This window comes from Lampris incognitus, chromosome 18 (genome assembly GCF_029633865.1).
Source record: "Lampris incognitus isolate fLamInc1 chromosome 18, fLamInc1.hap2, whole genome shotgun sequence".
NCBI lineage: Eukaryota > Metazoa > Chordata > Actinopteri > Lampriformes > Lampridae > Lampris > Lampris incognitus.
The window spans coordinates 24,496,318-24,568,406 of record NC_079228.1 but is presented as its reverse complement, the minus strand read 5'-3'; the positions used below and the strand labels follow the sequence as shown (position 1 = coordinate 24,568,406).

Genomic DNA, 72,089 nt, shown 5'->3' with positions numbered 1-72,089 from the left:
TCCCATTCCACTCTGTTTTATAGCAGTGTTGAAGTAAGGACTATGGAGATAAGTACATGTACACACACACACACACACACACACACACACACACACACACACACACACACACACACACACACACACACACACACACACACACACACACACACACACACCGTCTCCATCTTCTCCACTGCCATTTCACTATAGGACAAGATTACTTTTATTTTTCTACTTCCCTCTCTGTGCCAAGGAGTAAAGAATTGGATGGATTCCTGGGTGTTCTTCTTCTCTACATATCCTGTTACATGGAGCACAAGTGCTTAGAGAACAAGTCGAAGTCACTCATGATGTAAGTATGTAATTTAGATAAAATCAAGTGGAATCCGTACTCCTCAAAGAATGGAAGGCACACACAAAGGAGTGCAATCTAAATGTTTGTGGGTATCAAGTAAAACCAAAAACATATGAAATGTGAGCCAAAATAGGTTGCAAACTTGCAGTTTTACCGACGTCCTTCACTACTGCAGTGAGCTGAAGAAAAGTAAAAGTTCAAGTGCACCTGCTGAACAAATAAGAGAGACAAAAACATATTAAACTAATTCATTCTCCCTCTCTTTCTCTTTCCCAAGAAATTTTGATCTACTCATCTCTCACTCTTTCCTTCTCTTTACTTTTAATGACTTCTTGTGTCTCCACTTGATTTTCTCCCCTATTCTCCAACCCTGTACCCCTCGATTTCTTTCAGTGAGCCAAGCATCAGAGTGCCAGGTGATGGCGGTGGCCTTGGCTAAGGTGGAGCTGGCTCAGATGAAGTTGGCTGTGTGCTATGCCAATCTGGTCATGGGACTAGGGATGGCGCAGCACCACCACATGGCTTGTGGCAAGTGAGCAGATGCCAATGAGTGTTTTGTTCAGATTAATCTAGGGTAAAATCTGTGGGATAATGTTTTGTTCTTATGCCAACATCTTCCAGTTTCGAAGTTGCCCAAGGGGTGGATTTGATAATTCACGAGTCAAACCTTGTTAAGATATCCCTGCCTTCAGAATACGTCTCTGGTAATTGTAATGCCAACCTGGAACCTTTGCATAGAGGCAAAATGCTGCATGGTGTCTATAATTAAACAATTTGCAATCTCAGCCACAATTTCAATGCTAGGAAGCACTGGAAATGCCTCTGATGATGGTTTTCAACTTTAAATGAGAAGGTGTGAATTGGAAGGAGGGCAGAGTTGGTGAAAATCTAGTTGATAATAATAAGAGGGGCTATGGAAGCTTTGTCAAAAAGCTGAGTGTCTTTTTTAAATCATAAAATGTTTAAATCAACATCTCGGGCTCATGAAATGTGTCTTATCTTGTGTGTATAATGTCATGTCCTATAAGTCATATGATCATATGAATGGTGTGAGCCACAAAGGCCAATTCCATTACTCAGCTGGTAAGTCAAACCTCTATAGGACCAACTGAGGACCATTTTACTTCATATACTGTAACACTTAAATGAGAGATTCCTGCATTTTTCCAAGCCCAGGACATGACTTTATCAAAATCACCTTCAAATTTAGTCTCAGTTGTTTTATCAAAACATCAGTAATCTACTACTACTACTACTACTACTACTACTACTTTCAGCTGCTCCTGTTAGGAGTTGCCACAGCAAATCATCCGTTTCCATCTCTTCCTGTCCTTTGCATCTTCCTCTGTCGTCCCAGCCACCTGCATGTTCTCCCTCACCACATTCATAAAAACCTCCTCTTTGGCCGTCCTCTTTTCCTCTTGCCTAGCACCTCCATCTTCAGCATCCTTCTCCCAATAGACCCTGCATCTCTCCTCCACACATGTCCAAACCATCCCAATCTTGCCTCTCTTGCTTTGTCCCCAAACCATCCAACCTGAGCTGTCTCTCTAATGTACTCATTCCTAATCCTGTCCTTCTTCATCACTCCCAATGAAAATCGTAGTTTCTTCAATTCTGCCACCTCCAGCTCTGCCCCCTGTCTTTTCATCAGTGCCACCGTTTCCAAACATACAACATAGCTGGTCTCACTACCATCTTGTAAACCTTTGCTTTGATTCTTGCTGGTGCCCTTCTGTTGTAAATCACTCCTGACACTCTATTCCACCCACTCCACCCTGCCTGCACTTTCTTCTTCACCCCTCTTCTGCACTCCCCGTTACTGTAAACAGTTAACCCCAAGTATTTAAACTCATCCAACTTCATCACCTCTACTCCTTGCGTCCTCACCATTCCGCTGTCCTCCCTCTCATTCACGCATATGTATTCCGTCTTGCTCCTACTGACTTTCATTCCTCTTCTCTCCAGTGCATACTTCCACCTTTCCAGGCTCTCCTCAACCTGCACCCTACTCTCACTACAGATCACAATGTCATCCGAAAACATCATAGTCCACGGAGGCTCCTGCCTGATCTCTTCCATCAACTGTCCATCACCCTTGCAAACAAGAAAGGGCTCAGAGCCAATCCTTGGTGTAATCCCACCTCCACCTTGAATCCATCTGTCACTCCTACCACACAATTCACCACCGTCACATTGCCCTCATACATATCCTGCACCACTCCTACATACTTCTCTGCAACTTCCAACTTCCTCATACAATACCACACCTCCTCTCTCGGCACCCTGTCATATGCTTTCTCTAAATCCACAAAGACACAATGTAACTCCTTCTGGCCTTCTCCATACTTCTCCATCAACCTTCTCAAAGCAAACATCACATCTGTAGTGCTCTTTCACGGCATGAAACCATACTGCTGCTCGCTAATCATCGCCTCTCCTCTTTTTTTTCAAAGATTTTTTTTGTGGCATTTTCTGTATTTATTTGATAGCGATAGTTGAAAGAGAGAGAGAGAGAGAGAGAGAGAGAGAGAGAGAGAGAGAGAGAGACAGGAAAGAGAGAGGGGATGACATGCAGCAAAGGGCCCAGGCTGGATTTGAACCCAGGCTACTGCGGTAAGGACTCAGCCTTATGTGATACGTGTACTACCAGGTGAGCAACTGGGGTGCCCCATCACCTCTCCTCTTAACCTAGCTTCCACTACTACTAAAACATCAGTAATTCCATCCGTTATCCAAGCTTCTTATCCCAGTCAGGGTTGCGGGATGCCAGAGCCTGTCCCAGCAGTCATTGGGCGGCAGACGGGGAGACACCCTGGACAGGCTGCCAGGCCATCACAGGGCCCAGTACTAAACATTAGTAATAACTGAACAAATATATCACCCCACCCAAAGCAGACCCAAAGACAGTTGTAGCTTGTGTCACTAAGCTTCCGAGCCAGTACGGAAGCTAATTTTGTCATCCACAAAAAGCTGTCAACCAATCAGAGTCAACCAATCAAACAATGAACCTTTTTCATGCTCCAACAGGGGCCGAGTGTCGGTGACTCATAGAGACTACCAGCTATACAAGGTAGGTGCAAAACAAGAACTTGCTGGCACAAAGGTTGCACTTATCAACCCTATGTGCAAACAGAGGCTTCTAATTAATGTTGTGTGCACCTCTTTCCAATTACATCATAGTTATGAAATGCCGTTAGCCAGGCCCTGTATTTTATAAAGCAGCTAATCTGGCCAGGTTTTGATGAGGTGATGTAAGTTTGGATGTGCACTTTATCAAGTGTCTCTGAGTATGAGGGCCTACCGAAAACCAGTTATGGATTTAAGGTCATTCTGAATTAGAGGAACTGATTGGTAATCCTTGAGCCGTCCTCTGTCTCTAAGCAACTGGATAAATATGGGTCTTTGTAAATTTGTCCTGTTAGTAACCTGTGTACAAAAAAATAATACAACAACGACAAGCCAGGACACCATCAGTGAATGCAAAGGGTCCGCAGCCGAACAGAAGAGTATTGAGTGCTAGTTGTGCCTGGTGGCCCTTAATGAATTAGTTAGTGCTGAAGTTTGTTGACACGACACAGGTGCTTTGCTTTCACAGGCTCTCTCCTGTATTTAACCAGGTGGATGGGCAGGGAGGGCTGTGATACGCTAACAGCAGCAGCTTAATGCGAGCAGTATGGGACCTTTTTGTGCTAAAATATCTGTCACAACCCTTTAAAAGCACAGGAAAAAGGGGTCATCTGGATCTTTGGTCACAAATCAGGGGATTGAATAAAACGCCTCAAAGGAATGTAGGTTAAAATTCATTAATTTATTATTTATCAATCTCTGGTCCCTCGTGGACAGATAAAAAGCACCTGCAGTTTCTTGTTGTCTAATGTGCAATTACATTATTTTCCTTTCAGTAGTTAGCAAGTTGCAGAGGGTTCGAATCCTTATTTTATAACTTCTTGTATAGTCTATAATATCACATATGGAAGTTTTTCAATATCCTATGAACTCCTGCTACCTTTAGTATTTGCCCTGAAAGATGACATGAGTAATGGTCTCTTCTCTCTGTTAACTAACTCCATCACCACCTGCATTCAGTGTCTATATCTTCAGCTGTCAATGTGACCCACGTGATGTTCATTAGGAAGGAGTAATTTCACCTTTAGAGTGCTGCATGATCTGGGACCATGAATACTCACTAAGTCTTCTTTATATTCTTGACCTTTCACCCTCTCTCCCTCTCTTGCTAGTGCTTGTACAGCTTCTTCTGTTATGCGGCCTGGGTGACATTCGGCAGGAAGGACCTGAGGGGCATCCAAGAGGAGGTTGGGCGTTTGCTATACTCCAATACCTTCAACCCTGCCTTGAAGAACAGGACTGATGAGGACTTGACTGATGCCACTCCTGCCCTGGATGGTTCAGGGATGTCAGGAGGGGCCGATCCTCAGGAGCAGGAGACAAGTCATATTAAGCACCGGTAGATGACATGGGTAGAAGGCTTTGGAGAGGGCTTACTGTGTTTCTGTGTGTGCTATTCAGTGTAGGAGACAGAAAGAGAGACAGTCATTGCTGGAACATATAGATAATCCTTGCCAAAAATTGAAAATTATTTGCAATCACTGCGGTGTTTAAAAAAAAGTTCTCTGGAAAACTTGTTTGAATGACTAAAGGGAATATGTCCTAAATTTGATAGGGGTAGCAATTAGTGGTTCCCCGGTTGGTACTATCTACATACTGATCCCAGAAACCCAGGCCAAAATCACTGAAGTCACTTGGAATTTGCTCTCAAAACACTTTCCAAAATTTATCCATGGCTCCACCCTCTCAATTCCCTTTGGAGCCTTCTTCTATTTCCTTAATTTACTGTTAAGTCATCCGTCTATGTTAAACCACTTTATCCCGGGTCGGCTCACAGATGTTCGCGTGACAACTAGCTGACATTTTAAACAGATACTGACCTAATATTTTAGGCCGTACTGCAGTTTGTGCTTGATTGATGTGCATGACAGACACCCCCAACTGTATGTATGATGGACTGAGACTGATTTATATCTTAGTGTGATAGAAGCAACTGCCTGACAGGCTGTTTTATGTTGCTTTGGCATCTCTGACAGAAGATTGGCAGTTGTTTAAGCTGTCAGGGGCCCAGTGCTCTCTTTCTTACTCTCTCTCTCTCTCTCTCGCTCCCTCTCTCCCTCTCTCTCTCTCTCGCTCCCTCTCCCTCTCTCGCCCCCTCTCTCACTCTGTCTCACGCAGTCTCTCTCTCTCTTGCTCTCTCACCCTTTCTCTCTCTCTCTTTCTCTCTCTCTCAGAGCAAGACCAGACCAGCACAAGCTCGCCTTCATGTTTGTTAACTTGCTAAGAGGGGACATATGCCACATGATTCCCCCCGGCTCCCAGCTGACCCATACATATTTAAAAGTATGTGGTGGAAGTCCCTCGCGGTCGTAGTGTTTTCAGTTTTTCTTACTGGGTCTTGACAGTTTGGCTGGCATGGCAGCTCCAGTGGCTAATTACTTCAGGAAATGTTGTTGTCTGTTTCTCCTGCTTAGCATGACCAAATGGAACATGTGAGGAATGTCTCATTTTAAGAATGTTTACACAGCTGTGGTCAGCTTACTTTATGAATACAGCCCTACCGCACAGTGAGGCCTACATCAAAATATTCAGTTTCATCGAAATGAAAGGACCGACTCATTTGTTCATATTTTTTTTTAATTTTCCACTGGCTGTCTATAATTGAGTCATAATATACTCCATAAACTTGTCCCTGTATGGAATTCACTTCCCCTCACATTCCTATCAAAATGCCTATTTGCATATTATGGCCATTGCCCTGAGTGTGAGTGTGCATACTTATACAACAAATACATAAGCAGCAACGAGTACTTCACGGCATGGATTCAACTCAGCGCTATAGATGTTCCAGCAAAGATCTTGGTCCATGCAAACTCGATAAAAGGTATCACACAGTTTTTGTGGATTTTCAGCCATACTTTTATATGTTCATGCTGCAAATTTCCCATCCCACCTCATTCGAAAGGGTCACGATCTGGAGTTGAGTGGGGACTGTGCAGTCCATTGGAGTGAACAAAAGACACTCATGTTCCTTAAATCATGTTGAGATGATGTGTGTTTTGTGACATGGTGTATTGTCCTGCTGGAAGTATCCATTTTAAAAAGTGTAGTCTGTTCCAATGAGGGGATGCAGCTGGTCAGCAACAATGCTTATGTACACTGCAGGATTCAAATTATGTCTGTTTGGTGTTAGGGGTATTAATGTGTGCCACGAAAACATTCCCCACACCGTAAGAACAACACCATGAGCTAGCATATTTGACACAGGTTTTGATGCAGGATGTATCCAGATTTTGACATAAACAGCATGTATATACCGCATGTACAGTATATATATATATATATATTGTGTGTGTGCACTCAGGACTATTTCCTGCTCATTTCAGAGGATCGCATAGGCGCCCTGCTTTGAGCAGCATACTGACCCAGCGCTCTCCATTAATGGTGTCCCTGCTACCCCTACCCAAAGAACAGTCTCCCCACCTGTTCCTCCGCAGGCCAAGAAAACAGAGTCTTCTGGAGCCCAACTTCCCCGACACCAAGGCCCTAATGGAGGAGCTCGACCAACAACTAGCCAATGCCAGGTTAGTGAACTAGTGAATGTAATAGAAAGTAAAGTAAGTAAAGAAAGTAGTCTTCTCTACTTTCTTAGAGTAGAGTTGTTACTTCCTAAAGTAGAGTTGTTAGGCTGAACCTTACACTGTTTGTACAACCATCATACCCCTGTCCTCAGTAGATATTATTGTTGTGTATTTCTTGTGCAGTCTAGTCATAGATCCATTGGAACTGTGTTGACAGTTTCTGTGAATGCCCATAGTTTGGGGTTATCTTTTTATTTTAGAAAAGTGTGGTTGGTTCCTATGCTAACTATTGAGGAAGCTAAAGACGTAGTGATCTTTTCTACTTGTCCCTGCTGTTTCGGCTTCCCACACAATAAAGATTTATTGGCCAATACTAAAATTCAGAATACCCAGGAGGATGTCCTTGGTACATGACTGTGTTTCATGCCCAGCTGCCTAACTGTTGCCCATAATCACTGCTAAGAATGCCCTCTTGTTTATCGCTGCTACAATAACATCAAGGTTAATTGGGTGCAAGCACAAGCCATTCACTCCAGTCATTACTTTCGAGCTAATGAGACTAACAGTCCCAGCTGGAGTATTGGGTTATTTCAGTAGCAAAGACTAGGAATAAGACAAGACTTTTACGAACAGAGCATATTAAAATTAATGCAAGAAATATTTCCAATACGTGTCGGATGATAACAAAAATAATTTATGAATATTGTAGCGAATTCAGGGGGCAGTCCGGGAACCGCCACAGCCGGGACGCGAACCCGTGTCTCCCACTCCGCAAGCGACAATGTTAACCAGTCGACTAAAGGGTCCGACCTGTTAGTCAAGGACCAACCTGTCTACTTATCCATGCACGTTACACTACCCCCCTCCTTCGGGAAGCGTGTCCCCATGCTTCAGCATATCAGCTCCCTCATGCCTCTGGGCGCACACGCTTCCGATGACCTCACGGTCTCACCATCCAGCTTCTGACACCAATGTAGCGAATTCGGGGGGCAGTCCGGGAACCGCCACAGCCGGGACACGAACCCGTGTCTCCCACTCCGCAAGCGACAATGTTAACCAGTTGACTAAAGGGTCTGACCCGTTAGTCAAGGACAGTGGTGGATCTAGAGATTTTTTCCTGGGGTGGCAAGACTGTGTCCCAGAGGTGGCAGCTGCCACCCCTTGCCACCCTGTAGATCAGCGCCTGTGAGGGGGAGGGGGATTCTAAATCGGCGACTTCTGTTTGAGATGAGTTTGGTGTGGGTCTCATTGACCTTCACCATGCATGTACATAAAATATACTTTAAAAACATATTATCTGATTTATAAATGGGGTGGCAACAGGGGTGGCAAGACTGTGTCCCAGAGGTGGCAGCTGCCACCCCTTGCCACCCTGTAGATCCGCCCCTGGTCAAGGACCAACGTTCTACTTATCCATGCACGTTACAATATGTTATCCCAAAACATGGTGAGAGTAAAAATACAGCACCCCTGTCATGTCAAAACATAACTCCCCTTTACTTGAGGAGATTCTTGCGTTGAGGGTCTTTGAATGTTCAACACTGGCTTTCTACACATTAGATTTTACAGAACAGATGTGGTAGCGTGCATGGTTAGCTACTCATGCCATCAGTGTTCCATCATAAAACGCCCATTTGATTTATTAAATTTATTCTCACCTCTGGTTATTTTCTAATGCAGTCTCATCGAGTGTTTTGTGCCTTAAATTAAACATTTTCCATCGGGCTACAGTAATTCTGAAGAAAATACCTATCAAAATACATATACCTGCAATGTGCATGTCCCTTTCCCTTAATCAGCTGAATGAGTTGATTGGTTGATGGACCGTGACGTCTCTCTCCTCAAAAGTGTGTTTATGTTTGTGTGTTGGTGTTTTCAATGTGACCAGATTTGGCATTCTTGGCAAGTCACTGAGACTGTTCAGCGCCACTACCCTGACACGCCTGAGAGAGAAGAAAAAGGACTGGGATGAGGACAGTGAAAATAATGATGGCGAGGACAGAAATTATGACTCCAGCATCCATGTCAGAGGCAGCACGGTGTCCTTTACGAGACCAAAGTCAACAGCTGTTGACAGACATGGCAGCCGTGTGGACACTGGGATCTGCAGAGCAACCACTAAGGCAGTGTCCTCAGATACCAAATGACCCCATGTGTTTACATATTCCCGTTTGTGTGTGTATTTGTACTTGTGCATGCTATTGCATGACCATGTGTTTCCACTTGCTTCAGAAAGACTGATTGTAGATAAATAAAGATACCAAATCAGTACAAGGTCAACCTAGAGAGAAGTTAGAGGTTGGTTTTCAATAGCATCATGCATCTTTCCTCATACGTATGTTCCTCAGACGCACCTTCCTTGAACTATATCATTGCAAACACCCACAGAGATTTGAGTTTTAACACATCAGTTTATTATTTACCAGCTGGTGGTACTGTTGCATGAAAATATAAAATCCCTAATAACTCGGAGGGATTATACACGCTCTATAGTCTGCATGGATGAAATGGATTTTAAACATTAGAATTAAGGGGGTCGAGTTAATCGCATGTCTGATTCTCTGAGTTATATTTGCGAAAGCAACACACGCACAGTCCACGCAGAAATCATGTGCCATGCTGACCAGAGTTCACGTGTTCTACTTAGCACCAATGAAGGCTCCCATTTACACTGCCAAGTCAGTCTTTGTCCTTATGCTGCCTCTCAGCAGACTGAGAAACACCAGTAAGTGCAGCAGTGCCAAACACACACACACACACAAACACACACACACTTGGTGGCAGAAGGGGCTTTGCCTTCGCCCTAATTGGCTGTGTAATCCAGGACGCCCGGCATAGAGCTAAGCCCTCTGAGGAGGAGGAGGAGGAGGAGGAAGAGGAGAAGGCCTGCATTGCAACTCACAACCGGCTCCCCCTCCCCAGAATATCTGAAATATTTCACAGGAATACAAGCCTTTGCCTTTGTCTAGGCCTTGCTGGCCTTTATCGGTGTTTGAAATAGTTTATGTTGAAGTACTACTCAGACCACTGAGGCTGATTTTTTATTTTTTTTTTGGAAGGTAGGAAGTTTAAGACATAACAAATGGGACCTCTCACTGCACCACATTCACCTTCTTTCCCCTTTTTATCCCCCCCCCCACACACACTGGTTTGTTCATGTTTCTGTCCTTCCTTTTCCTCTCTCTCTACTGGCGATGCAGTACATGTAACAGCAGAAGGCTGGAGTCAAATACTGACAGATTCAAACCTGCCCTGCAACCCTTCCTCCTTCGCCCCGCACTCAACGGTGCCCTGGCAGATGGAGCAGCAGTCAATAACTCTGCATGTATAATCATTTAGGACAGCTAGTGGGAACTCCAGGGAAAGGCTTATCCTAACTGTGATTCGCGATCATAAAGAGCTCCTTTTAAGCAATGTTTGACCTCTGTGTATCTAAAGTTGCGTAATATCCGAGTAACCGAACTTGCACGCTGAGTGTTTCCTTTCATGCAGTCTGAGGTGATACGAAAGACTTGTCAGTGGGAAAAGACTTATACAGCGCCCTTATCAGCTGTTATCAGCCTATATAGCAGCATATTGCTTCAGCATGCTAACTGCCACCTTATTAATGTTGTGCTACCTTGACAAAGCTGGAGTTGTAAAACACAGTTTGGTTTTACGGTCGTTTCATAGTGATCTCATGGCGACAGCGCTTTGTCTCACTGTAAAATAATACTGTTGAAGCAGAACTCGAGCTGACCAGTTGCAAGAATGCAACCGTCGATTTTCTTTTTGCATTGACCATATTGCACATTTTCATTTGCGTATGTAAGTGGAGCCTTGCATCACGCGTCGTAAAATTCATGCGTTTAAGATTCCTTATTGAAACTGGCTGATGGTCACCAGTATCAGTATTTGATGTTTGAGGCTATCTTTCTTTGTGTTGAAAAGTTTAATTTTGGGGAAGTTTTTTCTTTTCATCCAGCAGCAGCAGCAGCAGCAGCAGCAGCAGCATCATTGGACAGTATTAGTTTCTCAATCAGCCGTGACTCACTTCACCTCTCCTCTGAGCATTAAAAAGTTAATTGGCTTAGCTATGTCATGGTGAGGAGGCTCTCACAGGGATGATCAAAAATATGTTACGCAATCGGTTTTGAAAGCGCATTGCCATAATCCTGGCCACACTGAAATATGCTAGCCCTTTGGCACATTTATGAAAAAGCAAGCATCCTCGCTGCAATGCTAAGACATCATGTGGCTCAATACAATTGTGCTGTCAAAGGTCTTTTTTTTTAAAGTGTACACCCATCTCTCACTGGTTTGTACAGAAAACACATGCATTTTAACCATCTAGGAGTTTGAGATCCACAGTATGTCCACCTCTCTCCTCGCCACCACTTTTTGAGGTCATCTCTGTATTTGTGGCATTGCTTTCTGAGAAAGAGTTTGTGCATTTGAAGCATGTCACCTGTTGTGAGAGGAACCATCCATGCCTGTAATTACAATCTATATTCCACAATGGCAACCAAGGGATTTTGTCTGAGTCAGAAGTGACGCCTTTTTTTTCTTCTTCTTCCGTGCTTGTGATTAGGAGAGAAGTTGTTTCATAAAGCTTGGTGGTTTTACTGAGCACAAAGGCTAGACTTTTATTGAATAGGATTATATTAGCTTTTCCAAAAGTTTTGGGAAAGAGTTATTTTCTATTATTCCACGGCTTCTCTGGCATTGTGGGGTTTTTTTTTTTAATGAGAGGGTTACTTAGGGGTACATTCTGGCAGATTTAAAGCTGACTTGGAAAAGAAAAAAAATCACAGTTTCTCATTAGAATAATTACACTATTACCTCTCAAAAATAAAACTTATTGAATGTAGCAGCATGAAGTTGCAAAATGCACACCCGGACTAATTTCTAAGGACGATTTACTGGACGATGATGACGTTTCCATTACATACTTGCTTGAGTCTTTTGATTAAAAGGTTTATTATAAGTTACGCCAGTAGGGGGAGACTGCGCCCACAGTTATTCACGAGTCCTTTGGTCAAACTGATGTAACGGACACACGAAAACAAAGCCTAGAGAGATAGGCGCCTCTGATCTAGCTGTCACTCACTTTGCTCAGCCCCCCCCCTCCTCCTCCTCCTCCTCCTCCCCCCTCTCTCGCTGAGGAGCATTGCAGCAGTCTCCGTGTTGGACGAAGCGTGACATGGCCGAATAGAGCGCGATAACGGAGCGTTGTGTCTCGTTCCCTTTCACAGTCGTCTCCAAGCGAGCCTGGGGTCCGTGACATTGCCACGTTTCCCAAAGTGACCCAACTTAAGCGTGAGAGGGGCAGCGAGGGAGAGACAGGGTTACTTTAATGTAAAAAAACCCCTGCATATTCGTAAAAGGGTGGCGGTGGTGGTGGGGGGGGGGGTGGGAAGGAAAAAAAAGTGCGCGCGGAGGAATAAGTGAACGCAACACGTATCCGGTGGGACTCCGCTCCTGAGTGAGAACCAGCAGGAGTTGGGAGTTGGGAGTGAGGGGGCTGCAAGGCGAGGGAGAGGAGCCGTGAACAGGATAGCAACCGGAGGAGAGAGAGAGAGAGAAAGGAGAAAGAAAAACAACAACAACAACAACAGGAAAGCTTGGACATTTTCCCCGCATCCGCGCGTTAACGAAACAACAGAAAAAACGGAATAATGAGGAACATTTGGATAATTTTGACCCTCGGCTTAACGGCGCTCCTCTCCGGGGAAAGGGTAAGTTGGGAACGAGTGTGTGCTCGGGGGGGGGGGCAGCCGGACTCCCCTCACTCCTTGTTTGAATCCACTGAGAAAAAGAAGAGATGTGTCCTTTTGTTGCCCCCCCCTCTCACTTGGTTAGAAATCTAGTAGTTTGATGTAACGAATCAGATTGTGGTTTGTGCAAGTTATTGTTTTTTTTTAAGTCATCGCAAGTGTTGCTGTGCATGAGTGGTTTTCCGCTGGTGAGGTGTCCGCACAAAGATTTTGGATTCGGACAAACACGCGCTGGAAGTGACACTGATTTGCACCTTTTTCACCCCAACAGCAAAAGTCACATTTGGCTGTATGATGTGTGCAGCGGAGAGGATAGTACAAAATAAATAAATAAAATAAAAATAGACGGACGGGTACGTGGCAAGTTTCTCATAATTTGCACATAGAACCTGCAGATGTCAATGTGCTTCTCTATAACAGCCGCCCCATTATACTGGACGGTCTTTACCTTCACGGGTTTATCCGGGGGGGGGCTGTTTCGTGGAATATGGCGTTGTGTAGCCCCTACGGCCCTGTCAGTCATTGATAAACATGTTTTGACTGCCGTGATGTAATTATCTTTTTATGGCCATCTCATTAATACGTGGATACGTTTGGAGCGATAACGCGTGTTGACTCACAATGCCTTCATTTGCACTAAACTAAATGGGCTGTTAAGGCCGTATGGTTATTGGTGGAGCCATGCGGCCCAGTGTTCATCAACGGGCTGAACGTTTTACAATTGTAGTGGCAAGTAATGGAGCAGCAGGATTCTCACTACAAACTTTTGTAGGAAAAAAAGGGAGATAAAACTGTTTCGCAGCCACCCGTTCTCGTTCTGTTGTTGATAAGCTCCGGGCTCATGTCAGTGCCCCTGGCCTTTATTGGAGCGCATATTACCCCGCAAATTTGCTGGCCTTGACACGAGGCGGTGGACTTGGAAACCAGTTGAGTTCTTGCCACTTTTAATGTGCTGCCTGTCATATTGTCCTCCGGTCTCCAACCCCCCCCCCCTCATGTATATGTGGGTCGTGACTTGTCACTTGGCGCAGTGCCTCCTCCCTCTCAGAACCACTTGTCCAATTAGCTGATTCAGACACCATTGTTTTAATGAGTCATTGTTTTGCGTGAGGTCACCCCCAGAGCACAAGCTTTTTATAGATACCAGGCTCTGGTGTATTTCACCAGCTTATTGACACCTGAGACCAACCCTTTTGTTTAACTTCAGCTTTCATTCTCGGTATGGTCTCCCAACGGTATGCAAAATTCCCCCCCCAAAAAGGGGGGGGATTTGTTGCACTCACATTGTCCATTAGTCAGCATCTCCTACCAGTTGTTCCACCGCGGTAGTTGTTACAGCATCATCGGCATGGTTTTGACACTCAACAGAAGTACATTAACACACACACAGAGACACACTAAATCAATAACCAGCCTGCCTTTTTCCCCGTGTGGCCTGCAGGAGTAAAAAAAAGGCAAATCTGTCTTAATGGAACTTGACGCGTGGCATTGATTGTCAATGCTGGCACTGGTGTTGACATACCAATCAAGTGACATGTGTGGGAGATAACCTGCCCTGGGCTCCTCGCTGACCCTCGCTGGCTTTTGTCACCGCACAGAGAAAGAACCTGTTATGTGCGAAACTGCAAATCATGGCTCCTGGCTGTGGAAAACTGAGATTTGATCGCCAAGCCAGGGGGGTGTATTGTATTGTATTGTTTTGTTTTGTTCCATCCATCCCATGTCTGATAAGATCAAACCCCAAATAAATAAAAAAAGGATCTCGGTAATGTGAACGTCCTTGTCCCGAAATGTTGTGCAAGGGGATAAGTCTTAGCATCCTTTATGTTCTCCGTGTGTTGTTGCTTGGTGATGTTGCCCGGTTGTCCGTTTCCAGGGACTTTGCGGATGACGAGGAAGACTTGGCAAGGCCAGGCTGTGTGCTTGGCCCGGCCCAGCATGTTTTGGTGCGCGCCAGTTGCCAGATGTCGCGGTCTGTAATTTGTGTCATGTTTTGGTGGGAAGCGCGGGTGTTGTTCACCTCCCTCCACATCTGTGATTTACGGGGAGTTCTGAGTGTTGTCAGTCGGATGCCGGTCTCAAAGGGTTCACTTCATAAGAGAACTTGGATGTGGAATGAGCCCAGTTTTACTCTGACGACCAAGGGAAAAACAGAGCGGTGTTGGGGGGAGGGGAGGACGAGAGAGAGAGAGTGGGAGGAGAGAAAGAGAGTGAGAGAGCGAGAGTAAAATTTATAGATAAGAGAAGCAGCTATAGAGGCAGATAAACAAGTGTGGAGAAAGGAGAGAGAGAGGGGGGTATGGTAGACAGAGGGAGAGAGAGAGTGGAAGAACAGTGTGAAGGGGAAAAGAGGGAATGAAAATTCCCTGGAACGTCTGTGTTGTTGTTTCAATTTCAAGGGTCTTAAAGATGGAGTAGGTAGTTGTTGTTTTTTTTCAATGGCGTCATTGGGCAAAAATTCCATAATGACCTTTCAGTATATTGTAATTCAAGTGGTCTGAGAGAAAACTAGGCTTCTGCTCCTCGTCTTGGCTCTGTATTCAGGCTTTAGAAAATCCAGCCCAGGATGTAAGATTTTAGCCAATCACGGGTCATTTCAGAGAGAGGGCGTTCCTATTGGCTGTTTTTATGCACGCTCAATAATATTCACAGGTAATAATCCAATTTTCTTTAATTCCTATTGGCTGTTCTAGAAACGCAGACGCGTATCCGCGATCAATTCGCGTCCGCCCTGCCCCGCCGGTCGCTTGTGGTTGTAACTCTTGACCCTAAAAATGAATGAGACCAACTCGAAATGGCTTCTTCACATGAACAATATTAGTGTAAACTAGTAATAACACACGTTAGCCCCTAGCTAACAGGTCTGACCCTTTAGCCGAGCGGTTAGTGATGTCGCCTTGTGGTGCAGTACACCCCGTATCGAATTCCGCACCGGGCAAGAAAATAACCGGTTACATTGGTGTAACTGAGAGATTATCTGAAAATGCTTTTAATATTTTACATGGATAGATTATCAACTACGATATGATGAATTTCACGAGTCTCGCTTTGACATTTCCTGGTCGTACACGAGTGTAAGGGGCTGAAGAGCGATGCGGCGGTCATTTGGTGGGAGGGGCTTAGCGGAGTGATACGAGGCAGCAGAGAAAGAGCGAGAGAGAGAGGCGGAAGGATTTGCGTTTGAATGTTCAATGTTACGTACTGCAGCTTTAATATCCAACAAAAAAAGAGATTCCGCACATCTGTGAGTTTTCCCCCCTGCACGGGTTATTTTTTTGTTCAACCCAACTTATGAGAATGATGCAAGGCTAAAACTCCCTCGTTCTTTTCTTGAAAGGGCAAGAAAGGGTTGGATCGCTGTGACAAACTACTCCCAAGTCGTCAGGGAGAAAGATTCATATCGAACACGCACTAATCCTGAGAAAATCCCTTTTATTAATTCTCTTTTTGGACTTCAGAGATGGTGAAAAGGCCAAAGAGCCAAAAACAAGACTTCAACTTGAAGCACATTCCCTCCCTCAGCAACAAAAGCGTTTAATGGATTTTCAAGGGAGGGGTAAAGGTGTGGAGCCTATTATATCCCGAAGGCTGTGTTATCCAGGATCTAGAGTGATGCATGAGTGTTTTTGTTCTTTTCTTTTCTTTCTTTTTTTTTGCTGGCTGGGATGATAGTTTTGTATCCACTGATTTGGCAGCAATGAAATCAAAAGAGTAGAGCTGACCTTTTTCTGACCCTGATCACCTGCCAGTTCCTCACCTGAGGCAGTATGTGGCTTCCTGGTGCATTTTGCTAGACAGTAGCAGTGCCCCCCCCCCCAACACACACAAAATCAGCACACGGTGATAACATGCACTACCAAACTTAATTACCAATATGGTTGACTGACAAGAAGGCAGCACAAATCCGAATGGCACATTATGTCCAATTGTTAGGACTAATTCAGTATTACACTTCCTCAAGGCTATTGCACCAAATGTGCAGCTTTTCCCTCTTTGCCGCTTGCATGGCGTGAGGCTCTCAGAGCTTGAAAAACATGAAAGCATTACAACTTTTTTTCTTTTCCATTCTCCCAACAATGGAAGCAATATATTTCACTTTAAGTGCTTCATTTTTAATTTATATCACAATGAATAAGTAAAACGTGCGTCTGCCGCAGCGGGGCAAAGTATTTACCCTCACTCTCTCCCACTTCACATTTTAACCAAAGGAAAAGCAAGGAAGATAGGTAGGAAGGATGGATGGATGGAAGGAAGGAAGGAAGGAAGCAAGCAAGCAAAGGCGGAAAGCAACATATTAATAAAGAAAAAGAGCAAGTGAAGGACCAAAAGACCGAAGAGAAAGAAACTGAGAAAGACTTAAATACTCCCACATAGAAGCCAAATACTAAGCCGCTACTGCTGCTTCTCCTGCTGTATATTTAATGACGCTCTTTATTTTGCATTAACCTAGAATACCCCAGCGGAAAATACAATTGAGCGGCCATTTGTGTGTCGTCTGTGGATGGAAAGGCACCTCCTAGTTCGTCTCTTTTTCCCCTAATTAAGTACAACGCTGACACACATGGTAACAGCGAATTCCTCACTGCGCGGAGAACCCACCTCAGTAGCTGCTGGCCCTTCAGGGGGTGCATTCATCTGGTCCCTGTCTGCCAAGCATTATGCAATCACTAATGGACTCCACAGAAGGCAGGAGGGACTGCAAGGCCAAGGAAAGCAGAGCAGCTTTCACCCCCCCCCCACACACACACCCTCCTTTCCCTGATTCCCACTGTATTCATGCATGAACTCCTGTTTTGTCAACAGGCACATGCACACAAACATCCATGGGTATAGATAAGGACAGAGGCATGCACACAAGACACAGAAATTCTCATCATCCCGGTCGTTCTCGCTTTGTTTTTCTCACTCTCATTCTTCTCCCCCCCACATCCCTCCACTGACGCCCCCGCCCTCCGTCCCACTAACTATGCCACATCTTGCTGGCACCATTGCCAAGATACTGACTGTCATTACCGCTGTGTCTTGGGTTACCCTGAAAACAGTGGCATTATTATTCCCCCTCAGACAGCTGGAATGAATGAGGGGAAAGATTTTTTTTTAAGACATGATGCGCCTTGCTTCGCTTTGCTGGCACTCAAGAATGAAGAGTGCCTGCCTCAACTTTGCTCACATCTGCAGGACGTATGTGTGTTGTTCTTTTTCTTTTTTTTATCGAGGGGGCTGCTCTCCTTTCCCTCTTCTCATCTCTCTCTCTCTCTCTCTCTCTCTCTCTCTCTCTCTCTCTCTCTCTCTCCCCCCTCTCTCTCTGTTGTGAAGGAGCTCTTACTTCGAAAAGGATTTGGACACACTAGTCGAGACTCACAAATGCCCAAACTATGTTGACCGTGGTTTATGTGCGTCTTGCCTGTGTGTGTCGTGCATAAACACGTCCATGTTTGTGTGAGTACATGATTCGGTGCCTTGACATGTGCCCGTACATGTGGGGGAGTGCGTGCGTGCACATTTTTTTGCCACGTGTTTGAAATACACTGTCGCCTCTGCCTTCAAGGCATAGGGAAAACACATTAGGGTGAAGTGAGCAACAGCCAAGCCAGGGACAGCAGCAGCACTGGTTTAGGTCTGGCCATGGCCACCATGTATGTAGCTAGCTAGCAGACAGTCACAGACCAAATCAGTGGATCACACGACCCCTCTGGACGTGACTGTCCGAACTGCTTCATTGAAAAGTTAAAACACAGAAGCTTGGAGTAAACCTTGGAACATTTCTCTGTCTCTCTGTCTCTGTCTCTCTCTCTCTCCCTCTCTCTTTTTATATTTATCTCACTTAGTGTGTCTGTTCCATCTGTGTTTTATTCTTTCTCTGCCTTTAACTCAATTAGCTTAGCAAATGGAAACTTTATGGAGGAATTGTGGTGGCGCACTATGTGGTTGTGACAAAGGGAAACGGGGGAAAAAACCTCGAGTTGAGATGTCTGTTTTCTCTCTTTCTTAATTTACTTGCCTAATATCAGACAGAATTGTCAACTCGTTGCAGTCCATTTCCGTCTTCAGTCTTACGTTGCCTCCACTCTGACCAATTTCTGTTTGTGTGTGTGTGTGGGGGGGTTCGATTTTCCCTACACCAATCACAAGAGGCCAATGTATCCGCCTGAATCTAACGTCTTTTTTAAGTCGACACTGATGCGTAGCCATGCAAACATACTGGTTTTGCCAGGGCTTTAAGAGTGGAGCCAAGTTAAACAAACTACAATGTTGGGCGATATTGTGAAGACACTGAGAAGACGGCACACAGCTTGACAACGGCATTAGCCCTGCTCATGGCGCTGATTGGCTAATCGTTAGCCCCCCCAGGTTCTCATTGGCTAATCGCTTTTTCAGCCGAGAAACCGCTGTTTCATGTCATAATGCCAGACTAGAAGAATCAGTCAACTAGGTGGAGTGGCCGGATTCAAAGGTCTGGATCCAGGCAATTACCACCCACTCACTGCCCTCCGTTATGAGTACATAGGCTTCAGTGAATATGGGGTGTGTTCGTCAAAGTGGGAGAGAGCACTAATCTACCCTTCCTTTGGCATACGGATGTTCCCAAGCCAGGTAGTTAGTTTGCCATGTGAGGTGTGAAAAGTGTCTAATTTGACGGGGTGAGGGAGCTGAGGCGAGGCGGACCCATGTCGTTAACATGATGCAACTAGATTGGTCTATTTAAAGATGCTAATGACCGTTAAGTGTTTGGCTAGGGGCGAAGTCACACACACACACACACACACACACACACACACACACACACACACACACACACACACACACACACACACACACACAGATATCCAACAATATGTCTAAAAATCTACAAAAAGGCCATTTTCCCATTACTGTACATCAAATAAATGGCTTTAACTCAATTTCTGTCTGATTAAACTAAATCATGGCCATTTTAGTTATGTTTAGGATGCTGCTATGAAACGGGCTGTTATGAAACCTGTAGTTTGTTGCAAGCCATGGCAACAAAAAGAAGTCAAAGCCCTATTTTGATGCCTCTGGTCAAGTAAGGGAAGAATTCCTTATCGCAATACTGTTAGGTGGAATTCCTAGCATTCTTTACATCAAGGCATACACAGGAACACACACTGATATGCACACTGACTCTCAAACACTGCACATTATCTGATTATTTTCATTTGAAACTTAAATTCTGACATTAGCTAGCTCGCCATAGCACTCAATCTGAGGTAAACATTTTCTAGGTGGTCAGTTGGAGGTTTGTTGGTCTGGTAGTTTTGCGTTGCAGTGAAATCGAATGCTACTTGGGAAGTCGTTACCGTTGGCAGCGTGCTGCTGAAAAGACAATGATCTGACAGGCAAATGTGTTCCAGCTGTACATTATCTGAGAATAGCAAGTATATGAAAGCATGACGTCAACAAAGTTTTTCCATTTAACTCCCAAGATTGCTGTGGAAAATGGCATGGCACATTTAGCACATCTGCACTCACTCATATTTACGAGCACGTTTTATCGTTTCTAAAAGGCACCTAATTGAAATCTGCACTGCGCTCTGCCAAGCAGAAAAATGTACTTTCAGTGTCTGGTGTTCCCATTACTTCTTCCATCTTGATTCAACGCAGTGATTGATTGATCTAAAGAGTCTAAATCATCCCTCCTAAGTAGAGTGTATCTCCAGCCACAAACCATACTCCCCCGGTGTCGCTTAATTTAGTCGTGTTTTCATGAGAAATCTCTCAAGATTCCTGCGAGTATCCTTGGTACTTGATGAGATCGAGAGGGGATTCATGGGTGAATTTAACCCAACGCTGCATCTCTCCTCCTAATGACACGGTGCTGTCGTGGTGGTGCACGGCATTAAATTAAAAGGCCCCAACCGGCAGATCATGAATATTCATTAACAAACTGTCATTGTCATTCTAATGGGTAACAAAAACAGGAAGTCGTTGTACTGCCATCCCATTTGCTGGGTAGTGTCTACGAGTGCTGCACGAGTTGGTGAAAAAGTCATATTGCTATTACTGTGGACAATCTTGCGATTTGCGAATACGATGTAATAAGAAAAATTATACATATATAAATAATACAAATTTGTCGTGTTGCCGCGACATGTAGCGACTTTCATTTTGCAAGTTTTACACAGTACCTCTTTCTGCTCAATATCTCAGCTTGAATCCCAATATTGCCAACTAACTGAGGTCATGGTTTTTGTTTTTTTGCCACCAGTTCATCGGCATGAACCTGCTCGTTGTCGTCAGTATCCATTTTTCCCCTTCTTTCTGGTCCGCACACAGCACACCGGATAGTCATGTGACTGTAGACTGCACGCGCTTCACTGCCTAAACAGAGACTGATTGGTCATCTCTTAATTATGGGCGTAGATATGCAGACTGCACACAAACAGACGTTCACTCATGCACATTTTATTATTTACTTAAATCGCAGCTTTTTGCGGTTATTTAATTGCACAGGCTGACATCACAATTACAACTGTGATTAATCGTGCATCACTAGTGTCTGCAATGGTTTATAAATTGATCACCTCCTGTTGAGTAACTAACTTGTATTATAACTATCCCCTTTTTCATTTTTTGCCATGCAAGCGTTCTGCCTTATGCATATTCTGGGGGGGGGGTATATTTTTCTTGTCTCCGGTGGTATTTTTCTTTTCTGGATTTATTTCAGAGGAAATGTTAACTACTGACTTTGATGAGGTTTGGTTCATTTCCTTATTTTGATTCGGAGGATTCATGATGTCATGTCCCAAAGCCAGCGTCCAGATGTTACTGTGTACTGTTATGGCAGTCCTCCGATGTTTGAAGACCCAAAACCGTGACTGCCTCATCAAAGCGGCCCAGACAATGACTCACCCTGCAAGGTTGAATAAACTGACAGCGGTGAGAAATGGGCCAAATAAAGAAAAGGAGCTGGACTGAAAAAAGAGCAAGACTACAGATCATCTGCCCTTACCATAGTTCAAACTAGGGCTGTGCGACAACATATTGAGTTCGTAACTATTGCCCATGATTAAAAGTGTTGTTAAATCGTGCAGCAAATTTATCTGTGTGCATTGTTTGTGTCATCTCAGATCGTTGTTTAAACTGTGTTGAAAAACAGCTGCCATCCTAAGTGAAATGAAATGTTTCAATATTACCGACAGGCCAATTTTCCATATGAATATTAATCGTGGAAACCAAAATTGTCACCAACGATTATGCGTGATTAATTGTTCCGCCTGAGGTCAGCGTGCAAACCATAATATCCCAAACTCGCTCTCTCCACAAAAGTCGTTCACGGGATCAGAGGCATTAATGCAGTGATTCTACCAGGCGCGTTAATCTTTACTAATGCATTCTGTTAACAGCCATCTGTGTTCTCAACGCCAACTGTAAAACCTCTCAGCAGACAGCCACACTGTGTTCAGTGCCCCCGCAGTAAGTCCTCCATTACACAGACGGACGGGGTTTATTATTCAACCGAGAGAGGCTTTAGACGTGAGAAAATGTGTCAGACGGAATCCATTTTGATTTTAATTGCAAACACCATCGACGGGACCCGACTCTCTGCTTTCATTGTGAGGGTGAGCGCACGGCTGTGTTGACGGTTGGGGGGAGCATCGGTGTCGGAGGGTATTTTCAAGGAAATGTCTCCAAACAAACAGGGGAAGCTGTCCGTCATCATGTGCCATTGTCCAGGGTTACCTTTCGACCTTGTTAATGGAAATTCACTTTACCAGCTTGGCACGGTTGATCGTGTACAGGTGGCAGGCTGTCCTGGCATCTGGGTCGGGACGCTTAATAAAAATAGAAAACAATTGGGGGCGTTCAGGTAGAGTAGCGGTCTATTCCATTGCCCCACCAACATGGGGATCTCCAGTTCAAATCCCAGTGTTGCCCTCCGGCTTAGTCGGGCGTCCCTACAGACACAATTGGCCATGTCTACGGGTGGGAAGCCGGATGTGGGTATGTGTCCTGGTCGCTGCACTAGCACCTCCTCTGGTCGGCTGGGGCGCCTTTTTCTGGGGGGGGGGGGACTGGGGGGAATAGAATGATCCTCCCACATACTACATCCCCCTGGCGAAACTCCTCCTTGTCAGGTGAAAAGAAACAGCTGGCGACTCTACATGTATCTGAGGAGGCATGTGGTAGTCTGTAGCCATCCCCGGATCGGCAGAGGGGGTGAAGCAGCGACTGGGACGGCTCCGAAGAGTGGGGTAATTGGCCAAGTAGAAGTGGGGAGAAAAAAAAGGGGGGGAAATCAAAAAAAAAAAAGAGCCTCTCTTTCACTCCCATATTTGCAGTCAATCTCTTACTCTTTTTTTTCCTCGTATGTTAATTTCCTCTCTCTTGACGGTAACCTTAAGCCAAGGTCATTGCTTCACTTACTTATAATCCGTTGCATTTCCATGCTATGGTAAACCGGTTTGCATGGCGTATTGGAAGCAGGCATGCAGGGAGCGAAGCCTGATTACTTTGATGATGATAATTTGTTAAATCGAGTGATGAGGTGACTGACTGACTGCAGTGGCTTAGATGGAGATGGCAGCCTGCCGGCCTCTCTGCACACCCAGCGGGGTATCTGTTTCTGCCCTGACAGGCACCTAAGCTGCATGTAGTGGAGCTTTTCTGGCTCTCTGAAACACAGCGTCGGTAGGAGGTTTCAGATTTATCAAAATACAAGATTTAACAGGAAAAGGAAGGACCTTGTGGAAACCATAAGGATCGTTCAATATCCTGTCGACCGCCTCGGAAGATGGGAGTATTACTGACTCATGCCTTTGGCGATCTCAAGTGATAGCCTTCCACATCCATTACTATTAAATCAATTGTGAAAAATAGGATTTGAAGAAACCCAAAGGGGGGAAAAATCATTTCCTCTTTCATCCGTTGTCTGTCCACATTATTTTTCTTTCATGTTTTATACTGTTATAAATTAACGCGCCGTGATTTTCTTCCGTCCCAGAGATCTTCCTGTGTGGCCAGGTTTTTATTCACAAACTCAGCTGAACTCGCACAGATTTGCCGAAAGCATTAGTGTTGTGATCACTTAGGTCATACGTCTGATGATAAGTCAATCGTTAGTATATTGGCAAAGAATTTAGTTTGATTTCCTCTGACATGGGCTTATTGAACTAATTTTGTAGTTCTCTCAAGTGACAAAACCAAGAAGTTCAGAGACTTCTTTTGTTTTTTGGTTTTGAGTGATTTTTTCTTATTTTATTTTTTTCATTGCAAGAAAGAGCTGTCACCTTTCTTTTTCCTTTTCTACTTAGCTGGTATATTTTAGACTCGCCACATCTGTATGCGACTGGCAGGTCTGCATACATGATCAGTGCTTCATCACACAACACACACAATCCCTCCTGAGGAGTGTCTGAAGATCCCGTTTTGAAGATGATAGCCGGCTGTCATCGCCTCCGCTGTTGTTCAGTGCGGTTTAGCTTCGCCATGCGTGACCTAGTGACCACACGGCTCCTCGACACGTTTTGTTCCAAGGTCTACCACAACAGTACAAAAGCAATAGGGGCACATCTGTAGCATGGTGGGTTGAGATAGTGGCTCCTCTTTAATGTGGGGATATGCGTACCGCTGCAACCTCTGCCCCACAGCTTTCGCAGCGGCGTTGCACATCTTTTTTCTGTTTTCACTTCAGACGACCAGCCTTCAAAGTTTCTGCATGCACACAGCAGCTACACGGAGATGCTTGATCTCTCAGATTGGCTTCAAAGGGTCTTTGTGAGCATTTGAAAACGCAGTCTCTTGACTTGTCTTTTGATGTCTAAAGAGCCTCTCAGGACGCTCGTCCTGTGCCTTGCATCCTCATCTCACCGTGTCCATTCGGAGGCCTGGCGAGGTGGGATCTGGAGAGTGTAGGGGGCACAGCACGAGCCGGCCACTGTCTTGTGTTGTTGCAGGAAAGCCAGACTGCAATCTTCGGAGACCACACATTCTTGCTGAATTACAGCACGGGGAAAGAATTGGTAAAGCCTGTGCTTGCAAGCAAGAGAGCCGGGGTTTGGCACATACTATAAAAGACAATTTTAGCTGCAAGAGTTTTGTCAGTGATCACTGTCTTCAGCCTGAAGGAGGGGATCACAGTTTTTTGGGTTTTTTTATGGGTTTTGGCTCCGTGTTAGGATTTATTCTTTTTATTAAAAGTGTGTTTTATGTCCTGATAAATCAGCACACTTATACAGAGTCTCTGGGAGTGAGGCTTCTTCTGACAGAAGGTCATTAAAATTGAAAAAGTAGCTCAGGCTCCAGTGGTTGTACAGAGCCTATTTTGGTCACCAGAGTTCAATTATTTACATAGAAAGAGAGCATAAATGAGAATTTTGCCTCATCTTTTCCAAGTATAAGCCAGAGGCTACAGAACTTTTTTTAATAGGTCACACAAAAGCTCCCCAAGACGCCAGGCTAAGATGACTGCTACACAGTCAATGGGAATTGTTAAGGCATAATAAGTGCAAGACAGTTGTAAAGAGTGAAGTGTGACCTCAGATAGTTCACTGCAATTTGAGTCATCAAAAAAAAACAAAAACACATGCAGCCTGAATAAATGACTGTCTTTTCATATGCCTCTCTGTATTGCTGCATTGCAAAATGTAATCCCCGGAGAATATGGTCTGCGACAATATGTACTGTTTAGTCAGATTGTGAGCTTACATGTGGGTTCACTGTTGGTTGATAAGAGAGAATGCGGTGCGCTGAGCATCAGGCAGCTGCATTGCGTGTGTAAAACATGCACACTTTTTTTTTACCCCCTTCATTGTTGAGTGGTTTGCTTCAACAAACACAGGAAACTAGCAAATGTAACTTTGGAAGTCTGTCAGACATCACTCATACACAGAGAGAGACACACACCACACGCAGATGCAGATACAGATACAGATGCAGATGCATCGCGGAAATGACTTCCTCTGTGTGCGATCGGTGTTTGATCCCACAGTGTACGAGGTCTTGAGTCGCTTTCTGGGCACAGCAGGCTAATCTTCAGCATTCGCCAACTGTACCACAGATGACTTTCAAACACCATTAATCTACGCAAATATTTATGTGACTATGTGAGAGCAGTGTGTGTGTGTGTGTGTGTGTGTGTGTGTGTGCGCGCACACGCTCTGAAAACCTTCTCACAATCAGCAGATCAGTCTGTACATATGTGTAGGTCTACACATGAGGAATATGTACTTGTGACACATTGTTTCTGTTTTTGATCATAAATCCTGGTTTGATCATTTTATTATATGCTTAGGTACGGCGGTATGATATATACATGTAGTAATATACACGTTATATGTGCCATGTTTATAAGGACCCAAAAATCATCACATGGCCTTGATCATCCAGTGATGCTGCAAATCCTTGTTGACATGTTTTCCAGAGAAAACGTGTCAAGAAAACAATTTATTAGGAGTCTTGTCTGACATAACTAATCTCCTTCGAACTTCGACATCATTGTGAGGCTCAAAAAAATCCTGTATTAGTGCAGCTGCGCTTTGCTGGATCCTTCGATTCTCCAGCACATGCTTTTTTAGTGTGCCGGCATTAAAACATTCACTTGAAGTCCATTCCCTTGATTGTGTCTGGAGATATTTCAGTTTGATGTTTTCATAGTGATGCAGACTGCAGATAAAAGATCCATTTGGTTATAGACCCTACATTGAGTCAGACAGCTAGCTCAGCTCATGCCCACATAATTAGACAGCGTCATTAATGTGCAATTACATGAGTCATGCGTAACCCAAATTGGAGCTGCTAACTGTTCATAGTGTAGCTCCAACTTAAGAGTAAGCTTTTGGCTTGCTGTGATGTTCATTTCTCCTCCCTGCGGTGACAGATATCATGCCATCTATCTTACAAGATGGAAAAGCCGTTGTGTAAAATGGATATTCGCTGTCCTCTTCTTTCATCTTCATCAACCCAGATCCTCGGGTCAAAGGCTGAATTTCCCTTACGGGCCGTGAAGGTTAAGAAAAGCTTGCTATAAGTTAATCATAGCTTGGGCCCTGAGTCCTTATTCCCTCCGGTTGTTCCAGGAAAAGTCAGGCTATTTTAGGATCTTTGGGCTGTCCAGTGCTTCTAGCATATGGAAAGAGAGCCCTACCCCTGCAGATTACCTCTAGGCTGCGGCCAAGATTTTAAACCCATTAAAGCTAAAAAAAAAACATATATATTTCTCTAAACAATATCCATTGTTACCCCTAGAAATACTTCATTAATGGGCGAGGGTGGTGAGGTGTTGGAAGAAAAGACAACCCACAGCAAATTTCTGATGAGGTGCACATTCTGGGAAACAATTATAGTGGGAAAGAAATAATCACACAACGTAGTTAATGATGCAGTGGTATTTAACAGACCAGCGTTAAGTGTTAGGGCTAGTTGGTCTATTAAATACCATTGCATCAAGAAGCACAATGTGCAATTATTTCTTTTCTTCTTGAGGTGTAGGTATGTTGAGGTATGTTGTCAACCGAGGGCGGGCGGGGTGGGGGTGGGTCGTCAATTTACGCCTAACTCGCTTCCTTATTCCGTTGTGTCGCCATACCTCGGCTACTGTTAAACTTTCCACAGCATTTTGTTCCAGCTCACTTGCAAGTCATCACTTTCACAGTGGTGATTATGTTCTTTCAGAAAAGCACATGGTACGAAAGTACAATTTGTCTCATCCCACGATGAGTCGCCTTTCAGCTCATTGTAATTTTTGACCGTGTGATATATAAATCAATCTGTAGGGAGAATGAATACTGAACTTGGCATGTTACATTTAGTAGTTGGTGTTATAAGTCATTCGCTGTGGTCCGGTCAACTCAGCACCACCAGAAAGTGTGTGACATCGGCACTGTCAACTGCTGCAGCTCTCCTCTTTTGTTGCACATATGTGTTTTCCTTTCTACTGACAAGGAAAAAAATTATTTTCACATTTCACTGTTGATGGGGGGAGTAGGGGGCAGGTATAACGGCTATGGTAGGGAACACACTGATATCCTTTTTCTCATACACAACACGGCACAAAATATCATCGCTAGGGCGTCCGGGTAGCGTAGCAGTCTATTCCGTTGCCTACCAACACGGGGCTCGTCGGTTTGAATCCCCGTGTTACCTCCGGCTTAGTCAGGCATCCCTACAGACACAATTGGCCGTGTCTGCAGGTGGGAAGCCGGATGTGGGTATGTGTTCTGGTCACTGCACTAGCACCTCCTCTGGTCAGTTGGGGCGCATGTTCAGGGGGGAGGGGGAACTGGAGGGAATAGTGTTATCCTCGCACACACTACATCCCCCAGGGTGAAACTCCTCACTGTCAGGTGAAAAGAAGTGGCTGGTGACTCCACATGTATCGGAGGAGGCATGTGGTAGTCTGCAGCCCTGCCCGGATCGGCAAAAAAACTTAATGTCCTGACATGACACTTACGATAAACTATGCTATGCCTATGTCAGCCTTCCTACATAAGCAAGACATTGTGGGTCAGGCTGGATTACTGACAGTACATAAAGCCATTTTTAATTATAGCAGTGCACTGATGGTCGGAAACCCGGTTATGTGCTGTAAAGCTATAATCACAGCTTTTATCTTTCCACAGCCTGGAATTGATGATGTCCTCCAAATATGTGAAGCCTCTAACATTTGCATTATACAAACAGTATTATGGCTGCAGAAAATCTGTTATCGTCTTCTAAGAGTCTTACCTCTATAAACTGTCTGTATGGCTATAGCTGTTATAACTTGATGTGCATAGCTGGGATTTGCTGATATATTCAGTGTCATTTTAATTAAAGGGGAGACTCCCAAGGTTTCAGGCAACATCAAATATATCATTGCTAACTAGCTAGAAGAGAAATGTTATTAACATATTAACATATTAACATAAGACAGAAGAACTATTTCTATTTGTGACTTTTTTACTGTCATAAAAAGATGTAGTCTCTCGATATGAATTTTAAACCACATAAATGAAAGTGGAATATGCAACAGTAAAGACGCTGTGTTTGACAGTGCCCATTAATGAAAATAATGGCTAAAGCCACTTGAGGAGAAAATAAAGAAGTTGGGTTCATGTGGACCTCATAAAAACGATGACTGGTGTTTTGACCCTTTCACCGGCTCTTCTCCAGTTTTTTTCTTCGAATATACTGTCGTATACTTTTGAATATTTTTATTTGATCCAATTTAAAAACATATACAAATGAGAAACACTCGGCAATTAGTTTTTCAATTGAACAGAAGCTAATATGATAACCACAGTCTGCATAGTGACCAACATCATGGGTACATACTATATAGCTTATACTACAGTAAAAAGCTCATAAAAGGTTTTTTTTATTATATATTATTATCATATTTATATTTATTATAATATATATTATTTTTATACTATTATGATTTTATATTATTATTATTTTTATTATATATATATATATATATATATATATATATATATATATATGTGTGTGTGTGTTCATAATAGGTGTTTTTTTTTTCGTCTTTTACTCAAACACTCGAAACATAAAAATGTGACTCTTATAAAGAATGCTGTACCCACTCTCTCCCTATTCAAATCAACATTTTGAACAAGTAAGCGTGTAAAAAACATAAATCTCCTATCCCTCTGCTCATATACATTATATTGGCCCACATCAAGGGACAGATATTGCATTAATACGTGTCCTTCGATCTACACATACAAATACAGATCTTACAAAAGTCCACAACTTGTCCACAAGGTCAGCCTTCAAATATGGATATACTGCCAATACAAATTTATTGCTCATGCACACAATTTGTGTCCCCTTAAGGAAGGAAACATTGTTTCTGCACTCAGTATGATGCAAACAATCACACATGAATAATCTCGAATTTGCGGCTTAGCCTGTCTACACATTTGATCGATTGGACCAGTCACAGCTGACAATGGATAAAAGCCTGTACTGCAAGGTGACAACACGGTGACCTGCTGCTGGCTGAGAAGTAAACAGACCTGGTGTTCCACTTAATGCTGTGCCAACTGTAACGCGTGCACACATCCATCCCACTCACACACATACATGTGAACATGCACACATGCACATGTACAACACGCTCCGTGCTGGTCAGGATTAGCCCAAGATAACGGGATCAGAGATCACCACCTGCCTCTCCCTTCACGTCATCCCATCCTTCCACCCCTCCGCTTCTTCGATTTACCTCTTACTTCGGATGTGAACTTCTACCATTTCTATCTTCTTTCTCTCTGTCGGCATGATGTTTGTGTGACCCTGCTCATTAACCTTTCCCCCTGTATCATGCTTCCTTAATATCTTTATGTAGCCAGCACATGATGCTTAGCACACTTGCTAACAGGGCTGCCTCCGCTGAGAGCAGAAGTCCATCCTCGGTCCCTCGCCTCAGGGCTCTCACTTATCCTTTTTGGGCCAGTCCTGGGTCTCTTTCTTCTTCCTACTCATTTACAATCTCTCTTTCTCTCACCCACCCACCACCATCTCTCCCATCATCCCACGATGGGCCCCCCACCCCCACCAGACTCCTGCGGCCTGCTGACTCCCTTGAGTCCAAATCCTCTTAAGGAAGGGCTAGGATGGGAATTCAATCGCTGCACATCGAGGATTGAAACAGATCAGCCAACAAAGCGAGAGAATCGTTCACCTCCCTTTCCCCCACCCCAGCCTCTATAAGCCCTCCTCCCTCCATCTGTTTCCTTCTTCTCTACCTCTCCTCTCGACTGGCTTTCATCTCAGGTGATAAAGAGAGATTTGGGAAAGCAGTTAGAGGCAGATGGTGCTGGACGGGCAAATACGATGTGTCATCATCTTTTTTTTCCTATACACATAAACTGGAGGCATGGAAAAGGCCATATCTATTAATGGGCATGGAAGCAGGGCATGTTAGAGGCAAGAATTTCTCCTTCCGACAGCACCACTCTTCGCTAATATGAGGGTTGTTCTCAGAGCTTGATGGATTTGACAGGCCAATGGGTTGAGCACTGGCCCACACACATAACACGCAATTCATCTTGATCACATCAACAAACTTAGCTATTTGTCTTAATGAGACATACAGATGCATTTTTTTTCTCTTGTCAAAGAGGGAAAACCAAAGCCTAATGAAATCCCAGCCTCCTCTTCATCGCGTTTGTTGAACTCTGTATTTCTTTATGTGGCGGGGGAAGATGTTGTGACGTCGCCGTATGGGAAACTTTGACCCCCACGGTCCTTGGGAATTCTTTCATGTTGTGCTGTTAATGATCTGGTTGTGAAGAGATCGGGGGGTTTTCCTGCTAACAGTACAGTTCAAAAGCCCAGGCTAGTGATAGACACATGGCCCCGAACGGGCACACAAACCTCCGCACACAATGGTGGCTGCGAAATCTGGACTACATTAAACTTTGAACTAGACAGCTAATTTATCCATCATGCAAAAACACACACACACACACACACACATTGTCCTGGAGATATAACACCAGGGGAAGCATAAAAGCTTTTAAAAGGCATAGATGACAGAATCCATGCCCTTATTCTGACACGTGACAGAAAGCCAGACTGTTTGAGGTGTGTGAGAAGTACCCGGTGACACTAAGTACCCAAGGACTGAGTCTCCTGAGCCAGGATATAGGCTGCCAAAAGTGGACATGACTGAAAATTCAGCAATTCCACAAAATTATTTTTTATGGCAGGTTTTCTCCGTTACTTAACAAATTCAAAAAACATCTAACTCAAAGTGCCAATGTAATCTTCCCAAAAGTGACGGCGTACGCTTTAATTTTTACTGATGAGCGGATGCTCCACATGTTCATTTGACAAGTTACAGACAGTTAATAAATGTACACTGTCTTTTCTCATTTAGCATACGGTTTTATCTGACTAACAAAAGAGCCGGCAGCTAGTCGATTTTGTGACAACTTAAAAGCCTTTAGAGTGGGGGTGTAGCATAGCGGCCTATTCTGTTGCCTACCAACACGGGGATCAGCGGTTCGAATCCCCGTGTTGCCTCCGGCTTGGTCGGGCGTCCCTACAGACACAGTTGGCCGTGTCTGCGGGTGGGAAGCTGGATGTGGGTATGTGTCCTGGTCGCTGCACTAGCGCCTCCTCTGGTTGGTCGGGGCGCCTGTTCGGGGAGGGGGGGGGATCTTCCTACGTGTTACGTCGCCTTGGCAAAACTCTTCACTGTCAGGTGAAAATAAGCGGCTGGCAACTCCATATGTATCGGAGGAGGCACGTGGTAGTCTGCAGCCCCCCCTGGATCGGCAAAGATAGTGGAGCAATGACCAGGGACGACTCGGAAGAGTTAGGGTAACTGGCCAAGTACAATTGGTGAGGAAAAAAAAGGGGGGGAGCATTTTAGAGCAACGAAGAACAATCACAACATAGAAAAAAGTGAATCTGCAGCCCTGATAAATGACGAGAGTCTGTTCCACCATTTTGGGGCCTGGTAATACTGTTATTTGTATTGACAAAATGGCAGTTTAAATTCTCAGCGGACTCGACTGAAAGTGAAATTTCCCTGCACCTGATTGTTATAAGAGGAATTAGGCCTCAGTCTGAAGCACATGATCAACTGGTGACATTGACCCCCTCCTGAGCTGCAAGCTATGTGCATGCATGCCATTGTTTAAAAGATGAGGATTGGGGGAAAGGAAGTTTAATAAACTTAAGCGGTCCCCTTTTATGTTGGGAAATATATATGCACGCTAATGGTGTAGGGGCTAATAAGGGACCGAGGGCATAGCTTCGGAAGTAGCATCAGACCACACTGTATATTTCTGTCTGGGAGAACTTGAAGTACAAAAGGACTTGTATATTTAGCACAGTAATGTACATGACCAGGATTTAACATCGCTTTAAACAACCGTGTAGTTCAAGTACAAAGTGTTTGAATATGAAGCATGCAAATGCGTCATGGAAGACATACATATACAAAGGCTGATTATAGTGATGGGGTTCAAACTGAGCACATTCCAGTAGCATGTGCATTGTTAGCAGTGCAGAGCACTGGATCCAGCTGCATGTGCCTCTCAGTTAAGATGACGCTGAGAGGTAATGTACTGTATTTGTCACGTAGAGAGTTGGCCGGCTCATTCTTTTTTCAGCCTTTTTCTCCCTAATTGTACTTGGCCAATTACCCTATTTGCCAAGCTGTCCCGTTTGTTGCTCCACCCCCTCTGCCGATCCGGGGAGGGCTGCAGACTACCACATGCCTCCTCCGATACATGGGGAGTCACCAGCCGCTTCTTTTCACCTGACAGTGAGGAGTTTCCCCAGGGAGACGTAGCGCGTGGGAGGATCACGCTATTCCCCCCAGTTCCCCCTCCCCCCCAAACAGGTGCCCAGATCGACCAGAGGAGGCGCTAGTGCAGCAAGCAGGATACATACCCACATCCGGCTTCCCGCCCACAGACACGGCCAATTGTGTCTGTAGGGACACCCGACCGAGCCGGAGTTAACACGGGGATTCAAAGCGGCAATCCCTGTGTTGGTAGGCAACAGAGTAGACTGCCACGCTACCCAGATGAGCATGCGCATTGTTAGCAGTGCAGAGAGCGCACTGTCTCTGGCTGCATGTGGCGCTCAGATAAGATGATGCTGAGAGGTAATGTACTGTATTTGTCATGTAGAGAGTTGGCCTGCTCATTCACCCAGTTTTTCACTGTGTGTTCACATGCGCACACACACACACACACACACACACACATACACCCTCTCTCTCTCTCTCTCCCTATGACATATCCCAGGGCAGCACCTGTGTTTGTGCAAGAATAGTGAATAAAAGACTGTATTCATCATTTTGCCCCCCAGAGTAGCGGCTCAATACACTGACCGCCAGTGAGGTGAAGAAGGAAGTTGGTGTACGTGTGAGTAAGTTAGAGAGAGAAAGAAAACGGGCCAGGTATCTGTGTCCATGTATACACACATACATTGTGTGTTTGTGTGCGCGCATAAACATGGAGCAACCCATGATAAAAACTGAATGTATGTTTCCATATGTGTGTGAGGTTCTTTTATATATATATGTATATATAGTGCTTACGGCATTGTACTGTACTGTACTGTACTGTACTGAACAAGTTTGCCTGTCTGTGGAACAGGTTTGTGTGTGCACAGAATAGGTTTACGTATGTAACCAACGGCATGATAGCTCTCATCTGGGAGCCCTATGAAGATTTTGAAGTTTTTACCATTGTTGAATCCTGCTGGCTATATTTATTTAGTAATGCTGCATTAAAAATATCTCTATCCGTCTGTCATCCGTCTATCTATCCAACCTTGAATCTATTTATCCATCTATACATACATGCATGGACTCCCATCATTCATGCAATCCGTCTATCTATCCATCCTGCCCTCTCAGCTGGCTGGTATTAGGACATGAGATAAATAGAAGCCTGTTTTTGGTCTTCCTCTACAGTAGGTCTTGGCAGCCCTTCTCGGCATTCCTCCTCCCCAGCTTCTCACCAGGAATGTCTTTCTATTGGACGCTGACAGCAGCTGAACAGATCAGAGCAGAAAATGCCACTCAGCATCTCCCAATTTGGGCCCGGTTTTGGGCCGTAAGCTGGCAAGCTAGGGCCCTTACGTCACACAGAAACCCAGGGGACTCAAACACACGGATAGCCAAAAACACGTTAGGGCAGACACATCCATATCCACGTGCACTTGCTCAGAACAAAATCTGAATCTGTTTTTATTTGTGACATTTCACACGTGAGGAATTTCACTGAGCAAGCTGCTCACATGGGACATGCAAGTATGTATATCAGTATCTGTGTACAGAGTATGCAGAAGAATTCAAATCAAACATACAGCGATCTACATATTCAAAATCTGTAAGTGCACCTATATATGAAATATTCAGATTTTTATCTTTATGAAAATGTGGAAACATTAGCGGTTTGGATAATGGATGGATAAATTCTATATATAAAAGAGTAGTATATCAAGTTTACCATGGCAAAATAATTACAAAGCAGCATTAGACAATGCAACAGTGCGCAGCGAGAAATTAAATTAACAAGGCTATATAGAGAGCTGCATGGCAGGTGTGAGGTTGAATAAAAATAGAGAAACAGACTAATAATAGCGAGAGTAGGTGCCAAATGCCAGCGGTAATGTCCAGGGTGGTGCAGCTGGCTGTGGTGGAGAGAGAATGGGAGGCAGTTCAAAGAGTGTTAAAAAGAGACAGTGAGTGCGTCCTGGATCGGTGTCTGTGTGTTGCGTGTTTGGGGCGGGATGTAATATGTGATGGCCAGGCGGAGATGAGTTGGTGATAATACGGCATGGTTAAACTCACACACACATTCATACCGTGTGTGTGCTCATTCTCAAACATACACAAGCACACGCACACATGCAAGCACTCGTTGCTCACACACTTATTCACAGAAAGAAAGAAAGAGTCAGTATGTCTTGGTGCATGCTCAGTAATCCAGGTAAGGAAATCCAGGAAAGTTGAATCAGTTCATCTGGATACAAAGTTTAGAGAGAGAGAAACGTTTCATCACTCATCTAAGTGACTTCGTCTGTCTCAGCTGACTGCAGGTACCCTCACCCTTATAACCAATACAGTGGCATAACGACCGAAACCAACGATCAGTTTTACATGCAAATTGTCGTCACCGTTAATCAGAATTACAATGGCCACGTGCACTATTCACAGAAAATTGGAGAATGTTTGCAATCACAGCATTGTAAGATGGAGATAGATGTACTCTTAGCCACCCCCCACCCCAGGGATGGTTGTTCCCTCTTCACATAGATGGCCTCTTTGACTCCCCATTCAAACCAGCGTTCCTCCCCATCAATGATGTGCACATCCTCACCCTTGAAAGAGTGGCCACTGGCCTGTAGATGGGTGTAGACTGCGGAGTCCTGGCCTGACGAAGTCGCTCTTCTGTGTTGCGCCATCTGATTCGCCAAAGTATTTTTGGTTTCCCTGGTGTACAAGTCACAGCAATCCCCCCGGCGCTTAAAAGCATACACTATATTGCTCTGTTTGTGCACAAACGAAGAGTCAAAAAGGGCCATATATGTGAAGAGGGAACATACATGTCATTATCTTACAATGCTATGATTGCAGCTATTCCCCAATCCTACCATTAAACATTTCTCCCACTTAACTTTGTGTCCAGATGAATTGATTTAACTTTCTGGAACGAGTCAGTATAGATGTGGTATGACAATCCAGGGAGGTGAGAGTGACTGAATAGGACTAAAGTGACTGCAGTATCCACACTATGTTCCCTCTTGAATTTGCACTGTTGCCCCTTAGATGATACCTGCCAAGCTAGGAGCACAACTATTAATTTCCTGCTCCTGCAGAGAAAAAAGGTTACAGTCCCATATATCTACACCCCTGCACCTGTGGGCTAAAAGTATGCCTAATAAGTATTAATAATATGCTGGTGAAGGACAGAGAAGTTGAAGTCTTCCATCCCAGGGCGAACAGACAAATTATAATTTTGCACACATTGAGTGCAAGGGTCTGAACTACTCGGAGATGAAAATTGGATTTGTTTCATGTTATCATATTATGAGTGAGCGAACGGAGGCGAGTCACTGAGACTTTTTTTGAGAGACGAAGTATGTGTCAAAGTGCTAAGGCTTTCCATGGGATAAGTATGGTATGAAGCTGACTACCGGTCTAGCCGTTTTCCCTCTGTTAGCCATCACCGTTATGTTAGCCACTACTAAAAGCAAGGCAATATAATGAATCAAGTCGACAATTTAATAAAATTTCAATTCAGTACCTTGCCATTAGAGCAAAAATTAGAGGTTAAACACTTGAGACCACACCAGCCAGAGGATTTCAACATCATTCAGTCTGGAAAAGACAAAAACCCCTCCTTCAGTCCAGAGTGGTTCAAGAGAAAAACATGGCTAACTGTGAGTGCAGCTAAAAAAAATCCCTCCTCTGCTTTCCTTGCCTGCTCTTTGGGATTGACGCTACTTGGACCACAAAAGGATTCGAGAACAGGATTCAGAACAACTGGATAAAGACAAAAGCAATGATTCGCATGTTGACAGTGCTGTTGGATTAGTCTTGCTCGGAAGGGTTAATATCGCAGCTCAAATTGATGCCGCTCACAAACATGCTATTGAGCTCCACAATAAGCAAACAGAAGACAACAGGTATGTTCTTAGTAGAATAATAACATGCCTTAAACTTTGTGGCTGTGGCAAATACGAAACTGCTTTGTGAGGCCATGATGACTCCTCAGCCTCACTGAACCCAGGCATTTTTAAGAGTATTTCGGAGACAATGTGTGAGAGGGAGTCTAGACTTAGACGACATTATGATTCACTGCCCTAATTCAAAGGCACCTCAGCCACTATTCAAAAGGGACTTTTAGAGTGCATGTTCAGTGTGTACCAGGAGGAGGCTGCCAAGCGGGTGTCAAGAGACATTTTGTTTAATTTCATGTGCGCAAGTGCATGAGGTGAAGTGATAAAGTGTTTCTGACTCCTGAGGCTTCTTTTGTTACTGTTCAAATGGACGAGACAACTGACGTGTCCTGCCAATCGCAGATGGTAATCGTGCTACACTACATGACTGGAATGACGGTGAAAGAGAGTTTATGGCGATTCAGTGAGGTGAGGAAGAAAACAGCTTCTGGTCTTGGTAATTCTATAAAAGACACCCTCGAGCCATTAGTTCTTATGGATAGATTAATCATGTAAACCTACAACAGTGATGTGGGTGCATCAGTGGGGTTCAGACACTGATGAAGGAGTTTACCTCAGTCTGCAGCAGGAGTGCTCAGCAAGAATATCTGATTTGAAAGTGTTCTTTGTAGATTTATCTGCTTTCGCCAGTTTTTTTGTCCAATTCACCCAATAGAACGGCCGTATTAGCTGAGACTTCAGATCGGCACATCCCAAGGCCTCCTGCCACTCAGTGAAATTTCCAAATCACATCAGCGAATTATGTTTGGGAGAACCATGTGGATATCAAAGGCTGTCTAGATAAGATATGAACAGAACCTGGATGGGACAGTGTTACCATACATGAAACCTATGGTCTCTCCATTAATCTGGAGGCTTAGAAATGTCTACAGTTTTTGCAGTTGTTCTACAAGCTGATGCCAGAAGTTGACATTCGGTATAGCATACTGCAAAAAAGAGATGCAGATGCAGCACAGTTAACCATGCAATGGAAAACTTCAAAAGCAGCAAAGGTCGACTAAGAGAGAGAGTGAATGTCATAGCCAGGGCTCGAAATTAATGATGTCCCGATGTCCCGGGGACCATAAAAAATCCTACTGGGACACAAATATATTTTGTCTGGGACAATTCCGGGACAGTGAAAAAAAATGTCAAAGTAAACTATGAGTATCTAGACGTTACTTTGTTGTTAGAATAATTTAATAAAAACGTGTGAACGGCGAAACTACAGAAGGCTTACGTTCTTGCGGCACCTCATGATAGGGCAGTCAATCACCTGTTCGTGCAAATCATAGAATGCATTCTATGTCATCCACTCTGCCAGTGGCTGCTGCCTGACTCGCGCCAATGCAGCATTCATAGAGCCAGAGCGATAGACCATCATCAACGACGGTTAAAAGAAGAAGAAGAAAGAAATGCTGAGGTGGTTGAATAAACAGCCCCCTGATGCAAGCCCCAATACTGCCGACTCCCGAAATGACTGCTGACTCCCGAAACGACTGCCGACTACCGAAACTCCCGAAACTAATATTCATATGTTTAATAATAGAATAAGTATTTTAAACTTATATGGTGGACCAGAGTCCATGGTGTGATGATTAAGTGACAAAAAAGGATAAAATTATATGTATTCTGCATAATTGAGGGGGCGACAAGAATTAAAATTTGGGACACTGTTGGTTATATCCGGGACAATACAAAGTAGAATTCGGGACAGTTGTGGGACACTGAGAAAAAAAGTTAATTTCGAGCCCTGGTCATAGCTCAGGAGAGAGAAGACACTGGAACTAAACGAAGCCAAAGTGACCACCTTATTGCAGCATAACTTGTCGACTGTACTCCTCAGCAAGTTTATCAAATCGTTTTCCAGTGCCGAACTTGAATGTGCAATCAAAATTTGGCCAATAGCAAATAAAGTCAAGCTAGAAACTGGGCTGAAGTCGCTGTACAATCACTCTGAGTTGCATGCAGGAAATACAGTTTGCTTCAATTAATTCATTATGAAAAAAAAACCCTTCAGGATGCCTCATCTAATACAGTGTCACTGCTTAAAATCCTAATTACTATGCAGATGACCACTGCTGAGTCAGAGAGAAACTTCAACATTGAAAAGGGTTAACACATTTACATGCAACAACATGGGGCAACGGAGGTTAAATGCACTTGCTAGGCTGTCAACTGAAAATTCATTCATTCATGAATTTGAGGACTTCAACAGAAAAGTTACTGAAAAGTTTCCCTACATGAAAGATCATCCTGCTTCTTTTCTTTTCAAGCAGTGAACGTCACTGGTGAGTCTATTTTGCATTATTACAAGGCGTGTTATTTTGGCTCTAGGTTAAGGCCCGGAGAGCAATGGGTTTCCCTGCTCTGAAATGTTGCTTTCGATGTGTTATTACAGTTGGAGACCACAATGATCGTATACCGGGGTGGCCCGGTGACCCAATGGTTAGCACTGTTGCTTAACAGCAAGAAGGTCCTGGGTTCGAACCCCGGGCCGTACCAGATCCTTTCTGTGTGGAGTTTGCATGTTCTCCCCATGTCTGCGTGGCTTTCCTCCAGGTGCTCCGGTTTCCTCCAACCATCAAAAAGACATGCATGTTAGGGTTAATACTCCTTTTTTCTTTTTCACATTTTTTTAATTTCCCCCCTTTTTCTCTGCAATTGTATCCGGCCAATTGCCCCATTCTTCCGAGCCGTCCGGGTCACTGCTCTACCCCCTCTGCTGATTCGGGGAGGGTTGCAGACTACCACATGCCTCCTTTGATAATGTGGAGTCGCAAGCCACTTCTTTTCACCTGATAGTGACGAGTTTCACCGGGGGGACATAGCGTGTGGGAGGATCACGCTATTCCCCCCAGTTCCCCCTCCCCCCCGAACAGGCGCCCCAACCGACCAGAGAAGCACTAGTGCAGCGACCAGGACACATACCCACATCCGGCTTCCCACCTGCAGACATGGCCAATTGTGTCTGCAGGGACACCCAACCAAGCCGGAGGTAACACGGGGATTCGAACCGGCGATCCCCGTGTTGGTAAGCAACAGAATAGTCTGCTATGCTACCGGAGCGCCCAGGGTTTATATTCCTGTCTGTGTCCCTGACTAAGGCAATGGATAGAAGAACTGGAGTTGGTCTCGGGTGCTACAGCTGCCCACTGCTCCTACACAATAGGATGGGTTAAATGCAGAGAATAAATTCGTTATAAGAATCCAATTCGTTGTAAGAATACAACGTTGAATAAAGTGATTTTCTTACTGCTTGATAACTTTGGATTTGTAATTCAATGCTGTATAATAAGGTAATATACCAGTTGTGTGAGATCAAATGCCATTATTGATGATGTCACTCATATTCCTGTCTCCACTTCCGCTAACTCCTGCACCGTATTACATTAATGGGGCATTTGTGATTTCATTCAGTGACTCTTGCGATGCGAGGGTCTAAGGACAGGATGTTGTGTTGTCTTAAAGCCCCTTGAGGCAAACTTGTAATTTGTGATATTGGGCTATACAAATAAAATTGACTTGACCTTGATTCGGTGAGTTTGTGTTTAGATTCATTGAGCAAGTAGGTTTGTGTGTAGTTTCACTGACGAGTCGGATGCTGTCCATACAGAGTTTATTGTGCCCCACCAGGCTTTCCATTCCAGAGACGCCACTGGACAGACAACTTAAAAAAGGCAGGTCAGTAGTGTGTGTGTTGTAGACTCTGGGCCAGCCTCTTTTCAAACGTGACCTATATTAGATAAGGGTTATCTTAAACAGCAAGGTTGCCCTCCACTAGGGAAGTTGAGATATATCTTTAGAGATACTCCACTCATAAAAGATAGGTATGAAGCCATTGGCTCGGTTTTCAAAGCGGAATATCAACAAATGTCTGGCCCTGGTAAATCTCCTGAGAAATTGCCAGGAGGCTGCAACATGGAGGACGTCTTCTGAAAGCTTTGACGGAGAAGTTCCTTTGTTTAGCATGGCACATTCATTCGATAGATCAGGATGCACATCCCAGGGGCAAATAACTATTGTACATTAGAGGAAAAAATAAAGATGTCGGGGTAGCTGGAAGAGACCGTCATGAATTTGGAGACCTCAGGTTCAGTCCCACCAGTCTATTTCCTGTTAAAGTGCCCCTGAGTACGACACTTTACCCTCTCCCTCATTTAACCACAAGGCACTCTGGATAAGAGTGTTGGCTGAATGGCATGAACACAACATCAGAGTGGTATTTCAATAAGTGAATGCTTAGTTTGTGGCCTTGAGAAGATCTTTTCCCTGCAAATGCTACTGATGAAGGGTTTTAAATGTTTCTCAGTCCTTCTCTCTTTGTTTACCATTGTTAAACAGGCAAAGTCTCATTCACTAAGCTTTCTGCGTCGGTGTGTGTGCACAGCTAAAGTCTATTTTAACTCAGTACGAAGGGTTAGTGGCTCTGATATGGTTCTGCATTCATGATATAGGCCACGGCTATCACGGCCAGTTAAGAACAGGAACTCGAGATTGTTCCCAGGCCGTGGCCCCAGTGCTTTTGGTTACTGGAGTCTCTGAGATACGGAATATGAAACCTGTTTTATATAAAGCACTTACATTTGTGTTTGTGTGTATATGTCTCTCTCTCTCTCCCTCTTTTAACTTATTGTAGCTCACCCTGCTCAAGCTTTGGTCCTCAGCTTCATATTTCCTCCCTGTCTGGAGGGGGAGAAAGCTGCCGTGCACTGCAGCAAATCTTTCAGTTCCCCCCCTTTCCACAGCAGTGGAGATGACTGGAAGGTGAAGCCCATTTCCCAGCATCTAGAGTTTCACAGCTGACAAAGAATCTAAGCTTTTCCCGTGCATATCAGAAGCCATTTAACGGGGCTGAGGAATTTCCCCAATTCCCAACCGGTAGGCAGGCAAGCGGGGAGGCAGACCGAACAGGATGGGGCGGGAGGGGGTGAAGGGTGGGACCGGCACAGTCGAGTGGTAACGTTCGCTCGGCCTGGGAATTCACAGCATGCCTTCGTTGTGCAGAACGCAAAAAGAAAAGTGGTCACGGTCCACGAGGCTGGATACCGCAGCACAGCGAGTATTTTAAATAGGGCCATATTGTAGCCACATGAACTTAATATTGTTTCACTGCAACTCTGTAGACGAGCCCAGGGAGAAATTTCACTGAAGAGGAAAGGATCGAGTTAAGTTTGCTTTACATTGAAACACATAAGGGGCCCCGGGAAGCCACTTGACTCAGTGACACAGCCTTTAATTAGTCTGCTGAAAAATTCATATCAGCTGCAATGTGTTGCAGAGTGTGGGAGAATCGGTATCATCTCTCTTTCTCGCTCACTCACACACTTATGGACGCTCAGAAATACACCATGGAGACTCTACCAAGTACCAGCGCTACTTGAACTTTCTTTATTTTACTTATGTTTACAATTTGAGGCAATTTATGTCATGGCTGCTACTTGCCCCATTGTTATCAGTATTTGCTTTGTCAACAGAATTGCACAGGTCAGTGTGAGATTGATGCACACCACATTGTTCCCGCTGGCTGACCAATGGTCTGTCAGCACATGTGTGTTTTCCTTGGAAACCATGAAATTGACTTCTTTTCCTGCTAGGAAGTAATACTGCAGGGGGGTGAAGTCATAGCAGCGCCATGTTGTGTCTTACTGGATTAGGGAAGGAAAAACAGTTGAATTTTTAGGCACTGGTTCAAATTGACTGTGTTTTCATTATTTATTTTTTTTGTCAGGTGGGATTGCTTTCGGAGTTTCCTAAAATTTAGGTTCGTTTTCTGTTTATGTCGTCAAGAGAGGTAGAGTAACCCATCTCACAGCTAGGGGTAAACTGGCCAGGCTCGCTCTTCCCCTCTCTTTTCCTCTCTTTTTTGTCGGTTTTAGTCCAGTGGAAATTTAATAAACCAACCCTCAGTCCAGCCCTGATAGCTTGCCTTTTTTTTTGCTCCACATATGGATGTAGTTTTATAGGATATAGTCTTACTGGACTTTGACAAGCTGATTGTTTGGAGGACTGAAAGAGGAGCCTGTATTGGAGGTTCATTCAGTACCCACCACTTCCCCCGGCCACAGCTCTGTCTTTCTACCAAAAGCCCTCCTCGTTCAGCAATTTTGGGTCTATATCTTTTCTTTGTGGGCAGAAAACATTTTAGCTGCGCTCCAAGGAAGTGGTGGATCTTGCAAATACTCCGAGAGCTCAGTATGGAGATGCCTTGGCCGGACCGTAGCGGCGCAGTTATGCTAGCACAAAGGTCTGCCGCCGTAGATCGTCCGGCAGTCTTAGACCGTTTGCTCAATCTTTATGGGGACATAAAGATGGGCTAATGCGTCCATAAAAACGCTGGGCTCAGCCGCTGCTTTAATGATGGAGTCTATAGTGCACCATCAGAGCAATGACAAAGTAACACCTGGATTTGCACTGCCGACTCCCTCTCCACCTGCGAATGTGCAGCTTTTCCGGGTGTTGCTGAAACAAATGTCACGTTTCCATATATTTCCCCTCTTAGTTTGTCGGAGAGTAGGTGACCATACGCACCTGATTCTGTTTCAAGAAGGCGACACGGACTTATTTCCCGTACATCTGAAAGCCGAACACGGTATTATTTCCCATTTCGGCCACCCTTGGATATATGGGCCGGGAGCTCCTCCTCGCCCTACCTTCTACCAACCCCCTCCTCGCCTTCATACGTCAGGCGGCCGTTTGTTTTGGAATGGGAGACGATACGAATCTGATCCGTGCGCGCCCACTTTGTCAGTGGCATGCGTGTGCCGAGGTTGTTCAAGCAGGCCTCTCGCCTACCACGGCAATATGATCTGCTCCTCTGGCTCAGGGACGAAGAAAGTAAAGAAAGGATTCAAGCGTGGAAATTCATTGACATACTGCACTCCTCACAGAAAGAAGGGTCCTGCAGAAAAGTCAGACCTCCCCACTAGTTCATGTAAAGGTACTGATTTTCCTCTTGACACCCATGCACTGAGGACGGTCTGCGTCGTCAATGCATATGTTGCTAAAGTCGAAAACGTGTCTACAGGAAGCCTAACAAAATACATTGAAACTGCAAATCAAATTATTTCTCTTTTCATAGAGTTTCCCCCTCTGCTACTATGTACTGAATATAAGTTAGATTAATGTAGCTCGTGAGATATTATCAGAAGGATTTTTAAAAGATTTGTGTAAATGTTTCCTCGGAGGGCTTTTACGGTTAAGGATTTAAACATGTTTCAACCACATAAACTCGTTAGGGGAAACTTATTGCAAATGTCTCATTTCTAATGTAGCTGAAATGTATTATTTGTCAAACTCTTTTGACAGGATTAGGTGAAAACAGGAAGCTCGTGTAGTTTGGTGACCAGGAGACATTCAGAGAACCAGATGCACAAAATCTGTTCCCTGGATTTGGCTGCTCTGCTATCGGCGCTAAATGTCCACCCCAGACTCGCGCTTTTGGTCTCTCTATCTTTGTCCATCTCTGTCTGTCTCTCTCCTGCTCTGTTTCTCTTGCTCGCTCTCTGGAACCAACACATCCCCACTCACAAGCACCAGCACAGACATGCACAAATAAGACACACACACACACACACACACACACACACACACACACACACACACACACACACACACACACACACACACACACACACACACACCCTCTCTCCCAGTCATCCACACACCCATGCTCACACACATACAGTACATGCACACAGGCTCTCTCTCTCTACCCCCCCCCACACACAATACTGTCCCCCCCCCCCCCCATCATTCAGCTGGATCAACTCCAGGCCTAAGGGCTTAGAGAGAGTTTGATTTGTGTCAACTTCCTGCAGGAACTCCCCTCCTCTTCCCCGCCTGTGGCTCACAGACTATCAATTAGTTCCTTATTATGATCCCGGGGAGGGCAATAAAACCTGGAGGGGGCTAAAAGAGCACAGACAGACAGAACACCCCCCCCCCACACACACACACACTTTAAGACAACTCAATCCTCTCTCTCCCTCCTTGTTCCCAGCCATTTGTTTGGCCTGCAGGTCAGCATTTGGATAGCTTGAATGCCTCGCTCCTGCAGGTTGGCTGTTGTTGTGGCCTTTATCTACCCTGATTAAATTTTCTAAACAATCATAACCTACACACGTGATTTATGGAGACCTCCCTCCGCCCGTCTCCCTGTTGTTTGTTCAGCTGTCAGCAGATGTTCAGCAGCCATATGTTTAAGAGATAGATGGCGCTATTAGCGATGGCTCCACGGGCATTGATCATTTTCGGTTTTCCTCATCTCTTCTGGCTCTCCCTGTCTATCGCCATCTCTGTTTGTTTCTGTCACCTCTCCCCTCAGGCTGTGGTCAGATAACACCACGCCATTTATCCAAATTCTTGTGTTCTATGTCCTTTACTGTCAAGTTTAACCTTACATGTGCTATTTCATAATCGTTCTCTTTGTCTGTGGTGAACTACGTGAGCAACCCCGATTAGACAAATTGTCTGCGCCACAACATAGCTTGAGGAGTTTAGGTGTAATGCTTCCTCTTATTTCATGACTGTTTCCCTCTAACAAGTGTACCGAGTCGGTGGTGTTGTGGCTGAATGCCCCATTAATTCAGCAAAACCCATCACCATTACTATATAACCTCTCCTGCCTTTACTGCTCTCACTTGGGGGGGGACACGTGTTCTGTCCCTCCGCTTCCCCACCACCCACAGTCTCCGGCCTCATCTCCTCTCCTCCGTCATCCATCTCCCACCTGCTGGAGTGTAGGAGGACACTTCCAACTCCCTCATTCCCTTCTTCGGCTGTCCTCGACTTATTTTCTTGTCTTTTTATCCCTTTATCTGTGGCAAAGTGATAAAGTCTGCATCGTAAAGGAGCCAGTTGGGGGGGGGGGGTGTGTGTCTGTGTTTACAGCGGAGCTGAACGGATCAGCGAAGGGCGCTGCCTGTCTGACGGCCTCGCTGCATCGACCTCCTGTATGGATCGCTGGCAAGCCAAGTAGAACCGATAAAGGGAAAGCTGGCAAGGCAATCTGCCACTTTTACTTTGTTAATTAGGGATTAACATGCTCTCTCTTTTTTCGGTCTCTCTTTCTCCCTCCCTATCTCTTTCTCTCTTTCTCTCTTTCTCTGTCTCTCTCTTCCTCCCTCTCTCTCCCTATCTCTTTTTGTTTCTCTCTCTCCCTCCCTTTTTTTGTCTTTCTCCTTCCCTCCCTCCCTTTCTCTCTCCCCCTCCCTCTTTTTGTCTCTCTCTCCTTCCCTTTCTCTTCTTCCCACTCTCCCTCCCTCTTTCTTTCTCTCTTTTTCTGTTTCTCCCTCCCTCTCTCTTTCTCTCTCTCTCTCCCTCTCTGTCTCTCTCTTCTCTGGCTTTTTAGAGCATTCTCTCACCCGCTCCTGTTGACAAATTATTGAATTCTTTTGCAGGCACAGACATTTGTTTGCCTGGTTATGATAATTAGGATGGATTTCCTTTGCAAGATTGGACAAAGCAGACAGTACTCTCCATAGCAATGATACTCGCTGTGCCATGGAGGGCTTTGTCTATACATAGGTTTTCTTAACAACCCAACATTACTACCGAACCAGCTCATTTCACTAATTATCACGCCTCCAACCAGACAGAAGAGGACAGCTTGGTGAAGTCAGCTGGTGTAGTTTTAGGTTGGAAGAAAAAGTTGCACACACATGGCTCTCCGTGGCAGATAGTTGACTATCAGCATTTGTGATAGGGTACAGCTTGGCTAATCAAGAGAAATTAGATATTGTGAAGCTAAATAGCCACAAAAAAAAGACACAAAGTGGGTCTGTAGAGTATCCCTTGTGGACCTCCAAATTTGGATGCGGGTCAGCCTCCTCCTACCTTACCGCTGCATGTTTGCTGTCTGAGAGTGTGCCTTACATAAGACAAGGGCCCATAAAGACGGGGTTGCAATGTCGGGAAGTGCTGCACCAAATGGAGACAATCTTATTAAATATAGAAAAGGGAGGCCCATTGCCTTATATAAGTGGCTTTGCTCTGAGAAGAAGATGAGAACATTGCTCCTCTTTCTTGTTGTGGCTTCTTGCGGTTCATCCGAGGTAAACTTGAGGAAACGGTTTAGAAAAACAGAAGGAGCAACAGACCGATGAAGAATGTCTGGGGGTACCGTCTGCCAGCCTGCCCCCTTTGCACTTGTTTTTCATGCTACTTTCTCTCTGAAGTTGACGTAGTGCTGTGTACATGTGTGTACATGCATGTGTGTGTACCTGCATTTGTATGTGTGTGTGTGTGTGTGTGTGTGTGTGTGTGTGTGTGCGCGTATGTGTTAAAGAGAGAGAGTGGTTAGGAGTGCTCACATGTGTATCCATGGGTGTCTGCAAGTATATGTGCGCTTCTGCATATGTCTTTGGGGAAAGGCACTTTTTCCTGATTTAGTCCTGGAGATGAGCTAATATTTATTGTGTTGGAAGTGAGTGTGGTGTGTCAACAGTACCAGGCCTGGGCCTGTTGAGATGACTCCATCTCTTCCTGCCATCACCACCATTTCTATAGTGCCCCTTCCTTTACAAAGACACACACACACACACACACACACACACACACACACACACACACACACACACACACACACACACACACACACACACACACACACACACACACACACACACACACACACACAGATTCTGTGCTTTTCAAGCCCCACTACGCGTATGCATGGTAGTTTTGACAGGCTTTTAATGGAGCAACATGCAGGCTACAGGACAGCCTACAACAGTGCGTTATCTTCCCATTCCTCTCCCTCTCCTTCCACTGCTCTCCCGCTCTCTCTTCTATTCTCCCATCCTAAGCTCTCCTCGAACACCACCCACCCCCACCCCTGGCCTCTTGACTATGTGTTGTCAATTCTTGGTCTGCATCTCTGTACTGGTTCTTAGGGTCCGTCGGCAGGCTGTCAGGTGGACAGAGAGATGGACACGTAGACAGAGAGACTGACTGACCAACAGACAGATAGGTGGTTAGCTTGTTAACGAGGAGAGACGGCAATAAAAGCTGCTCCTGTCTCAACAGAGGGCACATATCACCAAGCTACTAGAGTCTGACCCATATAGGATTTTTAAGACCGATACCTATTTTGATATTTGAGGATTTAAAAAACATAATGAAATATTGGCAGATTTTTTTTTTCAGAAACATTAAATAAACAGATAGTTCCCCTAACATTTGTTATGTGTAGTTATCTGAGTCCTCGCCAAGATAACATGACATAATGCAGCTTAAAAATAGACTTGTTTTATTGTCATAAATAGTACCCAACTCTAACCCTAACCCATCTGAAACTATGCAGTAAACTGATACAGTGACCTAGAATAAATGCTGCTGTTGAGTGTGGCAGTCTGCAGCGAGGACTTGCGATGGGATTTCACACTACACGTTTGAAAGGGTAGCTAGATAACTATGTTTGGCTACCAAGCTGTTCAGCTCATATTTATTTCCGTGTCCCCTCTGGTTTGATCATTTCCAATGCAGAGTCGCAGATATGTTGACCATTGCTTCATTTAGGCAGACTCATTTAAATGCTGAAGTTTAAGCGCTTGTTAACGTTAGCGGCCTTGCGCCACTAAACATGGCGTTAGCTAGCTTTGTGGGTAGCCTAATTTAGCGTTGGACAGCTGCTGTAAGCGATGTTGCCAGAGAATGTTTAGAAGTGACGAGGGAGAAATGATAGGACCGTTGTTTGTTTACTCGCTAGAACTGCCAGACCGTTTCATAAATAAACCTACAATCGTGTTTGTCAACAGCTTAGCCTCCACCACTCAACCACCTTAACGTTAAACGTAATTCTGATGTTTGACTGACCGTACCGGCTTTCACGCAGCAAATCCAGGCGTAGCTGACATGAATGAAGTCAGGTTTATTTAGGCTAAGAGCAGAAGTGATGGTGATGGATGATATATTTATTATTATTCAAGTAATGTATTTCACGTGACAATTATCAATTTACCATGAATCCAGATGATCTCCGTCATGGGCTACTCTGCACCGTGGTGAAGTTAGTTTGAGTTTGAATATTTGACAGACATTCACGTTGGATCCAGCGGCTTCTTCTTACCCAGTTTCACCTAGTGTTGGCAGGGTAGAGTGGGTGGAGAAGAGCCGACAGAAGGGTACCAGCAAGAGTTAAAGGGAAGGTTTACAAGATGGTAGTGAGACCAGCTATGTTTGGGCTATGGTTTGGAGACAGTGGCACTGACGAAAAGACAGGAAGGCAGAGCTGCAGGTGGCAGAGTTGAAGATGTTAAAATTTTCATTGGGAGTGATGAAGATGGACAGGATTGGTAATTAGTATATTAGAGGGACAGCTCAGGTTGGACGGTTTGGAGACAAAGCCAGAGAGGCGAGACTGAGATGGCTTGGACATGTGTGGAGGAGGGATGCTGGGTATATTGGGAGAAGGAGGAAGGCCAAAGAGGAGGTTTATGGATGTGGTGAGGGAGGACATGCAGGTGACTGGTGTGACAGAGGAAGATGCAGAGGACAGGAAGAGACGGAAACAGATGATCCACTGTGGCGACACCAAACGGGAGCAGCCGAAAGAAGAAGAAGAAGAAATTGGCAGTAAGAGGACAGTTAGCTCACCTCTGAGCACTCGCTCTTAACCACAGGGGAAGCCGCTAGATCTGGAGGGAATGTCCGCTGATTATCCAACTTATAACTAACTTCACTGTGGTCTACTGTGCTCGAGTCTGCTTGGGTCAGCTGACTGTTGTGATTTGTGGCATTCCAAACACATGCATTGCTAAGAGTGGCGTTGCAAAGTACGCAACGACAATCTTCCGTATCTCCATTTCTTTTTTAATTGTTATTTGTTGGCAGTTATAAATGCCGCAACCGATTTATCTGCAATTAGCTCATATCACCCGATAATATCGGAATGCCGATTTATCGGTCAGGCTGTACAAGCTACCAGCCTATCATGGCAGCTTCCCCCACCTCTCTCTCTCTGCCTCTTTCCCACTGGTCAAAAAGCCACCAACACCCACTAACATCTGGCTTTTGGGAAAGGTTACAATTGGCATTCATTCCTGGGACAAATGACTTTGCAGTAGTCACGGGTATTCCAGTTCTGATCAGCACTGATGGAAACATGACACCCGGCACGTTCGTGACATCGAAAGTGACACACCAGGACATAAAATAGAAAGGCATACTCGTCTACTGACAGTGGGAAAGGAGCCAATTGCCTATACCAATTTTGGTGGAAAGGGGGTTCTCTCTCTCTTACTCTCTCTCCTCTCCCCCCTCTCTCTCTCTCTCCCTACCTGCTGCTGCCCATCAGACTGCTCAGGCTCTGTTGGCTGGGTGATGCTTGTTAAGGTGCTGAAATTAAGTGTGTGTGTGTGTGTGTGTGTGTGTGTGTGTGTGTGTGTGTGTGTGTGTGTGTGTGTGTGTGTGTGTGTGTGTGTGTGAGTGTGAGTGAGTGAGTATGTTTCAATGTTTCAGTGCATATGGTTTGGCTCCAGGCAGCATGGATTTTCTCCTGCCATTCCCTCCAATTACATGAAGAGGGGTAACATATAGTTCTGATTTTGATGTTAGTTACTGCCAGTCAACTGCGGCGGGGGGGGGGGGCACATATGGAGTGTGATGTGTGCAGGAATAGCTTGGCTTCATGTGTGAGATAATAACCTGTGTTGTGCTTTCTTTGCACGTAAGGTATAAGCACTGTTCCCTGTGCCTTTGAACTGCAGCACTGCAATATGTGTGTGTGTGTGTGTGTGTGTGTGTGTATTCATACACACATTATGCATACAAACAGGCATGCTTACAAATGCATAAAGAGTGCACATGGGTACACACCTTATAAACACATAGATGGAGGTGATGGAGACAAATGGTAATGAACGTTTCCTGTGACCATGAGCAGTAGCGTTACCATTTGTCACCTCTTATCCACAGCCTCGAGACCTCTTGTCTCTGAATTAAAGCCTGGTCTTCATTTAGCCTTGCAACTCCACTTGAGTTCAAAGAATGCCACCATCAAAATGGACCTTGTGGAGAGCTGGGCTTTGTTCGTGAAGAGCAGCAAGAGTATTTCAGTACATATTTGTATTCCATACAAGTATGTACTGCATTTAACTCTGGATGCCCTCGTGAACCATTATATGAGCTTTTGGCCCGAATGTTCAGCTAATGTAGTAACTCATATTTGACACAGTCTCAAAACAGAATCAATTTAATTATGCAAAGGCCTATTAGCTCTCTTGGTTTAGATATTTGCATTTTTGTGGAAAATAACGCAACTCTTTGTCGAAACATCAAGACTAATTTCAAGGCCTTTAAAATATTTAGGATGGTGTTATCACACGCCACAGTATACCCACCTAGCTACCAGTACCATTATATCATTGATTTGGGTTTCTCTCGATGGTTGTATAGTATGTCACAGAACGTTTAAATCGTGTTTTTTTGATGGAGACCTACAATACAACAGCTCGTTTACAATTTGAAGTGAGGTTACTACAAAGTATTTCTTGTGATGCTGTCATTGTCTCCTGAAAGCTTCAGTTACTAATTTTCAAATGAGGCAATAGGCAGGGTCGTTGATTTGATGAATGACTAAGGAGGAGTGAGTCCGATAAGGTTTGTGCAGTTGAATCAATTCAAACCTGGCTCGCCAACACAGGAAATCAAACACTTGACAAGAGAAACGTTCTGCAGCTTAAGTTAAGACATTTTCTTTGGCAGCCCTGCGGGTCAGAGCAAGCAGCGGCGCTGCAAGTCATGTGACCATGGAACAAGGGTGATCTCTACAAACAGTACATCTAATTAATTAGTGAGGTATCACTCTGTCATACCTGGTTTGTTGTCTCTGGTCCAGCTTACAGTCTGTGTGATTAGGCCTGGAGGGAAACCTTACCTGTACATGGCAACACTGACTAAGAGAGCAAAGTTTATCAAGATGTACGTGTGTGTGTGCGTGCGTGCGTGCGTGCGTGCGTGCGTGCGTGCGTGCGTGCGTGCGTGCGTGCGTGCTACATGTATTTCTATCCCAATGGGGATATAAAACCCTGAAACTTCCTACCTTGTGGGGACATTTTATGGGTCCCCATGAGGAAAAGGGTCTATTTCAGGGTTAGGACTTGGGTTTAGGGTTAAGGTTAGAATGAGGATTAGGCTAAGGTTAGGGTAAGCCATGTAGTTATGATGGTTAAGGATAGGGTTAAGGGCCAGGGAATGAATGTAGTCAATGAGGGGGTCCCCACATGTATAGGGTGACATGGTGTGTGTGTGTGTGTGTGTGGTGTGAGAGAGAGATGAAGTCCATGACATCTGTCAAGTTCAGATAGAGCAGTTCCTTTCTCAGGTCGGATTTGGTGTCTGTGAGCGGGGGTGTCTTTTACTAGTATGAGGGAACCTTGGAAGTCAACATATCAAATATCAGATTAAAAAAATGTACATGTTGGAAAAATTTAAATATCAAAAATTCAAAAATCCCATTTTATTGTTGCAAAATTGTTGCCAGTTACTGCTCTTATCAGCCAGGGAGTTTCAGCGGTCGGGTGATTAAACACGTTCTTGCCTGTGTTCTCCATCTCTAGGAGGACGGGTCTGCTAACAAGTCTGAGACCCAGATGAAAGATGTGTAACATATTGCAGATCGAGGCAAAACAAACTCACGCTTTGATGTCCACACCTTTGGTTTTCTCCGTGTGTGTCCGTCTTTTCTGCAGCCCCACGTCTGCGCTCTAGCGCCCCACTTGCATGTATGTGTATATGTGAAATCAATGAATCAATGAACGCACACATACATGTGTAAACATGTCTACTCATGCATACGGGGTGTGTGGCCTCTATCTCATTAGAGCCCATTGTTGCCATTTGATTTGTGGTCTGCCTCCCTTTGGTCCATTGTGCTCATATCACCAGTGCACAAATTCGTGTGGACTGGACCGTGTGGACTGGATTGTGTGGACTGGATAGTGTATGGGGGAGAAGAAGGCAAGGGAAGGTTCAGATAAAGTTGCTTTGAGCAAATTCTTTGCTTTGATCAGCCAGCTAAGCAGTGAAAGGCCTTTCTTCTGCACGTCAGGGTCAGTCCGCGCGAGAGAGGGGGAGAGAGGAGAAGGGGGCAGAGAGAGAGAGGGGAGGAGAGAGATATTTGTTCCGTTTCATTGTGCTTTTCTGTCTTCCTTTTGCTCGCCACCTCGCTGTTTGCTATGTGTCCTCCATAACTCCTCTTTTCTTTGTGATCGGAAAATGTCAGGTCCCCCTCTGGCGAATCAACACACTCAATCACCATCCTCAGTCAGACACACACACACACACACACACACACACACAATCTCATACCTACAAGCGCACAGAAGCTTGTTTAACACCGAGTTAAACATTTGCACAATGAATGTTGGCGGAAACAGACAGGGATGAGGTCTAAATCCAAACCGAAATACAGACATGTGTAGTCACCCCTCCCATTTTCATTGTCTCTTCCTCTTTGTTTCTACTTCTCTACCTTTCACAAGACAACTTCTACAAGGCCCATCCGGCCAGTGGGGGTTTCCCATCCCAAAGCACCAGCTTTTTCATCAGTGTGCCGTTTCAGTTCTTCGTAACGTGACAATAAGCACTGCTCCCTGGTCCTTTTCTGTCAAATCACGGGTCTGTTTCCTCTAATCCAACTTAATTCACTACCAGGTTTGCGAGCAAAACATCCTCCCGACCAGCTCCAAAACTGTAGCGACCGGCTAAATGGGCACAACACCCATACATGCACACGCACACACACACACACACACACACACACACACACACACACACATACGTGCACGCACTCTTGCCTACTCTTTCTGTTATACAAACACGCGCTCATGCACACACACTCGCAAAGGGATGATATATTGTGGGGTCTGTCTTTTGTGGTGCCTTTCTAAAGCAGGACCGTCAGTATAGAAGAGCTAATACAGCCGCCACAGATTGGCGAATAAAGGTTGAATAGAGGTTGCCATGGATGCTTTCCTAGCTATTCCCCTCTCTCACACACACACAGACACACACGCTCGCATGCACATGCATACATGCACACGCACGCGCGCGCACACACACACACACAGCAGTCACAAACACATCTCTCTGCATAGTGTTGTAAAATGACTACAGCAGTTTTGTCGATTTATACTACGCAACCTTGTGAGACGTCATTAAGTCATTTACAGCAGAAGTTGCTTCTCTAATTACTACTTAAAGTCTAAATTCGCTGCCTAAAAGGTGCTTTGTAGACAGACAGACACTTTTCAACCGGGACACTTTGGTCTTTTCAACCAATCACTCCATTAAGCCGGAGCCCCAACACTCACAGCCCTCTGGCAGGTTGTTTGCACATCAGAGCTGAGGGAGACCAGGACACTGGGACGGCACCGTCACCTGTGCTCTTACACGCCACTGTGGCCGAACACAGATATGCAGGGAGGTAGTTGGTTATTGCTGTAAGTCATAGATGGAACAAAGGGTGGTCTGTTGATGTAGAACGTCTCGTGTCTGTACACCCCTCAGCTGAACATGGATTCCCACCTGTGCTTTTCAGTGCCCTAGATGACGTAAAGAGTTGTTGGGTAGGAGTATTGGGCTGCAAACCATGGCTGTGGTTGACTGTGGTCGACTGTGGTCATGTTTACAGTCTCTGAGGTATGGTAAATTTATCAAACCATAGTTTTTTTTTCTTTTCTAAGGGCTTTTGAATGGATACCATCAATGATATTTAAGTTAGGATGTAATTAAGCTTTACTCTTAGAGTAAAGTTGTGCCCCCCCCCCTTTTTTTTTCTCCCCAATTATACCTGGCCAATTACCCCACTCTTTCCCGTCCTGGTCGCTGCTTCACCCACTCTGCCGATCCGGGAAGGGCTGCAGACTACCACATGCCTCCTCCGATACATGTGGAGTCGCCCGTTGCTTCTTTTCACCTAACAGAGAGGAGTTTCGCCAGGGGGACGTAGCACGTTGGAAGATCACGCTATTCCCCCCCAGTTCCCCCTCCCCCCTGAACAGGTGCCCCGACCGACCAGAGGAGGCGCTAGTGCAGTAACCAGGACACACACCCACATCCCACCCGCAGACACGGCCAATTGTGTCTGTAGGGACACCCGACCCCGGAGGTAACACAGGGATTCGAACCGGCGATCCCCGTGTTGGTAGGCAACGGAACAGACTGCCACACCACCCGGACACCCCAGAGCAAAGTTTTTGTGTCTTATGCTTTTAAGTGCAGAGTTAAAACTTGCCCCTCCGTGTTCTCCTCTGTTTGATTCACATCTGGTGAATCCGTCAGGAGGCCATTTAATCCTGTTAGAGGTTCGTTTTTTCTGCATTATGCAAGTTTTCCTTTGCATAATTACTCAAGTAGTGAAACTGTGCTCTTAAGACCAGCCAAGCCCTTGGCTTTGTTGGCGTTCTCGCGGCTCTTTTCAGATGAAGACTTGGAGAACCTCATATCCTGTCCCATCCCAGAACATAATAGTCACATAATGGAAACAATACACTCTGAAGAATGTGTTGTTTTATTGTTGTTTTGCAGATAGCAGAAGCAGCCAAACCCTCCTCTCAGGCTGATGACTTGTACCTGGATGACACAGGCTCAGGGGGCTATTACCCTGAAGATGACGACGACTTCAACTCAGGCTCTGGCTCAGGTAAGACACAAAAACATACACACAGACACAGAAACAGGCACACACACACACACACACACACACACACACACACACACACACACACACACACAATATCAACGCAGGTTCAGGAGGCCGATAGCCCAGGGTGTGATGACAACATGACAACTTCGTTTTAATGCCTGCTTCAGGTTAAGTATTAAGTTTTGTCTCCCATTACCATTTTTATATGCAACCTGTTCACCCTCCCCCGCTCTCTCTCTCTCTCTCTCTCTCCCTCCCCTCCCAAGTTCAATTTAGATTATCTTGTCATCCGCATCGCCACGGGCATGTGCACAAAATTTGCCATGTCTTTTGTTAGTAGCTTCTCTGCTCCAGTTGCGTTAAGTACATGTGGAGCATTCTGGGGTCAGAAGGAGAAGCATCTCTTTCTTTAGTGTCGTGTGGCTGCAACACTAGTCGGGTCAGGTAAGGTAAAATGAGAAAAGAAAGAAAACATGTGCAAGAAACCTCCCAATATCAAGTGCCCACATCATTACTCGCCTCCACCACTGTAAATAATATATTCATATCAAATCTAGCGTGTAAAATAAACAACATGGCCCCATGGATGAAAGGTTATGATCATGTGTACCTGCATTTTGCTCATTTGATCATGTTGTTCTGCATTTGTTATGGCAGTCATATTGAAAGTATTTTCATGCACAATGAAGCACCTAAAGAATGGCGTGCTGTATTTAATTATCCATGAAAGTAATGCTTAATTTACTGAGAAAACATGGTGGTAAAACACTTCACGTCAACCTCCTCCAGTTGATGACGTTACTTTGGATCGTACCATTTTTTGTAAACAATAATTATGCATCGAATAGTTTTTAATTAATTTTACACGTCGATAACTTTCATACTAGTTGCTAATAATAATGTTAACACAGTTGAAGGTCATTCGGTATATAAGCACATTATTTATTCATTATATTATTTCTGTCATTATTATTATTATTATTATACGCAGGTTTATTTATGTTATTGTGTTAACCTAATCATTTACGCTATAGTTTATTTCACCTTAAGCATTAACAGAGCTGATGATAGGAAGGCCTCTGGTATTTTAATTCACGGTCATGTGTTGACCTGATGGCGTTTACCTTCCCTCTCCTAGGTGGAGGTGTGGAAGTGGTGGAGGAGACGGTCACCGTCAGCATGGTGTACATCGAGCCCAAAGCAGCAGAACCCACCCAGGACTCCACCAAATTCACGCCAAGGGTGGAGACCGCCACTGTCAGAGATACGACCGGAGGCAACACACCCAAGAAACCACTCAGAACAGAAGTAAGAAACGCCAGATAAAATCACCCTGTCCTAAGTATAGTGGCAGGTGCAGGAGAGAAGACACGGGGTTGTTTGTTTGTGTGTGCAATAGGGTTATCAAATCAGTTCCATAAAACTATTAACCACTGGGCGTCCGGGTGGCGTGGCGGTCTATTCCGTTGCCTACCGACACGAGGATCAGCGATTTGATACCTGTCTGGCTTGGTCGGGCATCCCTACAGACACAATTGGCCGTGTCTGCGGGTGGAAAGCCGGATGTGGGTATGTGTCCTGGTCACTGCATTAGCACCTCCTCTGGTCGGTCGGGGCGCCTGTTTGGGGGGGGATTGGGGGGAATAGCATGATCTTCCCACGTGCTACATCCCCCTGGTGAAACTCCTCACTGTCAGGTGAAAAGAAGCGGCTGGCGACTCCTCGTGTGTCGGAGGAGGCATGTGGTAGTCTGCAGCCCTCCCCAGATCAGCAGAGGGGGTGGAGCAATGACCGGGCATGGAAAAGTCGGGTAATTGGCCGGACCCCCCCCCCCCACATCACCCCCAAAATGAGAGAGTGAGAGAAAGAGAAAAGGATAGAGAGATTGCATGCACAATCTATCTACCAAGGTAGCAAACGAAAGAAAAAAAAATGGAAGTAGCAAATAAACAAAAGAAATAGACGGTCCATCTAGCAACTCTATGTGGATCAGTGTGTGCAGCTGAATAGCAAATGAATCCAACCAATGGTACTTTTCTCATGTAACAAGGGAAGATTCAAACATAAGAAAAAAATTAAACTAACCATCGGCCTATGTAACACTTCCACCGTGAATCATGGTGTGTATCTAGATCACAGATATCAACTAACGACAATTTTGTCACGTGAGATAACTAGACGACTGTTAAAATGAATGCTACCACTGAAACACTAAGGCTTAATCTTGTAAGGACACCATTCAGACTAACTGCGCCCAGATACCAGCCTTGTTTCAGATTGCTCTTACACGGCGATCAGAGGTGCAAAGACAAAAAAACTAAGTCTTTTCTCCCGGCAGCTCGACATTTCTCAATGCTCCGTTCATCATCTGACGATCTTGAAGGAGTCTCAGTTGCGATTGCATAGACACTTAAGAAATAAAAGGGAATCAGATGCCTTCTCTTTGTGTGGGAACTACGTGTCTTTGCAGGAAAACTTTACAGGTTATAACAGCTGATTAGCGGCTCTGTGAACTGTGGCCAGCGGTATGTGAAGACCTTTGTTCTTGATGGTCTGCAGAAAGGGTATCTTCGAGTGCTTGTGCGTGCATGGTCCACAGTAAGAGGGAGCGAATTTCAAACCCCCCGCGGATTTAAGGACGAAATTGCATCACTGGATACAGTATTACTGTAACCAATATTATTACAGTGGGCGAGGTTGAGCAGGGAGTTGTGGGCACTGTTGTCCACGGGCAGCGCTGGTCCCTTCAGTTACTTGAATCTACTTAGAACAACATAAGGTTGGCGTCCGGGTAGCGTAGCGGTCTATTCCGTTGCCTACCACCGATCCCCATGTTGGTAGGCAACGGAATAGACCGCCTATTCCGTTGCCTACCAGTATGGGGATCGGCGGTTCGAATCCCCATGTTACCTCCGGCTTGGTCGGGCGTCCCTACAGACACAATTGGCCATGTCTGCGGGTGGGAAGCTGGATGCGGGTATGTGTCCTGGTCACTGCACTAGCGCCTTCTCTGGTCGGTCGAGGCGCCTGTTCGGGAGGGAGGGGGAACTGGGGGGAATAGTGTGATCCTCCCACACGCTATGTCCCCTTGGCGAAACTCCTCACTGTCAGGTGAAAAGAAGTGGCTGGTGACTCTACATGTATCGGGGGAGACATGTGGCGGTCTGCAGCCCTCCCCGGATCGGCAGATGGGGTGCAGCAGAGGATCAGGATGGCTCAGAAGGGTGGGGTAATTGGCCAGATACAATTGGGGAGAAAAGGGGTGGGAAAAAAAAGAACAACATAAGGTTGAGGATTGCCATCTATCATGATGCAATGATTGCCAGAATGCCTTGACTATTTTAAAGCCAATTCATTAGATCATTCTCTATGTTACTTTATCTTCATGCAGTGGACAACACCCATTAGAGTCTTCAGGTAGATTTAACAGAATGCTAAGAATTATAAGAATATACTGTTTGACCCCAGCCTGTAGTAGATAATATCAAATTATGTATACATAATTTAAATGTATTTTATGCATTGGTCAGTCAGATTATGTGTTCCATATTAGCTAAACAAACAAAAAATGTGAAATCCAATCTGCAAAAAAAAAAAAAAAGCCAACTAAATAATAATAATAATAATGTAAAATTGGTGCTACAATATTGCAAATACCAGCCTTTTTGTTTTTGGTATTGTTCTATATTCTGAGACTGGCCGTATTATGTTTATTATATTATGACATTATGCAACAATAGGTTATCCATCACCATCATGACTTGGTAGAGAGAAAGAGAGAGAGATTACACAGTAAGTCTTCAACTGACCCAGCATGTTATCAAAATCTCTCATAATACCAGGAGTACTGAGGTTGCTTTCAGGATAAAGATCAAGTGCTCATGTCAGTTCTCCGTGTTTCTGGCCCATTGCACATTATGGAGGATTATATCTCTCTCAGTCATAATCACATATCCTGGAACTATCTCAGATCTCACGTCGGCATTGCACTCTTACTGTACTGCAATGGCCTCTACATCTGTTTAGGATTAGTATTCCAGGTCTCAACCCTCTAAGCCAGGCCGTAAGACTCTCTGGGCCCATTCCATTTTCCCCTTTCCCCCTGTAACTACTCACTAAGCCAAACACATTGGCTCGGTTCCATCCTGGTCCTTTGCACCCTTTTTTATTCTCTTGGAAAAGCTGTGAGATGCATCAGATCCATCCCAGATCCTACGCTTCCTTTTCTGGCCTGCCAGCCCAACCATGGGGTCACTGGCTGGGCTCCATTTTGTGGCGTTGCTTCCCTGACTAGCTCCTTGTAAAAATCATTGGGCAATCTGGACTGGATCCACTTTGTTCTTTTGCCAGCCCCTTGGACAAATCTTATGTTTCACTGGCTAACTTCCATATCGGTCACCTCCCTCCTTCTTTCTCCTGACCCTCTAGCTAAGCCAGCAGGAAATGAACCAGTGGCATTCTGGTTCCTCCCTCTTTTGCTAAATATTTAAGGTCCTGATAACATCGGAGAATCGGGGATCACGCCAAACTGCCTTAAAGAAAACTCTGGTATTATTTAACCTAAGCCTTATTTTTCTAATGTTAGGAGTCAAACCGCGTGATGGGTACCAGAATCTTCTAAATTCATTCGGTATTGAGCAAGCCAGCATCAGCCGACCGCTGCACACCAAGTTGCGATTCAATCCTGCAGCTCTAATATTGCTCAGCAAATACTTTTTTTGGCACTAACAGGCTCATAATGTTTTAAGCAATGTCTGAAAACACTGTTATGAAGACAATTCCAGTATCATCAGTTAGCGCAGTGATAGACCTTTTTTATATATTATTTTTTGCAGTTCTCTTGCGCTTCCACTGTTGTCTTCTTGTAGCAACTCACTCCTCACGGGATTACAGAGCGAGACTTCTGCTCCGAGTTAGAAATGGATTGATATCTATATAACGTCATGATTGATATGGCTAAGACTCTTAAGATTCCTCTCTTAACAATTGTGGGCCTGTTAGTGCCAAAATAAGTTAGTGCTCTTTTAGTGGACCTTGTTTGGTGAGCGCAATTGTCCCGAAGGATTACATTGCAGTTTGGTGCGCAGCAATTGGCTGATGTCAGCTTGCTTAATACTGACTGAATTTAAAAAGATTGCGCTACCCATCGTTTGGTTTGATTCTTAATGACAGGAAAATAGAGCATAGGTCAAAAAATTCCAGTTTTTCTTTTCTCACTACTTTTTGCCTACAGACACAGGAATACCAAAGAGAGGCAGTTATATGTAGCTAGGTGTTTGTGCTATTAATCAACCTCTAATATCTTTTATCTTTTTCACTCTCTGCCTCATCACACTGTTTCCATTCCTTTCTTCACACTGCACATTTTCCCTCTGAACCTCATCTCCATCCCCTCCTTCCCTCCCTCCAGGCTCCAGTACTAGCCACAGAGGACATGCGTAAGAACCAGATGACCAGCACCACCAGTGCCCCTGGCTCACCCCAGGAGCCCATCGAGGTGCACTCTGAAAACCTCTTCCAGAGGACAGAGGTGTTGGCAGGTATGTTCCGCGACAGCAACACACCACACACAAAAAACCAACTGCTCCTTTGCCAGGGGAACACACCTGGGTACACCAGGGACCGAATATGCAGATGCACACATGAGTCTAAAATTCGCTAACGCTTACTGTCATTGCTAGAGGTAAAATGTAGAGTTGCTGGCTTGCAAACTTTCAAGGTTTGGAAGATTTCTGTCACAGATTGAGAGAGATGCAGCTCAATCAATGGTAACTTGATTGGACTGCAGTTTGTGTTCGGGCTGAAGTTGTTTTATTATTTAGATGCTGGTTAGGCGCTACAGCAGCTTCCCTGCCAGAGGAAACACTCAGATCTGTTTTATGTAAAGCACTGCACAGATGTTGTCAGGGTTCAGTCAATATTTAATTGCTTCCTATGCACAGTTTTCAGAATGTAAGCCTCATAATGAAAGCGGCCTCTTCAGCTTGGTGCTCAGCCAATAACTTCTTTCACGCTTTTTATGAATGATACTGATACTCCGTAAACAGTGTTTACTCTCTAATGTGTCTCAAATTCCCATACTGAACATTGCGTCAGAATATTTCTGGTACACAATTCAGTTTTGGAAATTTAGGTGATGTTCACCCCGTTGTCTCACACTTGATCCTCTCAGAATAAGTATTTGGAATAAACTCATTCTGCAGCCCTCTGTGGGATCTAGTCGAGTTCAAAGCACAGGGTTTTTTCAAAATAATGCGTTGTTGCCTTCTAATACGTGCAGGAGAAAGGAAGGGAAACAGATCTGACCGGAATTCACTGTTCTCTCGTGCCATTTCTCTCTCCCCGCACGTCTCTGACGAACATTGACTGGCATTTCGCTTTTTGTGTTGTGAAACCCATCTGGTGTTGTTAGTCTCTAAAATCAGCATAAACAAGGACAAATCAAGAGAGAATTAGATGATTACACAAGAACTTGCTGCACCCCTCTACCCAGCTGATAGACTTTTATTTCACCTTTTGTTTATTGTTCTTGGATTTGAATTTTTTTCTTCACATGTATAGTTTACTTATGGTACATAAAAGGGGATTATATAAGATTTGTTAAGGCCAACTCGTGCAAAATTCTCACTTATTGCCCAAAAAAGCCTCACTAAGGTTCCCTGAGTGGTTTTTATCTGAGGTCATTTCGCCCTCCGTCTGCAGAGACCGGGTCCCTTTTGGAAAGATGAGGGCGCCCCGAGTGTAGAAACATGCCTAACAAACCTTTCGCATACTGTTTTTTTTTCTTGTCCTCTTACCTTCTACACTTTCCACTCCATCACCGTTATGACTCCAGTGATAAGAATTGTCCATAATCAAATTTGCATCCACCAATCAGCACTGTGGTGCATGTTCTTGGGAGCTCAGCAGCTGGAAGCGTGCCAGTTTTTCCCCCCCATGGGGCCATTGGGCCAGTCAACATGTGGCAGCCCAAAGTGGAGTGCGACCCAGGCTATTTTACTGTCAGGGACCCGAAACAGATTAGGAAGCTGTAAACAACCTCATACAGGCTTAATTAGAGGAGAAGGTGAAGTAAGCCAATGTTGAGATTTAGTAAGGAGAAATAGGGCTAGTTTGGAGGCCATGGAGGGAGGTATTTCTCAGTGGATTTCACTCAGAATTTCCTTAAAGGGAAACAATCACATTTTCAGCATTACCACTATATATACACATACACACACACACACACACACACACACACACACACACACACACGTGCTGTATAGTGAGATAGTGTTGAAAATCGTTTCCCTTTAATTTCACTCCACGGTTGACTTAAATTAAAAAAAATATAACCTTCAACGTCTTTTCTCTTGTGATCTCTCACTTTCTCTCTCACAGCTGTAATCGCGGGTGGAGTGATCGGCTTCCTCTTTGCCATCTTCCTCATCCTCCTCCTGGTGTACCGCATGAGGAAGAAGGACGAAGGTAGCTACGACCTGGGGGAGAGGAAGCCCTCCGGCGCAGCCTATCAGAAGGCCCCAACCAAGGAGTTTTATGCATAAACCCCTGCCTTCCCACCACCACACTGACAAATCCCCAGTGACTGTCGACCGGCAGTACACATCAACAAAAAACAAAAAAACAAACCTGTTTTAATGCAACAAGAAACAACTACATCAAAAAGTTATAAAGTTGAGTGAGGCAAAATAGCATAAATGAAAGCTTTTGCATAGAGTATTGTAATTAAGACCTTTTCTTTCTTCTTTTTTTTTAAATGAAAGCCAAGCTTTGCTTATTTTATGGCAAATCTCAGTGTATTTAAACATTTTGTGTATTATTTGAAAAGGCTGAAAAAAAAAAAAAAAACAACAAATACAGGATCTGTAAAGGCGAGGAAACCGATCGCATCTGTCTTCTGTCAAAGGAGCTGTTTTTAGTCGCTGACTACTTTTTAACTGTAGCAGTATGTTATTTGTAAAGAAAAATTTAAAAGTGGAAATAATTGAAAATAATTATTCTGTATTGATCCTACTTTCTTTTTTTTTCTCTTTTTATTTTGTCCTAGCATGTCTGATGTTGATCTCTAAAGGTGTATTTCATTAATTTATCTTTTCTCTGATGTTTAAAAAAAATGCCTTTGTAGTTTTGATGAAGCTCTTTAGTCTTCATATTAACGCTGATAACGGTCAATGTAAATGTTCTCCCTTCAGGTTACAATGTTTATTTTTTATTTTTTTTTTTTTTTTTTTTTTGCTCTCACATTGGTTTTTAGTTAAACGTGAGCATTTCATTATGTATTGTTTATTTGTTTGCTTTCTTTTCAATGTAGCCCTCGCTCTGAAAACAGCATTTCTTTTCTGCACCATTATTATTCTCATACCCAGGAATTGGTCTTAAAAAGGCTAAGATGTGTCAGGGCTCAAGAAATATCCCACGGCTCACTTCTACTTGATATCTTGTGGACATTTTTCTTACTTTTTTTCCTCCATTTTTAACTGCAGTGGATTTTACTCATACATCCACTGTATTGCTTTCCCCCGCTGGTTTCATGGAGCTCTGGATGGATGTAGTGTTTATCGAGGGTTTTGTTTTTTTGTTTTTCTTTTGAGGGATTTTGGCCCTTAGACACCCCTCGATGTGTCCCCTTCTGTTTACTCTGACTGCCTCCTCCTCTATACCCAGATCTCCCTTGTTCTCCCCCTCTTTCTAACCAGTCTGGAGCGAGGCCAGTTCAGTTGTTGGTCCCCCTCCTCTTTTTCTCACTCAGCTGTTTGGAGCTACCCGGGGTAGCTTGTGAGCGAGCCGGTCCGCCCGCCCAGCGCCTGGTGTTATTGTCAGCGAGAATGCACCGGGCCCAGAGAGCCTCTCGGTTGAGGGCCTTGGCCCCCCCGCTATCCCGCTGGTGCCTGGGCGCAAACACGCAACCAGGCCCCGCTCTGTTGTTCCAGCACCCCACGCTGGGACTCGCCAGCCTCGCGAAGCCAGCCCAAGTCTCGCGAGCTCAGTTTTCACGATGAGAGATTTTGCGTTTGGGAAAGCGTCCGCCCGGGATCCATTGAGCCCGGCCGCTGGAAGCTGGCTCAGTCAGGAAACTGTGGAGCGGCTTAGCTACTGCCGGAAAACAAGCGGTGCCCTGTTCTGAAAACTACAACAATGGCTACGCTAGGAGAGGTTAGCAATGATGCTGCTTTAGAATTAGTTTTATCAAAGACATTTACAACGCCATCAAGAAACGTGCAGACAAAATAACGAGCCACGTCGACTAACCTGCTATATCGCTAGCGGCGTTCGCCGTAGCAGCGTGTAGGAATGTGGCGCTCTGGTTGTGCGTCATGGGGTTTGCGACTCTGACTGGTTAAAGGCTGATTCAATTACCCGCAGAGTAATTATGGTCTATACCCATCGACAACGTCCCTAATACAAACAAACGCCTACTGAGCCTTGTCAGACCACAATGAGCAAAGCAAAATGTGTGGGCTGGCTTTTCGAGGCTACCGGGACTCCTTTGTGGAGACAAAATGGCTTTCATGCAGATTCCCTACTGAATGACGAATAAGGCTAAACTGTATATGGAAGACCTGGGTGCTTAGTGACGGTCAGTAAGATATTGTCTTTGGCAAGGCGTTAACTTTGAGGTCTGCTTCAAGCGTCTAGAGTTTTTGTGGTCGATTCTTTGCATTTGAATGAAGCTTTGCATCAGTATGTGTTTGCAGCCTGTAATTTTGCACGTGGCACGTCGTCCCCATTTATCGTCAATTAGCGAGGATCTGTGGAGAGAATAAGGTTGTCAACCTGGTGTAAAAGTTACACATCGGATCGTTTTAACTTATGCCGTTTTCCATCCCCAATCCAGCCGGACGTAATGTACAGGCACAAAATGGCTGCCATCAAATTGGACAGGCAAATGAAGCTTTGATATTTAGTGAAAGCAAATGGTATGAACACATACATAACGACCTCTTTGTTTTAATGTATGTCAACTTTACACAAACATGCCATCTCAAACCAGACAGGAGTTATGTCCGGCAGGCTGTAAAGTTGCCTTTTTTCCAGTTGTACAGTAATGTGAAGTAGATAGATGCTGTCATCTTCTAAACTTGCACAACCCACACACACGGCTGTAGTTTTTCCTATCCCCTTTTCCTATCACTTCACCTCCTCTCTTCCCTTCTCCCTCCTTCTGTCCTGCGGCGCCAACCCTATACCCCCCAACCCTGTTTCTCTCAGCCTCCTCCGAGCATTCTCCGGTACGTACTGGTACCCAAGGCACCAAGGTACTGAGTTGCATATGAGAAAAACCCAAAGACTCACAGTATTTCTATTCTTGTAATCGTCGCAAACCCTGCTTCCACCACCTTGGCCACATCATGGTGTCTTTTTCTTCTTTTTTTTCCCTCTTCTTATCATTTTTTCTTCTTATTAGAGACCTGACTATTGAGTCCAATTGCTTATTAGTATATGGAAAGATATATTATATATATATAAATATATATAAATGTATATTCACAAATGTTTTAAACCTTCAAAGTGCCTACCATTTGGAAATGTACTTGCTCTAGGCGAGCGGGAGAAGGGCGCGTACACAAAGGAGGGGTGGAAATGACTTGACTGGCATTCTGTGAGCACAGATGACTGTAATGGTAACTTTTTTTTAGTCTTACAAAAGCTGACAGTATTGTACCTATAAGTTGAAACAACACTACTGAATAAACATTGTGGCCTAATATCCATCTCTGTGTGTCATTTTGTTTTAAAAGTGATGTCATTCCGTTGCCTACCAACTCAGGGATCGCCGGTTCGAATCCCCGTGTTACCTCCGGCTTGGTCGGGCGTCCCTACGGACACAATTGTCCGTGTCAGCGGGTGGGAAGCCGAATGTGGGTATGTGTCCTGGTCACTGCACTAGCGCCTCCTCTGGTCAGTCGGGGCGCCTGTTCGGGGGGGGGGATTGGGGGGAATAGCGTGATCCTCCCACGCGCTATGTCCTCCTGGTGAAACTCCTCACTGTCAGGTGAAAAGAAGCGGCTGGCGACTCCACATGTATCGGAGGAGGCATGTGGTAGTCTGCAGCCCTCCCCAGATCGGCAGAGGGGGTGGAGCAACGACCAGGATGGCTCGGAAGAGTGGGGTAATTGGCCGGATACAATTGGGGAGAATAAAGGGGGGGGGGGGTGATTACAAATTTTCCAGCGATGCCCAGCTTTGCATTTAGTTTGCGGCATTGTTTTATTTTATTCACATCAGGGAGTGACCCAGTATGACCAGTCCTCTACTGTTGTTGGTCAGTTGCGGGTCAAATGTTAATTTCCTTGTGTGTAATTTCAGCATTAAAATCCATTGCTCAAGCATCTCTACGAAGGGTCCTTGAATGTCCAGAAAGATGCTATACAAATAAATGAACGAGTATAATTATCATCCATCAGCGTTACAGCAGCACCTGCACATAATTACAGTGGGTTTTGCTTTAGGTTCAGTTTTTGCAAGAATAGGTCTCATGGAAGAATACAGACTGTTAACAGTAGATGCCACTGTGTGTCTTTACTTAATGCTGCATTAAAAATTTATTCTATGACTCTTTAAAATAAGGTTAAGCCTTTATTAATATTGCAACCTTACACATCTGCCTTGATAAGGCGTGTGTCTGTGCTTATAAACAGAAAACAGAAGTATGAAATGGAAGATGTGGGGCCACTGTTAATACTCTTTAGTTATCTACTCTCTGACCTTTACTTGAAGAGTAGCTTTCACACAAGCTCCGGACTGATCGCAGATTATGAGCGGAGATGAGTAATATGGTTATGTGCCCCGCTGTATCTTTTCAGTGCCCTAATCTGACCCAGTTAAAGGAGGAGATTAGAAAAAATGACAGGGATTAATCTTGTCCAGAATCGTTGGGTGGCTTCATATCTTGAGTGGGGCCACAGATTGTGATGGGAAACTGGTGATGCTGTCACAAACGATAAGGAAGTCTTCGGGGGGGTGCAAAAATTTGGATCAGTAATTGGTTTGTTTTTTCATAGATAGCACGCGGGGCACGACATTTCAATGCATGCACTCATCCAATGAATGCACAAAGACCTCGCAGTTCACACTTTTCAAGAATCGCACGGCTTCAACAAAGGCGCACACGCTATGCAGGCGTTTGTCTCATGAAAGAGTAGCCTCTCTTTTTTTTCCCACCCCCTCTCTCTGAATCTCCTCTGAGTTAAACAAAGATATTTAAGTGTGAGAAAAGAAAGCGGGTGAGGAGAATCGACTTTAATACAAATTCACCTTGGGCTCCTTCCACAATATATAATTTCTAAAAAGCTTTTTCATTGATTCCACTCTCAGCATTTTTTCCCTGCCAGGGTAATTGATTCATACCGGCATGTTGGGGTTTTTGCAAGCTCTCATCAGAATGGGTTAATTCATGCTGAAAAGGGAATGTTAGCCGTGAAAGACCTAGATGTGCAAGGAATCCATCTAGGGATGTTAGCTTGGAGCACAAGGGTATGTATGCATTAGTACACAACATAGCTGTGTGTGTGTGTGTGTGTGTGTGTGTGTGTGTGCGCGCGTGCGCGTGCGCGTGCATGCATGCATGTGCACGAGTAAGAGTTTGCATGTGTGTATGTGCATGCCTGCCTGTGTAGCATACATCCCTACGTACATGTGTGCTTGTGTGTGCGTGACTGTGCCCACATGCGTGCATTTGTTTTTTCTTATTGTTGACCTAAGGGGGTGTGGCCGGCAGGTTCAGGACGAAGCTATTGCTGGTTTTTGCCATGTTGTTTTAAATGAATGCTCCTCTTTCTAAGGAACCAGGTCAGTATGTTCTAATACGGTATGTGATATTTGCTCTGAGGCAGTTTGTACAAGGCCCCCCACTAGGATAGGGACTATTCAGGGGAGTGGTGAAGCAGCGCACCAATAGGAAAAGACATCTCCATTGAAGCTATTTCTCTAACACACATTACTCAATCCATCTATTCCCATCTCTGTCCAGTCGTCGTGCGCATGTTCGCCCATCCAGCCTCCAGAATGTATCAAAGTGTAACCAGGATTTATACGCCCCGCAACGGCTGCTGCTGCGTTTGTATTTATGTCGGGGTTAGGGTAAAGGGTCACTGTGTGTTTATGTCAGCAGGGGAACATAAATTTATGGCGCTCTCAACGGAAACATGAGCAGAGAAGGTTATGGATGTATGTTTCTGAGATTACAGGCGGCATATTTCGGTTTCTTTCACTCGTTCTTTCTCTCCTTTTCTTTGTTTATCTGTCCCTCTGTCTCCTTCACTTTATTCCTTTCTCTCTGTGTAGCTAGGACAGAGCTAATTCAATAAAGTAGCCGGCCATCAACTGTTAGTCAGCGCCAAACCATGCAGAAACGTCAAGGAAATGGCGTCCAAGGTAAACAGCCTGTCAGGCCTCATAAGAGCTCATGGCTGGAGGCTAAGCCTGGGCCTGGCTGGGGTAGACACGTAGCACCTTCGTGACCAAAGCAGAAAGCGCTGCAGCAGCCGCACAGACAGCAGACATAACACTCTACTGTAACACACACACAGTCCAATTTTCCAATCTCAGCCCAAATTTAGCCCTACACATCTCGACAGAAGACACTCATGGCAGATGTTTTATTATTAATGTTAAAGCTACACTATGCAAGTTTGGCACAGTGGTTGCGCTTGTTGCTCTGAGAAGTACGTTCTCTGTGCTTTCAATACTTTTTTATTTCTTGTGTGCCACCATGAATTAACCTACTCAGAACTACTGAAGATGCAAGGGTGTCTGGGTAGGGTGGCGGTCTATTCCGTTGCCTACCAACACAGGCATCATCGGTTCGAATCCCCGTCTTGCCTCCGGCTTGGTCGGGCGTCCCTACAGACACAATTGGCCGTGTCTGCGGGTGGGAAGCCGAATGTATGTATGTGTCCTGGTTGCTGCACTAGCGCCTCCTCTGGTCGGTCGGAGCGCCAGTTACAGGGGAGGGGGAACTGGGGGGGGGGTAGCGTGGTCCTCTCACATGCTACATCCCCTTGGCGAAACTACTCACTGTCAGGTGAAAAGAAGTGGCTGGCAACTCCATGTGTATCGGAGGAGGCATGTGGTAGTCTGCAGCCCTCCCCGGATCGGCAGAGGGGGTGGAGCAATGACCGGGACAGCTCACAACTTTCTCATATTGATCTAACCACAGACACACAACTGGGCAAGGTGGCCCAGTGGTTAGCACTGTTGCCTTACAGCAAGAAGGTCCTGGGTTCGAACCCCAGGCCATCCCAAGTCCTTTCTGTGTGGAGTTTACATTGTTCTCCCCATGTCTGTGTGGGTTTGCTCCGGGTGCTCCGGTTTCCTCCCACCATCAAGAAGACATGCATGTTTTAATACTCCTGTCTGTGCCCCTGGAAAGAAGAACTGGAGTTGGTCCCCGGGTGCTGCAGCTGCCCACCACTCCTATGGATACACTCGTTGTATGGATACAATTCATTGTAAGAATACAATGAACAAATAAATTGGCTCTTTTTTCTCTTTTCTCTCACTGGAAGGCACAGTAAACAGTGAAAACCATATTGAACAGCAGCGTAAGAGACAGGTGACTACCTGCACTTGAGCCAAATCATAAACAACCATCTAAATTACTATTATGACCAACAACAGCATTGGATTCGATATCAGCAATAACACATTTGCCATTCATGGAGAGCACTCCATGCTATCGCTGAATAATATGTCATGATGTAACATGCTGGAAGAAAGCAGCACGAACTCGGCAGCCCTGACCACAGCACTCATCATAGACCTCTAAAGGTTGTTGTCATTTTAGGGCTCTCAGGGCTTTACCCAATTTTCCCTCGGGGATGAATAAAGTATTCTGATTCTCTGACTACACTCGAATTCATTTATTTTCATTGTCTATGGCGAAAATAGGGTTTTCATTGGATCCTGTTTGCCAATAATTTTGTTTTTAAAATGCATTGAGTAATGTATGTGTAAATAACATACCACAAGGTTATTACATATTTTAACACGTTAGTTAATTTCAAAGAATTACTTTGCGAACCAGGGTGCGGATGTTGTGTCACTAGGCTATGACAGGGCTTACTCGTATTGTGCACGGCCTGCCAGGGCAGTTTAGTTACCACTGAGTCAACAATTCCCAGCAAGTTCTTAATGCAGCTTCAAAACTGATCAAAATCCACCTCAGCCAGTCTAGAAATGCATATGAGAACAATCCTTTAAAGCAAAAAGAGTCGATAGTAGTGATGGACATAAAGGCAATTAAATCACAACCCTATGCATTTTACATTGGACTGAAACAGGGTTGGAACCGCAATTCTTTATTTGGGCATGAAATTTGTGTCACACTGAAGGTGTAGTCACTCTTACAGTGGATTGTCAAAATCTCCTGCATTGATTTTTTTTTTTCTTGCATTCCAGGAGATATTGGTCAAATCTGGGCTTCTCCTGGCTGGTCCTTAGGAGTTGGAAACCATAGCCCCAGCTATCAACCATAGCTCCAGTCCTGGCTTCAGTCACTGCTTCATGGTGTACTACACCCTCAAAACGAAGCAGTAACATACAGGCGTTTGAATTAGAAAGATTTCTAAAACTTCTACACAATATTCATTCTGAAGTTATTCTACATTCAGCACACTGGATGGAATGTGGTCTTCAGATATTAAAACAGAGACACTGATATGTTCTGCTTTGCTGTTTCAAAATTAAAAAAGAGAAAAGTAAAAAAAAAAACACATTCATGGCTCTCCCAGAAAGAGAAATTCATCTTTTCATTTGACCCTCCTCCGGAGAAGGGGCAGGTTTCAGACGATGGTAACCCTGAACACTGTAACAGCTTTTCTGATGGAAATCTTTGTCTCCTTTCCACCCCAAAGAACACTGTGAATTCAAATTGTGCTCTCCTCGCTATACGTGCTGTTTATAACTCAACAGTCAGCTAAACGCCTTCCATCATCAAGACTCTGAAGCTAGTTATCCGTTTGTCCACAGGTTTATTGACTAAGAAAGGGTAAAAATGAGACAGCAAAGAACATAAACTATGCTTGCTCTAAATCATGCAAATACATTTCTAAATACACTTTCACAATATGAACTGAACTGCCTGTTTTAGCTCCTACATATGAGCTTATATATTAAATTAAGGTGAAATATAGTCATCTTATTTTAACATTGTTAATTACTGTCTATTAATTTTACTACATACTATGGACATCTAATGACTGTAGAAGTAAGTTTTACAATGAATTAAACCAACTAAGAATAACTCGGTAGACTCACAAACATCGTCATAGAAATAATGTACTGCTATATTTGCAAATAATCATTCAACATTATTGTACATACTGACAATGCTACCAAAGACATAAGATGTGAGCAGATGTTGCTTGAGTTAAACGGGTGAAATAAAAAGAGAAACTCTCCACATTCAAGTACTCACTTCCTGATGAGATTACATGGGAAATCATGTCCTGCAATTAATTGCTGTTATAGAAGGTAACCATTAGAAGGTGCTGAAACACATAAAAATTACTTCATCTTAATGCTAATACAACCGTAAGAGAACACTC

At 44.6% G+C, this 72,089-nt stretch overlaps 1 protein-coding gene across 1 annotated transcript; it reads left to right on the top strand.

The window, feature by feature from the left end:
* Positions 1–12,407: 12,407 nt before the first annotated feature.
* On the top strand, positions 12,408–66,242 carry sdc2 (syndecan 2). Its single transcript, XM_056298344.1, has 5 exons — positions 12,408–12,704; positions 55,425–55,539; positions 56,681–56,850; positions 60,953–61,082; positions 62,923–66,242. Exons 1-5 carry the CDS (start codon positions 12,645–12,647, stop codon positions 63,084–63,086), a joined length of 639 nt encoding a protein of 212 aa, XP_056154319.1. The 5' UTR covers positions 12,408–12,644; the 3' UTR covers positions 63,087–66,242.
* The last annotated feature ends 5,847 nt before the right edge of the window (positions 66,243–72,089 follow it).

Coding starts and splice junctions, on each gene's coding strand:
- sdc2 (XM_056298344.1), top strand. CDS start 12,645: ATGAGGAACATTTGGATAATTTTGACCCTCGGCTTAACGGCGCTCCTC. Junction 12,705..55,424: donor CGCTCCTCTCCGGGGAAAGG/GTAAGTTGGGAA, acceptor GTTGTTTTGCAG/ATAGCAGAAGCAGCCAAACC. Junction 55,540..56,680: donor CAACTCAGGCTCTGGCTCAG/GTAAGACACAAA, acceptor TCCCTCTCCTAG/GTGGAGGTGTGGAAGTGGTG.